Source organism: Mesoplodon densirostris, chromosome X, assembly GCF_025265405.1.
Source record: "Mesoplodon densirostris isolate mMesDen1 chromosome X, mMesDen1 primary haplotype, whole genome shotgun sequence".
NCBI classification, from domain to species: domain Eukaryota; kingdom Metazoa; phylum Chordata; class Mammalia; order Artiodactyla; family Ziphiidae; genus Mesoplodon; species Mesoplodon densirostris.
Genome location: NC_082681.1, coordinates 80,713,002 through 80,784,445, shown reverse-complemented (window position 1 = coordinate 80,784,445; position 71,444 = coordinate 80,713,002).

The following is a 71,444-nucleotide window of genomic DNA, read 5'->3' as shown; positions in this document are numbered from 1 at the left end:
CAGAGTAGGTTTCTGGGGCTGCCCTGAGAGTGGAGGCTGCTGGGCACTCAGGGACCTTCTCAGTCATCTTGGCAGGCGGTGCTCCAGCCAAGGCTCCAGGACTGGTGGGCCCGTCTGAGCCAGTGGGTTCTCACCTTCGCAACCACCCCTCCCCAGTGCCCACCCGCAAGCCGTCCCTTAGCCAAGGCAGGGCAGTATTGCTCTTCTAATCTCGTTTTATAAATTAATCCCTCTCTTCCCTTAATCATTTTCATTGCCTGCCTCTGAACCCACTACAATCCATCTAGCCGCTCCTGCACCTTCTCCCACTTTTCATCCCCTTCTCATTCTCTGGCTGAGGAGGGGACCCCCCGCATGGCCTGCTGGGGCCACCACATTCGCATCCCCAGGTGAGAGGGCGAGCCCCAGTGCCCAGTGGCTCCCTTTACCTTTGGCCCCAAGGAGGGAGCCAAGGGGAGCAGGAGCATGTGGGGGCTGGAATCTTTACCCTGCCACTTACACGCTCAGTAGCCCCAGGGCCATCCCTCCAGTTCTCTAGGCCTCAGTCTGCCGCATTGGTAAAATAGAGCATCTGGCAGGCCGCCCCCGCCCCGAGAAAGCAAGTGCTTTGCAAAGGGCTGGACATGTATTAGTCAGTCTTTTCACTTCGAGGAAGGGCAGGTGTCCCGAGTCAGCTCTCCCTGAGGCCCGCTCTGCTTGTTTCCTCAGCTGGACCCTGCTTCCATGGACCCCACGCCCCGCCTTGGCCACAGACCAGGGCCCTGATCCCCAAGCTGCTGCCAGCAATGGAGATGGTGGACAGGGGCCCCGAGTGGTATGCGAGGGGGCCTTCTGGCCTGAAGCTCACAGGGATAGCCAAGTTGCTGGAAGCTTCTCTTCACTTCATCCCCCAGATTCTTTCTGGAGAAGGCAGCCCCTCTGTCTGTCCACCTGTGCCTCGGTGGGTGGGGTGGGTAGGACAGGGTTGAGAGCACTTACTCTGGAGTACCTGCCTTGCTAGGCCTTGGGATTTTCCTAACAGCCCCATGAGGCCAGCTGAGAGGATTCTCTCCATTTTCAAAATGGGAAAACTGAGGCTCACAGGGCTGAAAAAACTTGCCCGAGTGCCTACGCCATGCCAGGCGCTTGTGGACTGTGCAGCAGGGAACAGGTGTGACAGGCTTCCCACCCACATGCAGCCTACCGTCTAGACAGCGGCAGAAAGAGGTTTTGAACCCTGGTCTGTCGGATGCCAATGCCTGTGCTTCTAACAAATACATTAAGATACTCCATATTTCAGATAAAGAAAATCAAGACCATTCTAGTTGTAGGATAAAGGAGGAGGCTGACAGTGACCAAGAGGCTTCTTGGGGCCAGTCTCAGCCCTGTAGGAGCTGATGATCTAGTGGAGTAGAAAAATCCTCCCGCAACGTGGCAAAGACAGGGATGGAGCTGTTGGGGAACAACGGAGCAGGCCACATCTGCGGGGCTCGGCAAGGCTTGCTGGGCCGGGACTTTTAAACTGGCTCTTGAAGGCTACCTAGGAGTTGACTAAGCTGGCAAGGGAGGAAATGTCATCCTAGACTGAAAGACACATCTGGAGTAAGCGCCAGAGCTAGTGCAAGGAGACCCTCAGCCCGCCCTCCCTGCGGAGAAGAAGCAGTTTGAAGAGCCTGGGTTCCTACCTCTGCTTTGCTCTTTACTGGATGTGTGGCCTTAGATAAGAACTGAACCTCTCTGAGCCTCAGTCCCTTGATTTGAGTGCTGGGTACCTAGTCGGTGTGGGATGCTAAGTAGCTACTAGTATTACTGTCATCATTATCTTCACTAAAATTATCATCTCGAAATGTACTAAGCTGCAGAGTGCCTCGCCCCAAGCAGTTCCTGCCCTGTCCCCACCCTGCTCTGCCTGCCCTCCCCTCCAGGTTTGCCACCTACTCTTACTTCACCCCACTTCCTGCAGCCCATTCTGTGACAGACTGGCTGGGCTCTGGATGAAACCTACAAGGCCAGGCCCTAGCAGGCTCCTGGCAGACTTCAGGGCAACTAGCACCCTTCCTGCCCATCCACACTATTTTGAGTCTGGGGTTTGGGGAAAGGGAGGGTGATCAGGGAAAGAAAGATGGAGCAGAAAGATTTCTCTCCTATTCCAGTGTGGATGGCTTCCGCCATGCAGACTGCATGATCTAGGCTGAGGGCTGTCTCCTTCATCTGTTTTGTCCACCTCAGAGGCAGGGAAGAGAGGAGAGAGAGTTATTTAGAATGAGAGGGTGGGTGCAGGAATAAGGGCCCCCCCCACACACACACACAGTTCACATAGACCTCTACACTGACACCCAAAGGCAGCCCGTCCTGAGCAGCATGGGGTTAACCCTCTCTGGGCTCTCTGCACGGCTGAGGCCTGGCCCCTCCCAGCCCTCTCCCCAGGCCAGGGAGACTGGGAGGGGGCAGTGAGGGAGGTTGTGGGGGGAGGTCGGGGCCAGAAGTCCAGCCTGGTTCTGATTTCCCGGGCTAGAGCTGGGAACCAGAGCCCGGTCTGTCTTCAATCCGCCACCCCCCACCCCAGCCCCCTCATGCAACACTTCTCTGCTTTCTGGAGCGGCCCATAACCGCAAACACATTTGCTAATGCAGCTAGCCTGCCCGCCCTGGGACAGCTGGCTGGGCCCTGTGCCTGGGGCCAGGGCAGGCAAAGGGCAGGGGGCCTGGCTGGGAAAGGGGCCTGAGGCTCCTCCTCCTGTGCTGAGCTGCCTGCACAACCCTGGTCACTGCCTCTCTGGCTCCACAACCCCTCTCCCCGACTACGCCGTCGAGGGCTGAGCCGGGTGTTGGAGAAATTGACATGGCTGGCTGTCCAGCCCAAGAACCGGGCAGCTTTACGTGCTCTTTGGCCAAGAGAATACCTTGCCCTGCTGGGGTTTCTGGGCCTGAGCCCTCCCACGTAGCCTCTCCCTCTGAGATGGGACTTCTATATGAATGGAAAACCTAGGGCCCAGGGAAGGCTGGGAGTTTACGGATTGCCCAGAAAGGCAAAAACAGAAGGAGGCTGAGACTTCTTTCTGCTACTTGTGTGACTTGGGTAATCATTTCCCTTTTCCGAGTTTCAGTTTCTCCATACTGCCCAGAACAACTCACAGAGTTTGACATGGGCGTAAACAGGCAAGGGTCTTGCAAACAGTAAAGTGCTGTGGCCATGAGAATGATCATCCCCTCAGACCCAATGCTCTGTGAGGGCAGGCACCGTATCTGAGCTACCTCTGTATTGCCAGTGTCATCAGCCCGTTGTGGCGGATGGCCAGAGAGATGGGCCTGGGGACTGAGTGACACAAGCCAGTTCTACCTCGTCAGCCTGAGATTCTGCAGCCTCTGAGAACCAAGACTGAGTCCTGAGGTCCCTGAATTCCAGAGCTGGAGCTGTGACTGGAGCCCACCGCCAACCAGACGTCAATCCCAAGGCCCCAGCCTCACTCAGCTGCCCCCGTCTGCCCCCCACCTCCTCCCCTTGCACATAAAGCACGCGGCTCAGCTTCCCCCTGCCAAGACACCCCCACCCAGCCCCACAGCCCCTCTCCAAAGACAGGGGCCTTTCTCTGCCACGTTCCTGGAGGATTTTCCACTTAACAGGGCCTTGAAATCCATTTGCTGCAGACTGTGAACTTCCTCTTCATGCTCCTGCCTGCTGGCCCTCTTCTAGGCTGACCCCTCCCACCTCCCACTCCACCCTGGCGTCCGCCAGCCCATGGCCCGGCAGCTGTCACCCTGCTCTCCCCTTCCCCAGGCCTCTGAGGCCAAGCAGGGGGCACCTGGAGGAGGTACCGGGGGGCCCAGGAAACAGCAGAGGTCTGGGCTGAGACGGGGAGCTGAGGACTTGCTCGCTAGAAGAGCCCTAAGCTCTGGCGGAGACACAAAGGGCTGCTTCCCCTTCTCCCAGCCTGCTAGAGACAGAGGTTGCCTCCTTCGGGCCTCTAAAGGCACTAGCCATTCCCTCCTAGATCACATCTCCAACCCTCATGGCCCTGGCTTCTACTGCTGGTGGAAAGGCATGACAGTGCCTGAAAACCCTGCAGACATAGCTGGGAAGGCAGGCAGTCTGACATCTAGTCCTGCCGCAGCCAGAATCCATGTCCTTGGGCCAATCTGGTCCTCCTCTGGCCTCTGACTGCCTCGGAGTTCCTTCTCACCCAACCCTGACCTCCTTTTGTTTCTTGAATTAAACTCTGTCCTCTGCTTCCCCAGGTGGTCACCTCCAAGTCTCTGTGGCCTTCCTCCTGGAGTCCAAAATGCTTTCGTGTTCTGCCATAAATTAACTCCCGATTCCACAGGTCCCTCCGAAGTTGTAGAAAAGTCAGGCAGTGACAATCCACAGAGCACCTACTGTGACCAGGTATTTCATGCCTTCTACCTCCTTCTGGCATTAATATCTCCATGCTCCAGGCTGAGGAAACTGAGGCTCAGAAAGAAGAAGTGACTGATCCAAGGTCCTAAGGCCGGGAAATGGTAGAGCCATGACTTAAACCTGGGTAGTTAGACTCTTCCATCTATGTTCTTTCCTCGCCTGCCTCCCCATGGCTGTGTCTGCAAACCAACGTACCCTGTAATGGCAAAAGGATTTGTTAATCCATATTTGCTTTGCAGTAGCTATTCACAGAGCTTCAGAGCCTGGTCAGGCTTCAAACGATGAGCCCATCTGACACATGTGAGGCTTGTGACCCGAGTCTCCATCTCAGCTCTATTTCCCTAAAGTTATATTATTCTAAAGCTAAAGCCAGAATGAAAAAGAAAAGTGTGCCCTAAGGGCAGAGTCCCTGGGAGAAGGAAGGACTGCCTTCTGGGCCTCAAGTCACCCAATCCAGCCAAGAACCTACTACGCGTCCATCACAGGTGGGCATTTTCACACGCTCTCTGTTGTTTAAATACTCTCGACACCCCTTTTGGGCTATCGATTACCTTTGCCTTCTTATAGATGGGGAAACCGAGGCACCGACAGGGGAAGTAAATTGCCAAAGACAATGAGAAGGTGGCACAGTATTTCTCCCACCCCTACTCACATACCTCAGCCTAGCCCATCCCTGAGGGAGAAGTGATATCTTGCAGCAAGAGATCCCCTGTCCCACGGATGCAGGGCCCAGACAAGAGTGACACGAGCACAGAGACCCTGTATGATAGGGGCAGGGCTATAGTCCTCTCTGCCAAAGTTGGCTCTCACCTTGGCCACCTGGAGCTAACCTTTGCTCTGGCTCTGGAGGCAGCCTGTCTTTCTCCCCATCTGTCTTTTTCATCCTTCCCCACTCTGCTTCTCAGCAGTGAATTTGTGCGAAACCTGGACTGAATTACAGTACCCCATTACCCAACCTGCCTCATTCCAAATCCCTGGCATTCATGCAATCAGTGGAGGGGAAGCCGGCTCCCTTCAGCCGGCCGCCTGTCGCACCCACCCTCCACAACCAGCGCTGGCTTCCCAGTGCTGAGCCACCTCAAGCCCCCCTCCACCTGGTGCAGGGATGTCCCCAGACACTATTTACACATGCAACTGTTGAAACCGAGCAGGTTCTCTTACCCACACAGGAGGCCCTCCCGATAACGCAGTTGCATGAAGCACGTACGTGCATTTTCGTTCTTCAGATGAGCTTGTATGGGGCACCAAGTAGGTGGCAGGCACTGCTTCAAGGCACTAAATGCACAGCAGTGAACAACCCAGAGTCCTTGCTTTCATAGGCCTTAGAGTCCAGCGAGAGGGGGAGAGGCTCATGACCAAGTACAGCACACATGGACAAGAGAGTCTCAGATTGGGGCAGGAGCTGTGAAGCAAATAAGGCAGGCTGATGTCATTGTGACATTAGGGGGGGCTATTTTAGTTTGAGTAGTCAGGAAGGGCCTCAGTGAGGAGGTAATGCTTGGACTGAGGCCTGATTGACAAGAAGGAGCCCTGTGAGGAGCTGGGGAAAGACTACGAGGGAGAAAGAGCAGAAAGCATAAAGGCGCTGAGGTGGGATTGAATGTGGTGGAGAAAAGGGCTCTAAGCTGAAGTTGGAGAGATAGAAAGGGATCAAATCATGTAAGGCCTTCTAAGTTGTGGTCAAAAGTTTGAGTTTTATTCTAAGCGGGGTGAGAAGCCATTAGAGGATTTTAAGCATATTTAAAGGACATGACTGAATTTGTGTTTAAGGATGACTGCTCTGGCTGCTACAAGGAGGATGGATCGTTGAGGGGCACAAGTAGAAGCAGGGAGCCCAACTGCACTAAAGCAGATGAGAGATGGTGCTGGCCTAGGCTAGGCTGGTGGCCACACAGAGAAGTAGGTATCAAGTAAGTAGTTAGATATGGCAGTCTGGACTTCAGTGGAGATGGCAGGCCCTTCCTGCTAATCTCAAATGGATGGTTCCTCCATATCTCCACTTGGACGTCGAGGCAGGCATCTCCAGTATAGCATGGCTACAAAAGAATCCTTGATCTCCCCACCAAAACAGGCTGTTAGATGCCTAAGTCTAGGATTTGGGGAAGAGATCAGGGATGGAGATGCAAACTGGGAGGAGCTGTTGGCATATAGATGGTATTTAAACTCATAGGGCTCAATGAGACCATCTGCTAAGAAAGTACAGGTAGAGTAAAAGAGTGCTCTAAGACTCATTCCAAATCCCTGGCATTAAGGCAATCATCTGTGCTCCAACAGTTAGAGGAGGAGCCTGCAAAGAACCAGAGAAGAGAAAACGGTGAGATGAGAGGAAAACCAGCAACCAAGAGAGCTTGGCCCCAGGAGGGAGTGGTCAACTGTAGCAGATGCTTCTGAGAGAGAGAAGTCCAGAAAGGCAAGACAGATCACTGGGTTTGGCAATGTGGGGTCACTGGTGACCTAGACAAGAGCATCTTCGGGGGAGATGGAAGTCCATTGGGGTAGTGAGAGGTGAGAATGGGTTGTGAGGAAGCAGAAACGTTGTGTCTAGAGATCCTCTGGGGGAGGTTTTGTGGTGAAGGAAAGCAGAAGGGATAGGACAGAAGCTGGAGGAGTGTGTGGATAAGGATGAAGTAGTAGGGTCAATGGATCAGAGGCCTAAGTGAGGACAGAGCATTGCTGGACTCAGGGAATAAGAGGAAAGAATAAGGGTGGGGTCAAAGGGTGGGTTGATTGAAATCAAGATTTTGAAAGTGCGGCAGTTAATAATGACGGCAAGGTCAAGGGTATGACCGTGGGAATGGGAGACTGAGATGGGGTGGAGGACCAGATGGTTGGAGGTAAGGTACTCCAGGAATAGAGAAACCAGGGTGGTGGGTGCGTCACCTGTGTTGATGAAGAATTTGCCAAGAACATTGCCAGGATCAGGGAGTGGAGAATAGGCATTGAGCCGCATACTGTCACCTCAGTGAATCGAGGACACTGACAAAGAAAGTCAAAAGACGACAACCTCAAGAAGGGATAGGGGCTGAGACGGCATTAGGAGGCTTCATTGTTTTGGAAAGAGGAAAGAAGACAAATGGTCTGGAAGCAGCCATGGGAACAGAGAAGACATCATTCCCTCCTCTCTCCCAAGAGACATGTGGGGTGTGGGAGAACAACAGAGCCTCCACTTGAGGGAGTTGCAGGAGAGCTGTGATCTCCGGGCGTAGGAATGAAGGGCACAATCCTAAGAGACTGAAGGTGTGGAGAGGGGAACAGTGGCTGACGGTGGACCGTGGGTACCAGAAGGCAGAGTGTAAAGGTTTTGGGAGCTTGGAAGGAATGTAAGATGAGGCCCAGATTAGGCGATGTATGCCGCAATGTAGGGATTAGAGTTGGGCAGGTGATGGAAGGCCAAGGAGGCCTAGGCTTCTGTGGTGACTGAAGTAACAGGGACGTGATTCCTGGTGGAATAGATGAGAATTTCTTACAGAAAGCGTGGTCATCAGTTCAAGCCAGAAGACCTGGGGAGCCTGAGTGAGGAACTTCCTGCTGCTGGCTGAAGCGGGGGAGGCCAAGAGTGAGCTAGGACCTGAGACCAGGAGAAGCTCTGTAGGCCTCCCATATAACCTGCAGGGGGCAGCGTCTCTGCTGAAGGAGAAGAGGTAGAACACAAAACAAGCAAAGTGCCATCCAACCTGGCACACACGACTACATACCCTCAGGCACACACCTGCACGTACACAGAGGCCCTATCCCCACACACAGCATGAGCATGTGAACTAAATTTTCCGTATATGCAAACCTGTGCCTAGGCAGACATGCACACTTTTGCATGCGCCCACAGACACACACCACGCACACACAATGCACGCAGGCCCAACACACCACACGTGCCCTTATTTCCCCATACCATCGTGGACGTACTCACACAGGCGCACAAGCACACACACGCGCATACACACACACAACGAAGACCGGGCTTTCTTAAGTCTTGCCAAGCCACAGACAGCAGAAAATCAAGCTGAAGTCGAACAATCCAACCTAGTAAAGGGGGAGGAGACAAAGGGGCGTGAGAATGAGGTGTGTGTTGGGGGAGTCAGGGAGGGGGGAACAAGGGAGCCAAGTGCTGAGGAAAAAAAACCTAGACCTTTTGAAAAAGGGAAAGCCTTCAGACAGAGCAGGAATGCAGGCTGTAATTAGAATCGCTTCAACCGTCTCTAGATTCTAAAAGGATAGACAAACTGGTTGCACATGCAGCATGGCGATCCCTAGCCTAGATAATGTCGGAAAAGCATGTGTGCATGTGCGTGTGCACGTGTGTGCAGGCATGCATGGGTGCCTGTGAGGGCTGTGCAAAATGCACTTGACCACATGGCATTGGGCCTTGGGGAAGCCAACGTGAGGTGCCCCCTCCCACCTTGCCCCTGTAGCCACCTGCCTTCAGGCTGGACCCCTCACCAGGCCCAGGGTCACACCACTACTCACACACACACACACACACACACACACACACGCACACACGGTGCTCGAGCCCCAAGGCCACATAGCCTAGGGGGTGACATGGCGTCAAAGGTCCTGGATGAGGAGCCAGCATCCCTGAGTTCAAGTCCCAGGTCAGCCACTGACTGGCTGCCTGACTGGGGCCCAGAGCCCTCCCTTTCTCAGGGACTCTGGAGCCTAAAGGGAAATCTTGGGGTCCTTCCAATCTGGCCCTGAGTATTCATCCAGAACTGCTGGTTCAGAGCAGCTGGAAGAAAGCAAAGGAAAGAGATTTGTGGGGTGCCTATAAGAGGAGGAGCTGGGCTGGGAGGGATGTGAATGTCTGGCTCCCCGGGCTCTGGCCACAGATTGCCCTCTGGGCAAATCCTCACATGCTGGCCTAGCCAGTGTGCTCCCAAGGACTAAAGCAGACCCCAGAGGAGAGGGCCATGCGGCCAGGCAGAGCCCAGCCAGCCACAAACATAATCCCTCATATTCCCTCTGGCCCTTTTCCTTCCCTTCTTTTCACTTTCCTCCTCCAGGCTTGCTGGGAGGGCCTTGGGGCCAGCTGCTGTCATCACTAAAAATAGTTCAGCCAGCTTCGGGTGTGAAGGAGCCCCCCTTACTTGCAGGGTCCCAGAGGCCTGGCAGGTGGCAGTTGGTGTCTATGCCCCCTCCAAGGCTAAGAGATCAGATTCTCCTTTTCAAGTGCAAGCCCCAGTTCCAGCCCAAATCTCAGGTTCCCCATGCACCACCTTCTTTGTTCCCCAGTATCCCAGGGACTCCTTTTTAGAGATTCACACAGTGGGTGACTTGGGTCCTGGTGCTCAGCGAATAATAATAATAATAATAATAATAATAATAATAATAATAATAATAATAATTAACACTTATAGAACATTTACTGTGTGTCTGCAAAGCCTCTGCAAAGGGCTTTGCCTAACTCATTACTCCTTACAAGAACTCTTTGAGGTAAGTACTATTATCCCCATTGTGCAGGTGAACACACTGAGGCACGGACAGCTTAACTAAATTACACAGCTAGTAAGTGGTAGAATGGGGATGTTGCTTATCCCTTTTTTTTTTTTTTTTTTTTTTTTTTTTTTGCGGTACGTGGGCCTCTCACTGTTGTGGCCTCTCCCGTTGAGGAGCACAGGGTCCGGATGCGCAGGCTCAGCGGCCATGGCTCACGGGCCCAGCCGCTCCGCGGCATGTGGGATCTTCCCGGACCAGGGCACGAACCCATGTCCCCTGCATCGGCAGGCGGGCTCTCAACCACTGCGCCACCAGGGAAGCCCTGCTTATCCATTTAATTGCAGATTCCTTCAGGGAGAGAAAAATTCTGGTAACAATAAGAGTGAGAGTTAATGTTTACTCATCTTCATGTGCAGTGGGCCTTCCTGAGCGCTTCAAAACTGGCTTTATAGTACAGCCGACTGGGGCAGCTGAAAGGGCCTCGAAGCTAAAGGGATAAGGGATTCAATCCTTGTTGGTTTGCCCCTCACTGGCTGTGCAACTCTGATCAAGTACCTTCCTTCTCCTGTCTGAGCTTGTGTCCTCGTCTGTGAAACAGGTAATAATAGCAGCTGACTCTCAAAGTGGTGTGAGGATTCTAGGAGACGATGTGTGAGAATGGACTCGGCACAGATGAGTCAACACTGCCCTCTTCCCCCTTCCTAAAGACACCTGGGGACTTCTTGGTCTCATTCTTTCCGGTGGCTGGATGGAGACCCAGAAGTCCCGTGTCTGGGCCCTTTTCTCCACGTGGCACTGTCGGTGCAATACCCAGGGCCTGCAAGCTTTCCGGGGGCCTGTGAAAATGTGTGAGCCCCAGGAAAATCTACTGGCTCTAAAGTATGAAAAGAAAACAGCAGAATTGGAATTAATAAACGTTCTATTTTGTGTCTACAAAACGTAATATAACATCGACCTCATTAATTGTTATATTTAGTATTCCTAAAATTTTCATTACATTTGAAAACAATTTGTTGGTTAGATTTCCTCACTTTGCAAGAATTCCCAAGTATGCACAATGATTACCAAGAAATCATAGCCAATTGGGAATGAAACGAGTTACTCATAGGCAGATAATTTCAAAAGCGGAATTATAAAAATCCTTTGAAAATTTTTATAGCAAAAATTACATTCAATATGGGATGTGGGTGCACTTTCATATATTCTATATGCTGTGGGGTAAAGCCACTAAAAATGAGAGTGCCTGGGGCCTTCGAAGGTCTAGAAAGGGGCCTGCCCCTGAGTGGAAGAGGATCGAGGGCCCCGGAGTGAGGAATAAAAGAGCCTCTGTGAGAATTGCTATTTGGGGGAAAGAGTCGATGGGCCATGGCGGGCGCCCATTCCTCTGGTTGTTCCCCTCATCTCAAACAAAACAAAACAAAACAAAAACCCGCCCGGGCCACATGCACGTAGGCGCTGGCAGAATGGCCCTCATGGAGCAGCACTTTCATGTATTGCCCTCGGCTCTTATCAAAGGCCCTTTCAAGAAACAGGCATGCCTGTGTGCCTTTCATAATCAAGAAGAGAAATAAACATTATCTGACGAAAAGCGAGAAGAAAACAGCCATGTGTAAACGGTGTCTTTTGGCTTGTCAAGCTGTTGCCCAGGACATTGTCCACTGGGCTGCTTGGTGCCCCCAGGCAAGGGCCCACACGAGGCATTTATCTCCCAATTTAGCACCAGCATCAACTCAGGGTCCCTAGAGGGCCTGTCAGTTTCCTCCCCTCTGATACCCAGAGCAGCGGAGTGATCTGCTTCGGGCGGGCTCACCATGGGAGGCCGCTTCTGCTCAGGCAGCGAGTGGGAGGCACACAGGCCACCACTTACTTCTACGTGACCTGAGGCAGGTCCCTCCCCACTGAGCCTTCTATGCAACACTGGCAGCGTAAGTCACAGGGTTAGCATGAGGACGCATTGAGATAATGAATGTCAAGTGGATAGAATAGGCCTCCGTGCTGCTGAGAACTTGGGATCAGGAGTGGGTTTGCTCTGGATGGCTGACATTTGATGATTCAGACCCCCCTACCCCAGGATGCCTGCCTGCTCTGCGTTGTCTCCAACACCTGGGCTCTGTGCCCAACACGTGCCAGCAACCTGACTAGGTCAAGGCTTTCCCTTGTCAAATCTCCGTGCCCGGGAATCACCGAAGAGCTCGGGGGCTGGTAGCAGAGACTCCACCATGACCCCAGCTCCCCAGAAGCTAAGATGATTCAGCTTCATGTACTCCAGACGTCGTCCCTGCTCTAGGTAGTTACCCTGGCCTGATTTCCGCCCACTCCTCCTCACCTCTTCTGTGCAGAAACCCTGTGAGTATATGATTCTGCTAAGAGCTTTCTGTCCTATTTATTTCTGTGACCGCCGCAGGGATGAAAAAGCCCAAGAAAGGCTGGTGGCATTACGCCAGCTCACCAATGGCAGACCAGCACTTGAGCTAAGCCACCCTCTGCAGCTGGGCCACCCGCTCTCCAGGCCAAACACTTTGCTGCCAGCTCAGGAGCTTTTCCCACTCCTTTGAATGCTGTCTCTCCTCTGCCCCCATCCTCGCTCCCTTGGGCCCCAGGCCTCCTATCCCCCAAACGACATTAGCCTTCTCTCCTTTGTGCTCTTGCCACACTTTGTATGTGGGTCCATTGCAGTTCTTAGCAGCTCTTGGCTCCTTGGACTAACATTTCTGTGTTCTGGCGTCTGTAGTCCTTAGACACCAAAGGCGGAGGCTGTATGGCTTCACCTCTGGGCCTTTGGTACCCTGCACTGGTCTTGGCACAGGTGTATCTGCTGAACAGGAGGGAACTCAGCACAGGCAGAGGGAGTGGGAGAGAAGTAAGAGAGTCTGTCCTCTGGGATTTCTCCTTGCAGCTCTGGGTGCCGGGACTCAGAAGATCGGGGCTCAAGTCCTTGACCGATTTTAGTTGTGTGACCTTAGACAAGTCACTCCCCTTTCCTGTAAGCCTCACTTTTATTACCAGAAAAATGAGGCTCCCAATCTGTTCTCTGGTCCTGGCAAGGGCTGTCATAGAGATCCGATGAGAGAATGGCTGGGAAAGTCTGTGAGGCCTCATGAACTGCTGGACCAGCAGCTGAGGATCCATGCACCTGCCTGTCCTGGGAGTTCCTCTGAGTTCATTTTCATGAGGAGACTGCAAACCCCAAGGAACATGTAGACAAGCCAAGTGCACGCACTCACGCCCTGCCTGCTAGATGGCTCCATTGCATAGAAACCCAACTTGCCAATTGTCACCAGGACGACTCACATCTGTGCCATGCGGTCCCCAGATCACAACATCCAGAGGGCTTTTTCTGCCCTCTCATTCCTTTAAACCCTGCTCCCACCTCACCTGCCAGGTATGCTGAGACCCATTTGACAGGTAAATAATATGATTAATCATAAGAGCAGCCAGCACCTGTCAAGAACTTACTATAGCTCTGAGTGGCTTGCATTTGTTTTTTTTTTTTTTTTTTTTTTTTTTTTTGCTGTACGCGGGCCTCTCACTGCTGTGGCCTCTCCCGTTGCGGAGCACAGGCTCCGGACACACAGGCTCCGCGGCCATGGCTCGCGGGCCCAGCCGCTCTGCGGCATGTGGGATCTTCCGGGATCGGGGCACGAACCCGTGTCCCCTGCATCGGCAGGCGGACTCTCAACCACTGCGCCACCAGGGAAGCCCTGAGTGGCTTGCATTTGTTAACACAATTCTCACAACGCTAACAGATACCATTATTTCCCCCATGTTTAAAGATGGGAAAACTGAAGATCAAAGAGGCAAAGTAACTTGTCCGAGATCACAGAACTAGCACACGGCAAAGGTGTGCCTTGCCCCTAGGTATTCTAGCTCTAGAGTCTGTGAGTTTAGCCATTTTGCTGCACTACCTGCTAGACAAGATACTGAGGCTGTGAGACAAAGTGACTTGCCCAAGGTCACACATACAGTGAGTTAGTGGCATTGCCCGCATCCTCTAACTCAGCACATTAGCAATGTCTACAACCTGTTAATTTTCTGTTAAACAGTGAATGATGTGGAAATGAACCCTTAGCGGCACTATCTAGATGGAAGTGGGGAGGCCCTATGTGAAGGAAGTCAACCATAGGTATTTCTTATGTTTATAGTTCAACAAACACTTATCCTTGCATCCAGGAGACACTCATTCTAATATTCCACTGCAGGAACAGAAGTACTCTGGGAACTGACAATGGCCCTGCAGACCAAGGTAGGAGCCCTTCATTTTCCCACTTGGGTTGGACCTGGGAGGATGAAAATTGCTGGAGGGGTAGGAGTAAGTGGAGGGGCATCCCAAGCAGGGCAACTGCCTGAGCAAAAGCACTGCTGTGGGGAAAGGCCTGGTGTGTTCTGGGAAGACAGAGGAGTCCAAAGCAACTATAAGTCTTTCTGGAAGAAAAGCAGGGCCAAATGGCCAAAGGAATTGAATACCAAGATGAGGAATTGGGACTTCATTTTTGCAGGTGACGGAGAATCCACTTACCTTCTGGTTGCAGAGAGAAGGCGCATCCACAGTCATTCAAGAAGAATAGACCTGTAGAGTAATGGTTTGTCCCAGCGAGAAAGGACACTGAGACCTTGAGAGGGGCCAGTGACTTGGTCAAGGTCAACCGTGAGTTTGTAGGAATCAAACTTTACTTTGGGTCTCAGAAGATCTTGTGGATTTGTACAAGTAGAGAGGAGGGAGGAAGGGCCTGGAACAGAGGTCCCAGGGAGAAGGGAGGAAAGGGGCCTGACTTTGGGCAGCCCCACATCCCATCTCTATACCCACCCAGGCTGTCAGGTATGGCTTTGAGTAGGGGGCTCCCTGTAAGGGCAGCCATGATCCCAGCATCCTGGGCCAGGACCCATGTCCCCAGGAAGGACCCCAGAGCAGACCATTCCTTCCCTTCGGTGGAAACCCATTGGGAAAGTTCCATCAGGGGAATGGAAGGGCTAGCTGGGCCTGACTGGCCAGACAAGTGTCCTGGTTTGAGAGAAGCCAGGCCCGGCTCAGAGAGGGCAGCCATCCCCAGCTTGCCAGGAAGCCAGTTAGAGCTGGGGCGAGGTCAGGTCCTGGCGGCCTCTGCCCTGGGTCCTCCACTCCCACCTGGCAATCATTAGGTTGGCTTGGAAGATCCCTGTCAAGAGAGCTAGACTTCTGGGATGGATCAAGGTGAAAAGGAGGCTGGCAGAGAGGACCCCTGTGCCCAGACCTCACACTGAGGGCCCCCCAAGGCTGCCGGGTTCCCTGGGCACGTCAGAAAGACATTTCAAAGACCTGGCTGGCCCCTTATCATGCCATGTGTGCTCCTTCCCGCCACGTGGCAGGACACATGCCCAACTCTCCTGGGGAACTATGGACCTATGGGTTTTGCAGGGAGGGGCTGCTTCTCAGCGCAATGGGACAATTAGTCAGACAAAAGCTGCTAGGAGAATGTTAAACTCTGGGACTGGAAATATTGGATCCAGGAGTCCTCAGGATACATTGTTCTAGGGGAGTATGTCCAGGGGCTGATATGATACCTCTTCTTCCCCCAACCTCCATACTCAACAGCCAGTTCTCCAAAACCTCATTGTCCTCATCTACAAAATGGGCATAATTCCTTCCTCACAGGGCTGCTATGAATCTGAAACAAGAGACTGAAGATACAACTCTCAGCACAGCCCCAAGCACAAAGTATGCACCCAGTAAGCGCTAAGCCAGCTGATTCCTTTTCGTCCCTATGTTGGGGTCAGAACAAAACAGGTGAAAATCCACCAGTCCAGGAAGCTCCTACATAGCAGAATTTGGAGAGTCCGTATGTTCTAGCCCCTACCACCTCCATCCTGCTGATACAGCAGTAGAGGCCCAGAGAAGTTAAGTGGCTTATCCAAGATCACACAGCCCATCAGAGGTAGAGCTGGGACTGGCACTCAGGGTGCCCGCATCATAGAACACTGGAATGCAGCGGTCTCACAGCTCTGGCTCAGAACGGCAGCAATGTCCGGTGACTTTCAGTAGCCCTCCTTCTCCACAGGATGCCTCGAGGATGAGCATACTCAAGGTGTTGTCCCAGCAAGGCTGAGGCTGGAGATGGGGGATACTCTGCTTTGGCTCCATGCTGCAGCAGCCCAGCCCCATGCAGGCCTTGAGGGAGAGCGCGCAAGAGCGTGAAGCGGTGGTGGTGGTGGGGGGGGCTTTATTGAGCTACCATATCACATTGCAAGCTCCTATCTTATTTGCTGTTCATGAGTCCCTGGCCCCCCTTCCCTTGTCCTTTCGCGGGCAGATCTGCCTGGTTTGCATTATTCCCCTTCCCGCCCACTCCCTCCCCGGATATCTTGGTTCCATATTTTCCACGCTGAGGCTCAGTTTACTCCTGGCTGGGCTCCGGGCCTGCACCTGGGTTCTAAGAGAAAGGTCCCAGGGTGGGGGGTGGGGTGGGCGAGCGTGCTGGGTGGTGGCGGCTGCTGCCGGTCATCCCGCCTTTCTCTTTGTAGGGGAAGGCCACCAGAGCATCCTCCCTACCCTCTGCCTTTCTCTACCTGCCCCTGAGATGCAGCAATTCTCAAAGTCAATGCCATAGATGCCTGCCCCTGAATCCCTTGATCCTGGTTGGAAATGACGATTCCCGGGCCCCACCAAGACCATCTGAATCAGAATCTCTGGGGGACAGCCCAGGAATCTATATTATGACTAGCATTTCATCTGTAAATATTCCGTTTGATTCTTTGCTTTTAACTCTTCACCGGCAAAGGGTTCATTTTGATAGCTGACTTTGGTCACACCTATTCCAAGTTCATTTAACAAGTGTTCGCTGACCACCCCCAACTCTTTCCTGGTTCCCTTCCTAGCTTTCTGACTATTTTCTGTTTCCTTTGTTGGCTCCTCTCTCTCTCCCATTCCTTGGCTGCTGGAAGACCCAGGGCTCTGTTCTTCCTCCTATTTTCCCACGCCACCCAGTCTCCCCACATGAGCTCATCTCCTCTCAGCTCCAGCTCCAATCTGCGTGTTGATAATCCCCACCCCAGGCCTCCAGCCCAGCCCTCTCCCCTGAGCTTCAGCCCCATCGAAGCTTGAGCATCCAGCAGACAGACCCCTCAGATTCAACAGGACCCATACTGAGCTCATCTTCTTCACACGCCCAGTGAACTTTCTGAAGCACACATCTGATTACATCACTTCAAAGCCTTCCAGGAACTCTCCTTGGCCTACAAGATAAAGTCCACACTCTGTAACCCCAACTCAGAGCCTGGCCCCCATTTATTTCTCCAACCTGCTGTCTCCCCACTCCTCTCCTCAACCCCTTGCCCCTGGCTTCCCTGCACCAGATCGATTGCATGACTCACAGTTCTGGAAATGCACCCGGTGCCCCTCACCTCTGGCCCCTGTATAGGTTACTCCCACTTCCTGGGACACAGGGGCATAGTGAAGGGAGAGCAGAAGGGGACATCTGCCTTCAAGCACTGGTCGTGCTGATGAGACTCTAGTCTTAGTGCCCTTAGCGAGCCTGTGCGGACCAAGGGTACAAACACATCCCCGGGCACTCTTCCCCAGCAAAGCCATTGTTAGAACACCAAGCCCAAGCCTACTTGTGTAAGTGTCTTGCAGGCACTTCCTCCTCTAGGAAGCCTCTCCCTACCCTTCCAGTCCGGGTTATGAATGGGATAATGATCATAGATAAGTCTCTAAGAAGAGTGCTTGGCGCTAAATCTTCGTTAATAATTGTGGGAATGTGTTCCTCTAACTTTCCTCTGTCAATATATTACGATCAACAATGTCAAGTCTGGCTCCCACCCCAGAGCATGGGCTGACCAAGAGTAAGGGCAGCACCTTCTCTCCCTGTGCAGCCCCAGCGCCCCACACACACCAGGAGGTACTCCACAAATGTTTGGAGAGTGAGCTTACCGAGGCCCCTCTGTGCCCTGGCCCTGCACTGTGTCCTGAGGAAGCAAGCAATGATTAGAAAGCAGTGTCGCGACCCTGGCTGCTGAGACGCTGGGCACTTTGCCAGGGGTAGAGTGAGCAGATCGTTTGCTCTTTGGAGTGGGGTGAAGAGGAGGGGGTGGGGGAGAGGCAGCTTTTTGTTGAAAGAAAATTTTTAAATTTATTATATGATTGCAAAATTGGGTACATTCTAAAGAAGATGTGGTATTTATATACAATGGAATATTACTCAGCCATAAAAAAGAATGAAATCATGCCATTTCCAGCAACATGAATGGACCTAGAGATTATCATACTAAGTGAAGTAAGCCAGACAGAGAAAGACAGATATCATAGGATATCACTTTTATGTGGAATCTAATTTTTAAAATGACATGAATGAACTTATTTACAAAACAGAAACAGACTCACAGATCTAGAAATCAAACATATGGTTACCAAGGGGGAAACACGGGGGAAAGGGATGGATTGGGAGATTGGGATTAACATATACACACTACTATATATAAAATAGGTAACTAATAAGGGCCTACTGTATAACACAGGGAGGCAGCTTTTGACAGAGCCTTGTTGGATGTGGTGTTCGAGTCTTTTTCCTTGATTATAAAAATTAAGGATTTTTGGTCTATTAAAGCTAAGTGCTGCTCATTCAATACCCCAGTTCATCAAGGTAAAGATCCTAAAAATAGGTATTATTATCGTCCCTTGACCAATGACCAAGCAGAAGCCCAAAGGACATAGTGAGCTGATCCAGGTCATTCATGCAATGAGTAGGAAAATTGTGACTTGGTCCCAGATTTCCGTGACCCCAGAGATTCCACACTCTCCTGCCTCCAAATCCATACACACTGGAGAACATAGAAAACATGCTGTCTCCTAAATTAACCCTCCATCCGTCTCCTGGAGAGTTTCACTGTTGAGTTAGGCATGGAAGCGTCCAGGCTTCTTCTCTTGCTGCAGCTCCACAAATGAGAGGCTGCAGAGTGTGAGGATTCAAAGCCTGGACTCTGAACCAGCTCTGACACTCACTAGCTGTGTGTCACTGAGCGAGATGCCATACCTCTCTGGGCCTCAGTTTCTTCATCTGGAATATGAGGATGAGAACAATGGTACCTAATCCCTAGAGTTGTTATGAAGATTAAATAAGTTATAAAACACTTAGAATAGAGCCTGGAACACAGTAGGTGCTCAGCAAGAATAAGACATTATTATGTACTTTTCTACAAAAAAAAAAAAAAAAACCCAAACAAATAAAGAACAGCAAAAAGAAAAGAAAACAAACAAAAAAGGCATGTGCTATATATGTAGCTTGGTAGCCTATTTCTTCCTGTGTGGTAGGCTTTTGTCAGGTGGAGAAGGGCGTCTTAAGCAGGTAGGGAAATGGGTGCAAAAGCGTAGAGGTGGGGAAAATACGTGATGTGTATTTGGGGAAGTTCAGAGTGGACCAATGCAGCAGGCCATGTGGATGAGGGCTGGTCCCAAGGGCGTGGAAGGCTCTCTTGACATGACGGGGCTGGGAAGGAAGCCCAGGACTCCGTGAGGCTGCTGCGAGCCCAGCCCTGTTATTGGAGAGCAGCATTCTCATCCCTTGTCTCCTCTGGCAGAGCCCCCAGTGGGGCAGCTGGGACGGGGACCGGCCTTCCCCAGCGGCCAGGGTTTGCACTGTCCAGGCTGCTGTCTGCCCAGGGCCCAGGCTCTAGGCCTGCTTCCCACTCAGGCATCTGAGGCATTCTCTCCTCTTCAGAGAAGAGAGGAGGGGGATGAGGCTGCAGGGGCCGGGCCCCCTCAGCAGCTGGAGGCGCCACCTTGGGGTGAGCTCGCCTCTGAAAGCCCAGGCTGGGGAAGGCAGGGTGAAGAGGCCAGGGCAGCCTGCCAGGGTGGGCTCCCCTTCTCAGCTGAGGTCTAATGGGAGCTGACAAGAGCAGCTGTGGGCCTTTGATCTGCCCTTCAGGTATGTGTCCCAGCTCGGGATGGGGAAGCTGGAATGAGGAATGTTGATGGGGGCGGAGATAAGAGAGGATCAGTCCAACCAGGCAGAAAGGGCCTGGGCCACCAGGCCAGGGCTCAGAGGAAGAAAGAAAAAGTAAGTTAGAAAAAGGCCCACAGAGGCCCCAAACGAATGGCCGCCTGGCTGCTTCCTCCCCTCTTCAGGGGGAGGCCCTGAAGGTGAGAGAAGCTCATCTGGACTCAGCCTCAGCCTTGGCCAGGCCCCTCTCCCATGGGTGGGGCTCAGCTGCCATGTGGTCTTCATTTCAGGTCTGCACACGGGCACTCCACCCTGCTGCACCTGGTCAGGCGGGAGGTGGGGACGGGCTCAGACAGACTCGGCCTGGGCAGGTGAGTTCGGGTAGGGACCTCCTGGAGCTGCCAGCCCTGAGATCAGAGGCCCAGCCTGGGCCCAGTGGGTATTTTTCCAGTTGGTCCTGGCCCAGGAGACACCTGCTTGGCATGGTCCAGACAGATCCGTGAGTCTTCCCCTTGCAGATTCTTAGGACAGCACGACTCCCTCCATGGTGCATTACCCAGTGGTCAGCCAGCATTTTCTCAGAGACTTTAGGGACAGACAGGTTGCTTACCACCTCTCCAGGCAGCTCATGGACTTGCTTTGTCACAGCCAGCACCCCTGTCCCACCCTGGGCTGATCCTGTCTGTCTCGATTTCTGCCTCTTTCAGTGAAAACCCCAGATGCGGACCCAGAGGAAATCAGGACATGAGCCCCACGGAAGACTAGGCAGTGATCCTGGGACTCCTCTAGGCTCCAGCAGACCTTCGGGGAGCTGAACCCAGGGCTCCAGGAGGCAGAGTGGGACATTAAGTCGACGAGGAAAGGTCAGGGCAGAGGTGGGAAGGGAGTTCCCGGTGCACACAGCTCTGTGCAGTCCAGTGGACAGATGCGGTTCTTGCTCCATTTCTGACTGTCTCACTTCAGCCTCGGAGTGTGAAGGCTGGCAGGAACTTTGAAAGCCATTTCAATCCATTCCCACCTCATGCCCTGCCAAGTGCTTCTCTTTGCATACCTCCAGCCCCAGGGGACTTGGCACCTTTCCCTTCTTAGAGTGCTATTAATAGTCAGAATTCTCCTTCCTGTCCCTTACCTCTTGGGCCTACTCTGCTTTATAAACTCTCAGAGATGGGGAGGTGACTTGGGGAGGTATGGAAAGGGCACTACAATCTGTATTCTCACCTCAAGATGTTCCTGGCTTTTGGGTGGTCCCTTCCCCTCAAGGTTGGACCTGAAGAGTTTTATCCAGATCAAAGATTTTCTGTAAATTTTCTGCCACACGGCAGCTCTTCAGATTTCTAAAGATGGACCCCATGCCCCGCACCCTTCCCCACAGTTTTCTCTTTTCTGGGATAAACCACTCCAGTTCCTTCCAATGATCCTCCTAGCTAGGATGCGAGGTCCTGTCCCCTCCCCAGCCTGCTAGTTCCCCGAAGTGGGGAGGGAGGGGCAGAAATCCAGAGGCACCTTTCTCAGGGGCCCAGAAATATCTGCTTAGAAGAAGGAGGGGGGAGGCCCATGTTGCACCCTCATCTTCTCTCTCTGTGTGTCCAGTCTTGCCCTTGACCTTGCAGTTGCCCAGCTGCCCCTAATCCTAATGCCCCAAGTAGCCACCTGACACCATTGCCAAGTCTTTGTACCCTCCCGACTCCTTCCTCCCCCTCCTGCAGAGCCTAAACTTTGTAGAGCACAAGGAGCTCCCCAGGAAGCAAGCCCACCCCCAGGACCTAGATCTTGTTTGTTCCTGAGGAACCCAGTTCCGTGAGCAAGGAAGGCTTAATGACTTCTGTTCTGTTTGCCTGGAGCCCCCTCAGCTTCTTCAGAGGCCAGGCCTAGAGATCTGACAGATGCTGGTTTGAGGAAAAAAGGGCTCTGCTTCCATTTAGGAAGCGCGAGCTGGCCACCTCGAGCTCCCAGGGGCCACTGCAGCGTCAGAGGTGGGGCTGGACTAGGCAGCGATCCTGGGCCAAAGCCTGAGGCCTGGCCTAGAACCTCAGAGGAGGCCCGGGACCCTGGCAAGCCCTCCAGGAGATGACAGCACCAGAGGGAGCTTGCAAGGGGATGACACAGACCAGCCTCCTCCCCAGCCCCCTTCCTCCTCCTCTTCAGGCTGCTGAAGAGTTGGAATGTTACTCTCTCTCCCTGGGATGGTCACCTGCTTCCTCCCCACCTGAGCTCTGGGCTGCTGAGGAGGTGGAAGAGGGTGGAGAAGGGGCTGGGGAGCACTAGCTAACCTTGGCCTAGAAGAATGTGCAGAACAGGCAGGCAACAGGGCGGCTTTCCCCACCAAGGGCCCAGTGATAAAGGAAGGGGAGGGGGCAGCTGGAGGGCGGTGGCGGGAGCGAGAGAAGGGGAGTACAGAGAATGTGCTGTGTCAGCCTTGTGCTCGGCCCTGAGCTAACAACTCCCTCCCCCACCTCCCCTCCTCCCCCTCCCCCTCCCCCTCCCCTCCTTCCTCCCTTCCTTCCCATTCGAGGTCTCCATTGCCCTTTCTGTCTTTGTCTCCTTCTCTTTGTCTCTGGCTCTTTCTGGTGGCCTCTGTTTCTCTTTCCAGCTCACTCTGTCTGCCTCCCTGCCCCTTTCTCCCTCTGTGCGGCCTGTCGCCCTCTCTACTTCATTTCTCTGCTTGGGCCTTTCTTTCTCTTTGTTTGCCTTTCTCCCAACCTGTCTCTTTCTCTAGCTTTGGCCATCTCTCCACGTCCCTGCATGTCTTCCTGTACCTCATTTCTTTGTCTCTGTCTCTCTCTTTGTCCCTCTGCTTCCGACTGTCTCTTTCTATCTCTCTCTGTCTCTGTCTTGCCCCCTCCCCTGCCAGCTCTCCCCCTTTCTCCCCTGTGTGGCTCCCAAGAGGCTTCTGGCAGCTCCTGAAGCATCAGGGGTGAACCCCGTCCTCCCACTGGGCTGGTCGGCTCTGCTTCTGAGAGTAGCCGGGCCTGTGGCTGCCTTTCCCAGCACAGAGAAGGAAGGAGAGAGAGCAGGAGGAGGGTACCAGGGAAGGTTTGCCCAGGAAGGACTGGGGAAGGAAGAAAGCAACCTTTTGTGCGTCTGATGAGCCAGGCATGATACCAAGTGCCTTCATAACTCCCTTCCTTTATCCCGTGATGGAAAGACTCTTTTATCCTCATTTTCCGGGTGAAGACTCTTAGACTCAGAGAGGGAAGTGACTTGTCCAAGATCACACAGCGTGTCAGTGGCAGAGTTGCTAGAATGTGAACGCAGGACTTTCTGCCTCCGTTACCTATGGGGAGAGGACCTGTTCTTTGGCCGTCCCGAGGCCACCTCTCAAGCCCATGCCTGCCTCTGTTGACAGTTCTTCTCTGGGATGCTGGTCTTGGGCTTTCCTAGTAAGGGACCCATTTGAAAACCTACTGGAAAGCAGGGCTGCTGAGGTTCAAGCTGTCACAGTTGAAGCCACCCTGAGCTGGCCTCCAGGACAGAAACCCCCAGGGCCTCTGGGGAGACATGGCTGACAAGATGGCACTTGTCAGGTGACCCAGAGAGTCTGAGATGGGAAGGTCCTTGTCCTTGTCCTAGTCCAGCCCCTTTCACAGCATAGACAGGGACACAGCTCAGAGAAGGGGAATGAGTCCAGACCACCTCAAGACATGCCCCCAGGGGAAGAGGGACAACATTTGAAGAGGGGAATTATTAGGGGCTAGTTTAGCATTTGCCAGAAGAGGAAACTGAGGCCCAGCAGAGCAAAGCCATTTGTCCAAACTCTGGTGCAGGGATCCAGAGGCCAACCCAAGGCCTTGAGCAAGCTTCTGGTGGCCTTTGCCACTTTGCCCTTGGTCCACTCTGGGGGACAGTGGCATGGAGTTCCCCTGAAGAATTCTCAAGTGAAGAACAGGCAAGGTAGAGGAGGGGGGGGGGCAGATTCACTGGAGGGCACTCACAGGGAGAGAGAAAATGATTAAGGGAGCAGAGAGATTGGCTGAAAGGGGGAGATTAAAGGAGCCAGCAGACAGGGCTTGGCTCAGGGATGAGTCAGGCCAACGGCCTCCTGAGATAGTGATCTACAAATATCTCTGAGGTGTCAACAGCCAAGTCAGCTTCACAGAGGAGGAGGAGAAGGAAGAAGAGAGGAGGGGTGGGAAATGGAGTGGCCTGGCCAGTCAGTGTGGGGATACTCACCTCAGGAACTACGAACTACATGGGGAGAGGCAGCCTGGACAGGGGGCAGGGCCCCGGGATAGGAGCCCCCTGCCCCGAGGGGGGGTGATGACTCCACCCTCGCCCCTCCCATGGAATAGGCATGCCACTGCTCATTTTCTGCCCCCCACCCCAAAGTCGGGCCCTGAGCCAACTTGGGTCTCTTCCATATCTAATAGGACTGACTCTGAGCACACGCTGCCTATTCCCCAGCCTGGGCCTGACCGTGCACCTGCCCGCAGTGCCTCAGGGCTGCTGGCAGCCTAAGGGTAGGAGCTGTAGGGAGTAGGAACCCACCTTCCTATGCCTGTCCTCTCCTGCCTCCCAGGGCCCCAGGAGGACCGGGTGGCCTGAGCAGGGTGGAGCCCCCTTTCTTCAACTCAGAGAAGAGGCCACATGGAGAGGCCACCCACAGACAGCAGAGGCCGGTGCCTGGGCCTCGCACTCGCACACCTTTCTGTCCTGATGAGAGGCCTAGGGCACTGATCCTGCTTTAGACAGTTGTGGAAACTGAAGCCCAGAGAAGGAAATGAGGTTCCTGCGTTTCAGATGAAAATGACATCTGGAGAAAATAGAGGAAATGGGACGGAAGTTGCTTTTCTTCAGGGATTAGAAATATTGTTCCACCCCACCACCAACACAAGTGTACACAAACCACACACACACACACACACACACACACACACACACACACACACTCACACACACATGCATGCGGGCATCTCTTCTGTGCTCCCTACTGGAGTAAAAGGGGGGAAACTGGGCAGGGCTCAGAGGGAACCAGCAAGGCCTGATATGTTTCTTTCTGTGTGATAGCTCACTGCTGCCACGGCTCTGCAAGGTAGAGCTTATGATTCCATTTCACAGATGAGGAGACGGAGTGATGATGAACATGACGAAGTGACTCACTGATGCCCTCACAGCTAAAAGTAGTAGAGAGGGGCCTCAAACTAGAGTGTGTCTGTGTCCAGAGCCCGTGCCCTTCAGAGCAGCTATGCTGAGGCCTTCTCCCTTCAGCTTGGGATCCCTACCCTGGAGATGCCCTGGCACAGCCCATGCTGGGTACTGAGTGGCTGCAAAGCCCCAGAAAGGAAACAGAAAGATGGGGGGTGGGGCAGGCATAATGGGCGTCTATCACCTGTTACAATAACTCCTGTCTTCAAAGTGCTTCCAGAGACATGCCACACATACCTCACCCAGAGAAGAAACGAGAGAGAGAGAGAGAGAGAGAGAGAGAGAGAGAGAGAGAGAGAGAGAGAGAGAGATTATTATCCTTATTTTCCACATGAGAAAAATGAGGACCAGAAAGGGGAAGTGACTTGTTCAAGGTCACACAGCTAGACTATAGAACACTGCTTTGAGGGTTTTTTCTTAAATTGCAATCCATGGTAAAGCAAACAAACTTACATATGTATACTTATGTGTAGATGTATATGCATATGTGTGTGTATGTAAACGTCAGTATATATAAAATGGAAACGAAAGTTTCACCAAACGATACTAATCCTTACAGCATGGGTGTACTCTACTTCACGTTTTAAAATCCTAGTCAAGACTCACGGAACGGATTACAGGACTCGCTAACGACTTGTACTCTGTGGTTTGAAAAAGACTGCTCCATGCCACTCTCTCACTTTGTCACAGCTTACCCTTCCCCCTCCCCATATCCTCAAGTCAATTCTCTAGTAGATCTGTGTCTTTATTCCCATCTTACCCCTAGGTTCTTCATGACATTTTTTTCCCCTTAGATTACATATATATGTGTTAGCATACGGTATTTGTTTTTCTCTTTCTGATTTACTTTACTCTGTATGACAGACTCTAGGTCCATCCACCTCACTACAAATAACTCAGTTTCGTTTCTTCTTATGGCTGAGTAATATTCCGTTGTATATATGTGCCACATCTTCTTTATCCATTCATCCGTCGATGGACACTTAGGTTGCTTCCATGTCCTGGCTATTGTAAATAGAGCTGCAGTGAACATTTGGATACATGACTCTTTTTGAATTATGGTTTTCTCAGGGTATATGCCCACTAGTGGGATTGCTGGTTCATATGGTAGTTCTATTATATACACTACCAAACGTAAAATAGATAGCTAGTGGGAAGCAGCCGCATAGCACAGGGAGGTCAGCTCGGTGCTTTGTGACCACCTAGGGGGGTGGGATAGGGAGGGTGGGAGGGAGGGAGACGCAAGAAGGAATAGATATGGGAACATATGTTTATGTATAACTGATTCACTTTGTTATAAAGCAGAAACTAACACACCATTGTAAAGCAATTATACTCCAATAAAGATGTTAAAAAAAAAAAAAGACTGCTCCAGGTGCGGGTGGGGGCGAAAGGTCACAGACTCAGTTCTGCCACCTCCAAAACTAGAGCGGGCTCTCAGGTTGTGCTCTGCTGCCTTGTTTTGAAAGAGAGAAGAGAGGAGGCCGGGCTTAGTCAAGCAAGGAGAGGGTGTGATGGTGGGAGATTGGACTGGGGAGCTGTGGCCTATGGGGCCAGAGGGAGACCTCCTGGTTAGGGCTTCCTGCTCATCTGGGCAAAGGTAAAAGCCAGAGGGACCTCAAAATACTGGTTCCTGGAGGTACAGAGAACCAGCGTGCTAATACTGATGCCCAATAGCGTGAGGCCCGTGACAGAAGGGAAGGGATCTGATAGAAGGGGAGGTGGAATCATCCTGTAAGAGGCATGGCCCTCACACATGCGCATGTGTGCCTGTACCCACACACACACCAGAAAACTTCCATTGCAGCCCCCTCCCCGCAGTGGGGGATTGGGGTTTGGCGTTCCCTCTCCAGTCTGCTGTGGACCTTGGGCCCCTGCTGCTAGAAGGGGAACAGCTGCCCCATCCTTAGTGGCCCTTGATGACCTGGGCTTCTCAGAGGACAGAGGCCAGTGGCATCTTTGGTCCGATCCTTGCCCACCAGAGGGACCCAGCTGGGGAGGGGGCAGTGCCAGGCACCCTAGGGGGAGGTGAGCGCTTCTGCTCAGGACTGGTTCCCATTGCAAGGGAGGGCTCAGCCCCAGCATGGCCCCTGGGCACTGCGGATGCAGAGTTCAGAGAAGCCAGGGAAAAGGCCGGGGGTGGAGGATTGGGGGACTATGACCTCACAGCCCAACACCCTCCAGAGGATGATGGCTCAGAGGCACAGGAGGGATGGGAGCAACAGAATATCAGACTTGAATGTTAGAACTGCCTAGAGCCCAGACGAAAGAGAGGAGGTATTGGAAGTTAAGGAACCACCAAGAGGATTTTCCAAAGGAATTCAGAAAGGTCATGCACCACAGCTACAAATTGGGTCAGACAAACAAGTCATGGGAGAATGGAGTCAGAGAGGGAAAGTCAGAAGGTGGTGAGGCCAGCAGATAGGCCCAGGCGCACTGGCAATGGGGAGGTGCCCAGTTTCCCTCGTTCCAGCAGGTGGGATAAGTAACTCCTGTCTGCCCCTCTTGGCTCTCTGCTGGGAGAGAAAGCTAGCTGTGCAGCCCCTTCAAAGCAGCCCGGAGACCTGGACTTGGAGGCCACAAGATCCAAAGGCTGCTCCTCTGGGATGACAGGGAGGAAGCCCACAGCCTGGCACCCAGAAGCAGTTGTGACCAGGAGGGAAGAACAAACAGCGGCAAGGGCGCACCAAAGTGCAAAAGAGGCCAGGAGATGGAGACTTGGGTGACATTAATTAAGAACAAGTGTTTTAGAGTCAGACTGCTCTGGCTCAAAGGCATGGCTCAAAGGCTTGGCTTGGCCACAAACTAGTTTTGTGACCCTCAGCAAGTCACTTAATCTTGCTGAGCCTCTGTTAGCTCACGTGTAAAATGAAGATGAGCATACCTCATACCTACCTCACAGCGGGTATTGTGATTCCACGATAATGTATGTAAAGTGCTTATTACAATCCCGGGCACATGAGAAGTGTTTCATAAATGGCAGCAATTATGATTATCACTCACCGTTCATGCTACATACCTCAAGCAAGGTCCCCACCTCCGTGCCTTTGCTTGGGTTCTTCCACCTGCCTAGAAACTCCCTCACCTCATCACCACAGATTCAAATCCTGCCCATGCCTTAAGGCCCTGCTCCAAAGTGACCTCCTCCACAAAGCCATGCCTGATTGTCTCTCGGTTGCCCAGCTCCTTTTCCTCCAAAGCTCTCAACATTGTATCTGTGCCTCTCTTCTGGCACTCGTCACCTTCTATCTTTTATTAGGACTATTGGCATGTCCTCTCTCTCCCACTAGATGGACAGCTCGCTGAGTAGAGGAATCACATCTCACTCAGTGCTGATTCACCGCAGTGCCCAGCCCAGTGACGCTGAACGCACTGTTGTCATTTTAAATGACTTCATCTCCAAGTTCAGGGTCTTGAAAACAATTGCAGATATGACTCTAAGAACTCATGGAGACTGGAAGATTTGAAAGTATAGCACTGATTTTCCTAAAAATGGGGGAAAGGTAGACTTTGGTGATATCGAGCCACTTAGCTCAGTCTGGAACTTTGACAAAATCCTCAAGAGAACCATCAAATTGCTGGTTGTCAGGAAACCTCCAAATGAAGCTGGAAGGTGAGGAAGCAGTGCCAGGGCCAGTTGGGCTTCACTCTATTTTGTGATTGCGCTGGTCTCTTGGAGTTCAGCAAAGCTCTGACGTGAACGCTCGCACTGCCCTTGTGAACAAGTTGGAGAACTGTGGGCTGGAGAAGTTTCTATGAGGGGTATTTGTAGCTGAACAATGGAACTTGAACAGCCTTGATTGGTGTCAGCCAGGAAGGAATTATTTAGCATGCTGCCACAGGGTCCTGGGCGTCCATCCCATCCCACGCATAGAAGTTATCAGTGACCTGGAGGAGGACGCAGAAGGTCTGGTCACCATCAGATTTCCCAAGATTCGAAGCTGTGAGGCCCAACTAATATGTTGAATTGAAAAATGAAAACAAAACAAAAAAATTCTCAACAGACCGGGAGCAGGGGCCAAAACCCGTCAGATAAAATTGAACAGGGGTCAATGTGAGATCTTGCTTTGAGACTCAAAGCCCAACTTCACAAATATGGGCTGGGGAGACAGGGCTTAACAGCCGCATGAGTGAAAAAGTCCAAGGGCTTTGAGTTGACCACAGGCTTCACAGAAGCCAACAGTGTGACGTGGTGGTGGAAAAAGTTAATGAAATCTCGAGCTAATGAAATCTCTAATGAAGAGAAATACAGTTCCCAGATGCAGGGAGGTAATAGCTCTACTGTACCCTGCCTATCCAGACCATCTGGAATATGGGGCCCGACTGTAAGCCCCACATTTGCCAAGGCACATTGATAAACGACCAGGGCGGGTCACCCAGGCTGTGCAATGGGGCTCCTGGACCTCGGCCTGAAATAGCAGTGTTGTGCGCGGATTCAATCATATTGAGCGCTCACTTCGTGCTAGGCACCGTGCAGAGGACTTTATGGATGTGGAACCTCCACAGTGACCCTAAGAGAGTCGCCATCCTCCGGCTCAGAGAAATGGAGTAACTTACCGGAGGTCACGCATCTAGGAAGCGGCAGAGTCAGCACCCAGTCCAAATCTGCTTGGCTCCAAAGATCATGCTTTTGCACAAATAGCTAAAGACCAGCACAGGGCAGAGGGAATAAGGGTGGTCTGTGTGGCCCAAGTAGGCATATCTGGGATCTGTGGGTGGAAACTACTTTAAAGTATGATTTCAGCTCAATACATACATGGTTTTGCAGTTTTGTTTTGTTTTATTTTGATCTGTTTTGCTTTCTCTTTTTATTATAGAAAATTTCAGATATATGTAAAAGTAGGCAGAACGGCTTCATGCGTTCCCGCGTATTACCCGTGACCCACCTTCAACAATTATCAACTCATGGTCAGTCTTGTTCCACCCCCATCCCAACCCACTTCCCATCCAAGGATTATCTTGAGGCAGATTCCAGACATCCCATCAGTGTGTAAACAGACAGGGATTTTAACAGTCAGCCCTGTCCTGAGATAGAACTGGCATCCAGGAAAGAGAGGGAAGGAGCACATTGTCACTGGAGGGGTAAAAGTATCCTGAGGCCATTATCCATTCATTCAAATGGAGAATGGCCACAGCCAGCTCCCTCTTTTTTTTCCGGACATAACTGAATTGGTGGAGGCAGGTCACAGAGCAGAGGCTGGTGCTGCTATCTGGGCAAAGGAGGCTACCAAGGTGCATTGGACTTGCAAGGTTTTTCTCCAGGGGCATAGGCTAGGGAGCCCCTTACCCTCTCCAGCTTAGAGCTGGCACTGCCCTACCCTTGGTACTCAGGGTTTGCTCAGAAAGAAAAGGGCATATATTTTCCTACCCACAACACACACACACACACACACACACACACTCTTAAACACACTTACATACTCAAACACCTTATTAGAGTCTTTGGAAGGCATGTCCTAGGACGCCTCTCACACCTTGCCCTGGAGCCTGGCATGAGTCACCTCCTCTCCATGGACATGTGGGCACAGGTCTTCATGGGAGCTAGCTATGGGAGCAAGCAAACTTCAAGGCTTCAGGGGCTGCCACCCCCCAGGCCTAGCCTACATTTCTAGCAGGTCGTTCCTCTGGGCCCTGCCCACTCCCTCCCAATGCCCTTTAAACATAGCCCTTCTTCACCAGCTCCTCCCTCAGCCTTCAGTAGGGCCCCCCGCCATGCAGTGCCCAGATCAACCAGGGGGAGAGCACTTGACCCAATCAAGGCCCAGAATTCCCTCCGCTTTGGCAGGGCTCTGGCCCCTGACCTGAATGGACATTCCCAAACGTGTCAATAGCATAACAGGTATACAGGTTGGTTTTGATGGGTCCCACACTCACATGACTAAGTTAGTTCATCAGTCTTTGACTAGAGGGCAAGGGTGGTGCTCCCTCTGAATGAAGAGCAATGGCAAGTAGCCTTTTAAATATGTAAATATATTTCCAGAGAAGGTAGCGGAGGAGATAGCAGGGGGTGGAAATTACATGACTGGCAATACTGGTGGTTGTTGGTGATAACAGTGGTGGCACAAATGTTAAAGTTGAGGCAGGTGAGGACAGTGATGTTAGATCTTATTAAGTTGATGATAATAGTGACGAAAGTGTCAACGGTGGCAATGAGGGTAGAAGAAATCATGGTGGTGGTGGCAATGACTGGATGTTTGGGCTCCAGGCAGCTATCTTTGGTGATGTGGAAAATGCTTCCCACAGCAATTCTAAGAACCAAGTCACTTTCTGAAGGCTCACAGCCTGTCCTGAGAGCAGCCCCCTGGCCAAGAGCTGAACTGAACACTCAAGTTCTGGAGATTTGTCATGGTGACACCTGCTCAATTAGGTCCCACTGGAGGCAGTGGGGTAGACCATATATACGACTTCTCTGGGGGCCTCTCGGCACAGGATTCTGTGCCAGGCCAGAGGAGAGTGAGTTCAGACCCACACTGGTCTCAGGCAAAAGAGACACTCTCCAGCACCTTTTACCCCATCTCATCCACCCCTAGGTGTGGCTTCACAAAGACTCAGTCAGGGAGATCACTGCGCCAGGCTCTGGGCTTCTCTTGCAACTGAAGGCTCCATAGTGTCTGGGGGACAAGAGGCTGCATCACTGATGGAGGCCAGGAGGCTCTTTTTTGCCCCCCAGGAAGATAGACTCCCTCATCCTGGGCTAGAAGCCTAGCTGGGAGCAAGATGGGTTGGCCTCTGAATCTCCAGGAGCTGAGGCCTTTTGAGTTGGTAACCTGAGGCCCCTAGGGAGAGAGAACGTGATTTGGGAGACCATGAGGAAGGATTCACCCCTGCTGTGCCTACCCAGGATCAGTGATGCCAAGTTGGCCTTCCTGGGGAGGGCCCACCCGACTCATTCTGTGGGGGAGTGAGAAAAGGAGGGTTTTTGAAGCCAGACAGATGTAGGTTGGAATCCAAGCTCAACCACTTCCTGACTTTGTGCCCTTGGTCAAGTCCTTCCACTTTGTTGCAACTTAGTTTTCCTCATCTGGAAAATGGACTCATAATCTGGAGTTTTCAGAGGTTTCTATGACATATTTCTACACTGTGCCTGCCACAGTTCCCAGCACACAGTGGGCAGATGTTCCATGATTAGCAGGATTTCCTTTTCCTCCCTTTGAACCTCACTGAGAGACTAGTGCCAGTGCCCTAGGACTAAGGGCCCCGGAAAGCCCCTGGTTCTGTCCCCAGAGAGACTCTGAAAATCTCTTTGCAATAAAAGGGTCCCCATTACACACCTGTGTAAAAGCACATGGGGGGTGAGGGAGAGGAGTTGGGCTACAGCTGAGCTGCTCAATGAACATCCCTGCACCATCAGGGCAATAAAATGCTTCATAGTCACTCAAAAAAAATTCTCTTCCCCAACACCTTACCCACTCTGTGCACCCAAATACCCCCGAGTAGGAGGCTAGGTGGCCAAGAGCCTTGAGTTGCCACCATATGACACTGGGAATACTCCAGGTTAGGCACTGGTCAATAGGGAGTTCTCTCAGAATGCCAAAGGGTGATGACGTTTTAGTGACCGGGAGAGAGAAAAGTGGCTCTTCCCTGATGCCTTGGGCAAATGTGGCAAAGCTGGCCAAGGAAAGGACACTGTGTGCTTTCTTCCTGCTCTGTGGTCCTCTGGCACCTACTCCCAAGCCCCTCCATCCAGTGCAGAACATATGTTATCAGGTGACATCTCATACATTGTTGGTAGGAAACTTTCTACCGTTTACCTCGGCATGTGTACCTGTGTGTGTGTCTGGGTGTACGCTGTCTCTTCAAACTAGACTACAGGTCTTCCAAGAGCAGGGGACACCCCTTCATTCCTTCTCTCTCCTCTTAGCACAGGGCCGGGTACCTGGAAGGCTTTGGTTCAGCCCAGTTCTTGCGTCTGTGGTTGAACAGCTGCTCAGGGTCCTTCCAAAAAGTGTGAAGATTCCAAATCCCTCCTAAGCTCTGGGTCTCTGGCCTGAGGGGCCCTCCTGGCTCCACTGAGACCGTCATCCTTGTTCTTTCTTTTTCTGGGAAAATCTGTACAGGCCTCTGACCTGAGATCTCTTGGTCTCTCCAGTGTGTCTCTGTACCAGTGTCTCTGTGAGTGAATGTCTTCCAGTCTCTGGGAAATGAGGGTGGGGCCAACGCAAACACTGCAACTGAATAGAATCTTTGTAGCCTAATGATTTTGGAAGATGATTTGCACGGCAGGCTTATTATTTGGAGGATGGGAACCAGCTGTTCCCTGTCTCCCTGACAGCAGGATAAGAAGGAGTGGACCAGAACTGCAGTTGGAGAGACCGAGGTTTCTGACCTAGAGGTCCACCAGCAGCATCCTCTCTAAAAGCTCCCAGGGCAGATCATTTTCTCCTCAAGCTCCATCTGGCTGAAGCGCTCTTCTCTTTGGAATCAAGGGTGGACACAGTGACCCCAAGAGGCCCAGGGAACAAGAAGACACAGGATAAGCAGCAATGCGCAAGACATGTCCCAGAAGCCGGAAATAAGAGGGCCATGTGAAGTCCTGGGATACAGACTTGGGACCCCTTGGATAAGGAACACCTTCTAAGAGACTGTGAGTGGCCACAGGGGGGAGCTATTCCTCATTGAAGTCCAACTGTGCCAAGTGCTCTTGAATCTATGAATCTCATTTATCCCTCAAATCAAGGCTTTGAGGCAAAGGGTTTATTGCCCATTTTGCTGATGAGGAACCCGAGGTTCATTTGGAAAAGAGAAGTGACTTGTCCAAAGTCACACACGACAGCAAGCAACAGGGCTGAGATGTGAGCCTAGGTCTAACTCCAAAGTCAGTGCTCCTTCCTCTGCCACCCAGACCTTAGTGTCTAAGGAGAGCAGTAACGAGCTGCTGCTGGTAGGGAGGGAAGAGGGGAAGAGGGTGGTATCTACCCACTGGTGCTTGCCAGGAGCATGGCTATGCCTCAGGCCAGGCTTCACGGGTGAAGCTCCTCGGGATCCAAGTGCCCTTGGCCTTTGATGTCCCAGGTTTGGTGCCAGGGCTGGTGGGGGGTAGCCTCTGTACTAGAGCCCCTTCTGGCTCTGAGGAGAGCAGGTGTCAGGGACCCAAGCTTAGGACTGACTGGGAATAGGCCTGGCCCCGTTTAAGGGAAAGCTCTACCAGGGCATCCAGGGCTTTCTGACAATGCCATGGTAGTGCTGTCTGAGATAAGATGGGTGGTCCCCACTGTCACAGAGCTATTGAGAGGCTGAGACAAGAGAATGTACATACTAGCGCCTGGAGATGGTACCACCCACCTGGGTACTCATCAAGTGTTGGAATCTACGTGGCCAAACGAGGGATAATGTGGCGAGGTGACCTGGGCCCATTGGAGGTGGTGAGAGGGGGAGCTGGAAATCCACAGGATCTGGGACCCCACGTCCCCTTCTTCAGGAGGGCCTCTGCTTTCTTCCACAAGCCTCGAACAGCAGACTCAGTTCTCTTTCTATGTCTCAGCCACCTCACTTTCTCTGCTCTTGCCCACCGGCGAAGACATCTCTCCTCCCTCCTGTCTCTGCAACAAAGTCATGGGCCCTTTTGTGTTTTAAGGACGTTCCAGGTATTCTGGACAGAGAAACAAGTTGTGGAGGGGGGGCGGTGGTCACCAGAATAACAACTGTGGGGAAGCCTCCAAGGGTCAAGAGAGTAGCGTTCCAGTTGCCCTTGGCATTCATTGAAATGGAAATGGAGCGGGGGCAGCCATTCTCAGAGGCCTTTCCCAGACTCCTTTTCTTCCATGGTCCCATGCACGTTGCTTGTAACTTCATTCTTTCCCTCTTTTATGCCTGAGCTCAGGGCACCCATATCCCCCAGCAAGGAACCCCCATGCTCAGCTTCCACCCCCATCCCTCCTCGACATCAATAGACCCTGGGGATAGCAGAGGTCCTCTTAGGGCAAAATAATAGGCATCGCGATTCCATCATTCATGTTCAGCCAGACTCAAGTGGGTCATTTACATGAACCCTGCTATGGCAGCGCTGGGAGGGAGCTTACAGATCATCGAGGTCATCCCTTCCCTCTGGCCCTAGCCTCTCAGGGAATAGAGAAGGAAACTGAGGCCCAGAGGAGGGAACTCCCCAAGATCATACAGTGAGCAAGAAACCGTGCCAGGACCAGAGGCCAGGGCTCCTGAGGGCTGGAAGGGCTCTGGACGCTGGCTGCTTTGGATCAGACTTTGCAACTCTGGAGGCCAGTAGTCTGGACCACGGAGTCTCCGAGGGTGCAGCAGAGCCAAGTCCCGCCTACCTTCTGCAGGGAGTTTCGGAGGAGGTTTTCCCCTAGCTAAGGGGCGCCTTAGACAGTCCCTTGTCTCAGAGGAAGGAAATTTCCATCTGCTGCTAGCCTATCGCGTGTAAAATGCTCTCACGTGCATTCTTTTATTTCATCCTCGAGACCAACCTGCAGCATTATTATCCTCGTTTTGCGGGTGAGGAAAGGAAGTGTCAGAAATGTGAAGGGACACATATGTGAATAGGTCACATAGCTAGGAAGTGATGTTCTGGGCCTGGAGCCTGTGCCCTGTGACCTCCATCCTGCTGCCACAGAGGGCTCCTCAGAGTTCATTTCAGCCATGCCCCTGTGCCAGCCCACGCTCTTTTCCCCTTCCACTTCTGACCCACCTCCCACTCACCTGGTGTGACCTGGGGGGGAGTGGCCAGGTGAGGGATCCACAGAGCAGTGCTCCTGGGAACACCTGGATCCTCACTCAACCACCTCTGAGTACCCTGACAAGTTGGGCAGCAAGCGGCTCTCAGCACACTGCAGAACCAACAGCGGGTGTGTGTGTGTGTGTGTGTGTGTGTGTGTGTGTGTGTGTGTGTGATAGCTGGGTGTCTAGGTCAGTTCACAGTTGTGCATGAGGCTCTGTACAAATGTCTGAGTCTGTGCATTTGGGGTTCCATTTGTCAGGGTTGAGAGAGACGTCTGGAACCGTGTGTGATTGTATACATGCTTCTGTCCACATGTGTCACTGCATCTGTGGATGTGTATTTCTTTGTGTAAATAGTGTCTGTGCCTCACGCACCCGCGACCATGTGTGTACCTGATTGTAAGCAGGTTTGGCAATCTCTGCAGTGCCTGGGCATGCGGTGGCACCTATACCAGTATCTGTGCCTGTCGACACTGATTTGTGTCGGTGACCAGGTGGGCAGAATACAGTGCATGTGATTTATACAAGTCGCTGTGTCTACAGGAGCATGATCGCCAGGGTCTCTTTGTGCAGCTGGGGAAACGTACACACCTGGGTCCAGGCCTGGGGCTCTGTGTGAGGCCACGTGTATGCTGTGCACACGAGTGAGTGTGTCTGCACACGCGTCTGTGGCCTAGGACGCCTGGTACATGTGGAGTTCCGGGCACACTCAGGCCTGATGTCAGTCCCCACCAGTGAGGCTCAGCAGTCCCTAGCGACCGCAGCTTTTGTGTCCCGCCCCCACGCCGAAGATTCAAGACCCACTGCGTGTGAGCATCCCTATTACACCCTGCCAAGTGTGCTAATCCCCCTGGGGAAGTCATTATCAACAACCATACACAGCCAGAGTTGCTTAATCACTCTTAAGAAATTTCTTTATAATCTGAGTAAATTACTTTAATTACTTGCAACTACCAATTAGTGTTTGAAAATTTCCCTTCCAGAGAAACAAGCCTCTTGCTCTGGACTTCCAGTCCCCTCCTCCTCAGGGGTTAGGACGGCTCACCTGGCCACCCCTCCTCCGAGGCACCAGGCTGCCCCCTCCTCCACCCACAGGGCCTGGCCACAGTAGCCCAGTCCCTGGCTTGGCTTCAGGGGGCACTCAGTTTCTCACTGGCGCTCCAAGCACTTTGTCCTGACCCCAAGGCCCATGCCTGAGGAGGAGGCTAGAGCAGAAGCAGACCCCAGCTCAGCCTCTCCCAGCACACCCCCAAGGGGCCTGGCTGAGTTTTGGTCTTGTCCCGGGCTCTGCTGCCAAAGGGCTTCCTCCTCCCCAGTCACCTGGTACACAGGGCAAGTGGCCGCTGCCTCTTAGCTCATTGCATCGAAAGGGTACAGTGAGTGCAGGTACCTGAGGGCCAAGCCAATCTTCAAGTCAGGTTGCTGCCGGTTTCTCTGAACCCCCAGAAGAGGTGCTGGCCCTCCCCAGCTTGCACCCCCAGCCCAGGGAGCCCCCTGGAAACTCCCAGAGTAAAAGCAGAGTGCTGTAAGAGGAAGAGGAGAAGCCCTGGCTTTGGTTGGTGTCCTGGTTCTGCTTCACCTTAGCTGCACGACCTTGAGCAAGTCATTTCCCCACTCGAAGCCTCAGTGTCCTTACATGTAAAATGCGGAAGGTGAGGCTGACCTCATATGTGGGTGTGGAGATTAAATCCCTCCTCCCATGGCACCAGGGGGCCACCCAGAACATGCTAATTCCCCATATGCCAGGGGCAGGGGACGCTGAGAAACAAAACCCTATTGCTGCCTTCGGGGAGTTTCCAGTCTCATAGGGGAGACAGGACATAGGGAGAAATAACTGGAACAGAAGGAGAATTATGGTACTTGCCCTAAGAAAGGGACATATAAAGTATTGAAGGTGGTCAGAAAAACGAGAACAGAAAAGGAAGGCTTCCTTAAGGAGGCTGTTTCATTTGGCACTCAGCTCACCACCTAATTCCCCTTCATCCCTCCCTGGCTTCATTTAGACTCTGCACACCTGGGCTGAGCATCTTCATGTGGCTGGATGCTGTTTGCATTGTCATATGGGAAGGTATGAGACGTTCCCCAGGGCTGCTCCTGCTCATTTGGGTGCCTTTGTGTGTGTGTGTGTGTGCATGTGTGTGTCTGTGTGTGTTTGCATACACACGTGCACATGAATGCAGAGATGAATGCGTGTGTCTCTGTGTGTTTGCATACACACATGCACACCAATGCAGAGATGAATGCGTGTGTGTATGTGTGTGTGTGTAAAATTTGGAGGAGAAAAAAAGTGGGTGAGGACAAGGAAAGAGAAGAAGATGCCAGGGAGCAAGTCCCTCCCCCACCCCCATCTGCCATCAACTCTCTCCCTCTGCCCAGTACTGGGCAGCAGCCCCTGCTCACAGAGAGAAAGGGGCCCACCTCCTCACCCACTCCCCCTTCCACTCAGCCACCCCTCTCCATCCATGTTACGGCTTCCAGCTACTCCTGATTTCTTCCGATCTTCATTCGGACAGAGTTCCCAGAGTGTTTGCTCCTCCCATGTCCCGTTAGATTGTCCCAATTGTCCTGACAACTAGGTGCTATTAATGTCTCTTGTTTTAAAGATGCCGGAACTGAGGCACAGGGAGATGGTAGGACTGAGCTAAAATAAACTGCGTTACAAGATAAGCTCTTTAACCCATAGCCCCTTCACTATATGGCTTGGCCTCTGGAGGTCTCACCAGCCATTTGAGGGGCAGGCCTGGGGAGGATTGGAAGGGAAGGCAGCTTCCTTGTCTGGGATGCTGGGATCACCTGGGTCCCAGCTCCATACGCTTTCTCTAAGCTTCAGTTTCACTGCCCTCCCCTTTCCCTGCCCCACAGAGATGAGGGAATCAGCAGCCCCCTGGGTGGGCGGTAGGGCTGCAGGGGTTAATTAACTGTTTCCCAGAAAGCTTTGAAGATGAAGGCTCCCCTTGGGCGGGGGTGGTGGGGTTGTGAGCGGGCTTGCAGGCAGGCAGAGCCACCAATGAATTGGGGCGCCAGGTTGTTATTAAGGAAAAATCCCCAGCTTCTGGCCTCCACTCCACCCACCCCTTCCATGTGCTGCCAGTGAGCTCTCCACTTTGCAAGCTCTCTGGATTCCATGCCCTACCACGCCTGGGCGTGCTCTCTGGAGGTGTGAAGCCCTGGTGGAGAAGGGGGCGAGACCCTGGCTTCTGGAGGGCAAATAAGGGAGGGAAAGGAGGGACCCCAGGCTGGAGGCCATGCAGGCCCCAGGGGCCACAAGGGGGGGACGGGTGGAAGCACTGCCCAAGCATCCTGCCTGTGAGCTTGTCCCAGCTCGATGTAAGGAGGGAGGCTGCTGGCCCCTGCCTTGGCTCACCCAAGCCAGGATTCCTCTGCAGTGTGACTCTATGTGGGCCGGATCCAGAGGTCCAGAAAGGTGGCTCTTCATTCAGTGCCCTGTGTCCTCAGAAGACCAGAACTGGCGTTGGAGATGTTTTTCCCCAGGAGAACCAGGTAGAAATAGACATCCTCTTACCTGCAGTTCAGAAGGTTTCCATCTTCACCTCCTTCATTTCTTCCTCATCTCCCTCCCTCTCTCCCAGTGCTGCGTGACCCTGACCCTGTCCACCAGGAGCTTACAGTCAAGGTCGGGGGACAGAGTTGTAATAGGATAAAATATAACTATTTAACCCAACATTCCTCTTCTGAGTAATTACCCTACAGAGGTACTCACACATGCACAATGGTATACATAAAATTGTAGTGTATATTAAGAGGGGCAAATTGTATACAACCTAAATGGCCATCATTAGGGGGCTGGTTTAATAAACTATTCCATACTATGGAATCTGATCTCATATGGCGGTTGAAAAGAATAAGATAGACCAACACATGCAGAATGGAAAGATGCCCCACACCTACTGTTAAGGTTAAAAAGTGAGTTGTAAAACACGCGTGCACGTAGGGTAAGACCCCTTTGTGAAAAATGAAACTAGTTCTACGCCTCCGTACGTCCTTATGTCTGTGTGCGGATGGCACAGAACAAAGTTCCAACTTCCCCCCCATCCCCCCCAACCCCCGGGCACTGCTCCACTAGGTCTGGCCTGCAGGTGGGGGCCTGATGCTTCTTCACTGACCTTCGTCTTCTTAGCCCAACAGTAGCAGAAGTACAAGGCGAGAACAGGAAGAAAGCTAGTGCCCGCTCTGGGCCAGCCCTTTACAAGGACCGAACATGTGTGGCTAAGGTCTCCCCAGCCGAGGCTGCCCAGCACCTCTGGAAGTCATCCGTCCCAACCTCTGCCTCCATCGCAGATGGCTTCCTCTGGCACCTGTCAAGCAGGATCTCCCCAGAGCTAACAGTATCTACCCAGCCTCCAGCAAAGCATAGCTCTCTGCCCCAGTCAGGGGCCAGGAGTCTGTCAGGGAGTGTGTTAGGCCCGGAGAATGGATCTGGGGGGCCAGAGGTAAGGTGTCGACGCCCCCAATCTGGTGGCGGGTAAAGGAGGGATGGTTCGGAGGGGACACAGACCTCTCTCTCTCTCTCTCTTCCCCCCTCCCCCCGCTCCTTTGTGACATGGTTTTGAACTGGGTCACACTGAACAGAAAGGAAATTTGTAGTGAGACTCCCGGAGGGGTGCTCTCACAACCCATGGGAGCCGCAGAAGCAGACGTGACAGCCGGGGAAGCTCCGAGCAGCCGTGAAGCAGGAAGCACGGTGCAACAGGGCCTGGTCAGGATGCCTTCGTGGTCACGCAGACAGCATGGCATATCCACCCCTCCGCTGTGGCACTTGCTCCAAGAGGGAGCAGCCTTTTGGCGGAGCTCCAGTCATGCACCAGCCCCTTTGACCTCCAGAGTCGAAGCAGTTGCCTTAGATTACCCCACTGTGGCCACATAAGATGGAGAGAGGGAATTTCTCAAAAAGAAATCAGGATGCCGTGAGGAGGGGGTGAGGGGAGCCCCCAAATGACAAATGACCATGACAAGGGAAGCGAGGACACAGAACAAAGCCGTGTGCGCTGAGGGCGTGGGTAACGTGGGAGAGTCCGTTCTGAGCATCTCCTTGGCTCCGTACAGGGCTCTTTTCATGTGTCACCTCCCCCACGCTCACCCCAGCCCTGAGATGTCAGCAGTATTACCTCTGTATACAGATGAAGATCTGCAGGCACAGAGGCAGGGAGGGCGTGACTTGTCCAGCCCAGTGTCATCACCCACCAGCTGGCTGCATGTGGACTTGAACCCAAGATTCAGGCCCTGCTCTCCTCTCCGTCCTCCCCATGGTGTGGGGGGAGCAGCCCCTGCTGTTCAAGCAGCCCCTAGGGATCTGCCTCGAGAGTTCTGTATCAGCAGCATCCTCTCAAGCTCCCCTCTCCCTCTCCTGCCTCCAGAACTCAATCCTCAGCAAATCTCGGAGCTCAGTTTAGCAAGGGTGCTTGAGGCCTTTGGGTGCCAGCTGGCCTTGCGGGAAGAGGCAGGGTGAACTGTGGTCACATTCCCTGGAGGCTCTCACGCCGGCTCCTTACAGGGCTGGCTGGGATCCCCTTGGCTGTGGGAAGGCCTGGGAAGGAGCCTCAGCCCGGGGACGTGAGGCGGGGAGAAAGCCAGGAACTCCTCCAATTCCCATTTCTCCCCTGTGGGCTACCCCATCAGGCAGCACTGAGGCAGACCGGGGGCCGCCTGGAAGGCAGGGGGACTGGAAGATGGCTGCACGCGGTACCCCAGGCTGCCCGAGGGATAAGGAGTGTATCCTTCTGGCTAGAAGGAGGGCTCCCAGGTTCTCTTGTTACCTTACCCCTCCTCTGAGCCGACTATCCAAAGCGGCACACCTACTCACATCCCCCATCCGTGCCACAATTACCAGGCCACAGTGATCAGGGTCAGGACACAAGTCCTTTCCAGGCACTCGGCTTCATCACCGAGCCCTGGCTTCTCACTCCGGCTAGCTGAATTGTCCCCTTAGGGAGATGAGTCTTGGGGGACCCTGGGTAGGTCTTTTCAGGGCCCTAGATAGATCTAGGCCACCAGCTTTGAGGCCTACACTATCTTTCTGTGGCCATGTCTGAGGGATTAACCTTCCTCTGGACTCAAGGCTTAGAAATCCTTGACCTGTTCCCCTTGGCCCATCAGCTATGTGGCAAAAGTGAGAATTTCAGCCTGGGTGAAAGTTCCTTCCCACTGTTGCTTGACTGAGCTTAGAGGAGGTACACGGTGGCTGGCGTGGCAGGTGGCGGGGAACAGGACAGAGAGACCTGTTGCATCCCAGCCCTGCCCCTACTGGCTGTGACTTGGAGTCACAGCTTTCCATTGCAACCCCCCAGGTCACAGGATTGATGGAGGATCCAATGAGTCAATGGATGTAAATAAACTGTAACAATAGTAATTTACTGGGTGCTCACTATGTGCCAGGCACTATTCTAAGCACTTTATGGATATTAACTCATTGAAGCCCTACAGCAACACTATGACCTGGGAACCCATTGCTCCCGCGGCTTTACAGAGAGTTTGAGGGAGACGTAAGGCGCAGAGAGACTAAGTAACTTGCCCTAAGTCACAGGCCTAAGAAGGAACGGAGCCAGGAGTTAAACCCAGGCAGCCTGGTTCCACAACCTTCACTCTATACCACTGTGCCATATACTATAAAAGACTGCCCTGGTTTCAGTATTATTTTCTAATAGCTGCCTCTAACTCAGGCTGGTTCCAGCTGGAGCTCTTCAGAGAGGGGACGGGAAGGAAGATTCAGAAAGGAGAAACCATGTGCTTGTTTTCTCGAAGCTGCTGGAAGGCTGCAGGGGTCGGCTCCACCCGCGGCCCTTCCCCGGCCACAGCCTTGGATTTGGGGGACCATCTGGGCGGCTCCCGTCTGGGGGAAGGATGGTGGGGCCGGAGCAGCGGGTGAGCCGCTAATCAGAAGCAGCGGGCCTGCCAGGCACAGCCCAGCCGCTTGGCTCGCACCTTGGCAGCAGCGAGTGCCTGCTGAAAGGGCGCTGCTCCACCCGGAGCTACCGGCAGCGGCAGGGCACTGATGGAGGGCCCAGGAAGCCCCTCCCCGGGGGGCTGCTGCCCGCCACTTGGCTTCGATAGCCCGGTCTGAGCAGCAAGTCCACGGTCCGGCAGCTCCTCGGGCACTGCACGCATTCTTCCTGGCCAAGAAGGAACGCAGCAAGCTAACGGGATCCAGATGTGGGACTGCCTTGGGCTTGAACCCCAAATACCAGCCAGGCTGCTGGGAGACCTGGGGACACAGGGGAAGGTTGCTGGGGATTCCTGGCCTCCTTGAGGGCCTGGAACTCAGCCCCAAGCCCCTGGAATCATTCTCTAGGGGCCTGGGGGTTGAGCCCGGAGCCTCGACCCAGACCTCTGCTCCCTCTTTTGATTCTGTGCTTCATCCTGACCCTCAGCCTGTTGGACAAGGCAGCTACCCCCATCCACAGGAGTTGGAGCGCCCAGTGGGTAGCTTAAGAAGGCATTTGCAACGTCCTGTGCTCCTGTTCCAATCTGACACCGGCCAGCCGAGTAACCACCCTGAGCTGGTCCCCTTTGTTGGGGGTGGGGGGAGGGGGGACTTTGGTCAGCCATGCGTCTCTCAGGGGTTACAAGACCTGAATGCCAACTGCAGCTCCACTGTATCCTAGCATCATGGCCTTGGGCATGTCACATCAGTTTTCTGGGTTCAGTTATCCTATCCCTACAATGGGAGCATGTGTGGGCAGTTCTACCATGTGAGGAAACATGGACCCTGGCCCTGAAAGCTGAACCTGGCACCTGGGGGCACAGAGGGAAAGGAAGACAACTCCCCAGGGAGCTCAAGTTGGTGCCATGGCCCCTCACTCTTACACGCTTCCTTCACCCCCAGGGCCAGACTGTACTAAGCAAGAGGAAAGGGTGCCTGGGACCCTGCTGCTGGAGCTAGAGGGCTGGGAAGAAAATGAGTGCAGGCAAATCTGGGGGCCTCCTCGGACAGATTCCTTTAACAGTTGCTGCCACTCAACCCATGGCAGTGCGCTCATCAGTATGCTTTGATCCCAGACTCCATGAATATGTGGCAACACAGAGTGCTGGATAAATGGTTTGTAATAGAATGTGATGGGCTCTTAAAAGCTCTCCCTATCCCCACGGCTCTTTTCCAGCCTCCAGCAAGCCCAGAGAGCCTGAAATTGCACCATGAGCCCTTTACAGTAAGTTATTATTTGCCATTGACACCACAGTGTGAATTAGTTGATTAGCTGGCTGGAGAGTTAGGATGGATTGTGGTGGGGTGGGTGGGTCATGGGGAGATCACTTCAGAGGCTTGTAGAACTGCCTGGAAGTGTACGTCTGGGTCTGACTCAGGTACCAGGGAAAGCAGTGCCAGGCCCCCAAGATGCTGGGCACAGATTGGAGAGCTGACAGGGTAGCGAGACTGCACCTCCGGGGGCACTAGACTGGGAGCAGAGGACCCGGCTTCGAGTTCTGCCACTGCCACTGACCAAGTTGTGTGACCAAGGTCGGGTCGTGCCCCTTTTCCCGAGCTTCAAGGTCTCGTCCATGTACTAGGTAGAGCCTGCCTTGGATGGGGACGAGGCAGGTGGAATGATCTCCGAGTGCTACTTTAAGGAGAGTATTCAAGGATCTGAATGTCTCAATGCAGCTCTGAGCTGCACCCAGCCTAAGGTCTCCCTATGGTCCCGAAAAAGTGGAGGAAGCAGAGCCTTGGGAAGAGAAATAAGAGAAATTCTGGGCCATGGGAGTGGGAAGCAGAGGGTTCCTGCTTTGTAGGAGACCCAATTCCTCATCTACATAGGCTCAGAAAGGTAGCTAAAGAAGGAGGGGAGGAAGCAGAGAGGGAGTGAGAGGGCTAACCCCAGTCTATCCCCCTCACTGCATTCTCTTTTAAAATAAAACCCATTTATATATAAATGTTGGCCTGATGCCCAGTCTCTGTAGAAAAGCTTTTCTGTATTAAACGCTACAATGAATTAAATTAACCATAATGATTTCTTTGTGAATGAAAACCTCTCTCTCCCTCTCTCTCTCTCTCTCTCTCTCTCTCTCTCTCTCTCTCTTCCCCCCTCCCCCCGCTCCTTTGTGACATGGTTTTGATCAGGTTTTCCCCTCCCTCCTCAACTGCAACACCCCACCACCACCCTCTTCACCCCACCACCCCCCGCCCTCCCCATGCCCACTAACAGCACTGCCCTCCCAGCAAGTGACCAGTTCCATAAGCCCTTCCCAAGGTTAAACTGATGGTTCCTGGTGTCCAATGTGGAGCAGAAATTGGTCAGCCTAGGGGGACCCGTGTGCAGAAACAGAGCGGAGGGCATGGCCTGGGAAAACACGTGTCCGCCAGGGCTCCTGTGTGAGGCTTTTCTGGCTGCAGGACACCTCTCTGAGCCTCACTTTCTTCACCCATAAACTGCAGTGAGTGAGACTGAGTCCAGCAGACTGAGGGGAAAGTGGAAGGGGGCACACACGTGTGTGGGCGCTGTGGCTCACAGGAGAGAAGTAGAGGTGAGCATGGGCATTTGTGGGGAATGCCCAAGAATGCCTGCACCCAAAGGGCATCTCCAAGTGTGGGACCCTGGACTCTGGTCCATGCTTGTATGTTTAGCCATGTGTGTGTGCCTGGCAGAACACGGGTTCATGCGAGTCTTGATCTGCAGGGAACCCACTCAGGGCTAGGCCCTGTGCATGCAGAGAGAAATCAGATGAGCTCTGCCTTTGGGCTCTCCTAGAGGCTGGGCAAGAACCTGTTAGAAGAGGGGCTATGGCTCCCAGCTGGCAAGAACCAGGGAAGGCTTCCTGAGGGTGGTGCCTTTTAACCTGGGGGCTGGAAAGAGGGGCCCCAATAACAACCATCTTTCCAATGAACACAGAGCTTCATATTTCCAATGCCCTTTTATAGGTATTATGTCATTTCTCTCACACATGAGGCCTAACAAGCATGTGCTACTATCCCCACTTTAGAGATGAGAAGACTGAGGATTTCGAGCCTCTAGTACCAGTCAACTCAACAGCCGTGGCCACCCCCAGCCCACCACACATATTCCATCTCTGCCAGCCCCAGCGGCCCTTGGCACCTATAGCCAACGTGGTGACCACAGTCCTTAAGCTGTGCTTCGTGCAGCTTTCTTCTACTTCTTCGCCACCACCTCACAAGGGTCAAACCTTGGGGGAGGACTCCTTTCCATCGCCCAGTGTCCCCATCTGTACCATGAGAGGTACTCAGAACACAAGCCACATCCCTGAAAACCACCAGGCGATTGTCTGCCTCCGGGTCTCTTCCCACACTGCTTCTTCTGCCTCTGTGTATGTCCCACATACCTACTGACCTTTCAAGTCTCCTGCGTGCCTAGTTAGAACCCCATCACTGCCTCCCTTGCACTCCCTCCCTGGACTCCCAGCACGACACCTCAATAAGACATTCAATGATTGGTGGACATGTCTGTGTCTCCCACCAGATGGTGAGGTCCATAAGGGCAGGGGTGATCTCCGGTGCATTTCTGTTTCTCCAGGACCCAACACTGAGATGCATGTGGAAGGAAGGGAGGAGGGAGAGTTTTTTCAATGCAGAGTAGACTGAGGTATTTATAGCCTTCATTGTCCCCCCAAAAATGTTGAGATAGATGAACGTTTTATGATAGTTCTATGATATATCAGCTTTGAAAGGGTGAAGTCAAAGGCAGGGGGCTGCCATCGAAGGAAAGCTTGAAACAGGTAGAGAGAAGAGTGTGCTACGGCTGGGGCTAGTGATGGGAAATGGATGACTCTCAGGGTGATGAAGTCTTCCTACCAAGGCTGAAAAGCCTCTGGAAAAATCAGGTCCTGACAGCATGGAGCAGCAATGGAGCAGGCAGATGCTGCAGGCCCCCAAGGGCCAACCCCATAGACAAAGGCAGATCCCTTTCTAGGAGCTGGGATCCTCAGAAGATTCGTCGTGGGAAGACACAGGAGCCTTAAATCACACAAGAAGTGAAGGGTAGGAGTGTGGAAGAGAGCCCCACACTCTGCCTTTCACTCCACCTTCCCTGTCCTTCAACTGGTGGGCACTAACCCAGGCCTGGGATTGGTAGGGTTGCCCCTGGCTCATGAAGGCACAGACATCCAGCTCAGGCAGAGGCCAGAGAGGTTGGCAAGGCCAACTCCGGGCCTCCAGCTCCTCGGAAGCCCCTCCGCGGAGGGCACCCATGGGGACCACGTGGGAGACCAATCAGTGAGGCTGGTCCAGAAGAGTTTGGCGGGGTGCCAGCAGGCCTGCCCTGGCACAGAGCTGTGAGCGGATGGCCCTTGCAACTGGCCTAATTGCTGTCTCATCTGTTCTCCCAGGGGCTGATTCCAGAGCCAAGCAAAGGGAGGTTTCTGCTGGGAGACTTGAGGAAGCCTGAGGAGAGGTGGAGGGCCTGGCATGTTGAAAGGCCCTGACAAACCCCAGCATGCTCAGGGCAGAGACCCAAGTCGATGGGGTTGGAGAGGGGGGTGGACAGGGAGCAAAGAAGCCAGAAGGGAAGGGCCTAACATTCCCATCATGTGCTCTTGGCTACCCCTTGACCCCATGTCTCTCTCTAGCTCCTTTTCCCAGGGTCCTCGCTCACCCGTTCCCACTTCCCCACCTGCTCTTGCCACCTCAGCCCACTGCTTCCATCCCTACTTCAGCTCTCACCCTGACCCCAGAAATCGAATTACAAAAGTCAGTGGATGCTTTTCTATCCTTAATTCCAGTGGACCTCTCAGCCACATTTGACATCTGTGACTCCCTCCTGTTTCCTGAAAATCTCTACCCCCTAATTCTATCTTCTCTACTTAGATGCAGCTTCCCTGGTCCATCCTCCTACTTCTCTGACCGCTTTTCTCTCGGTCCCTTTCCCAGGCCCCTCTTCTTCAGCACCCCCCTTAAACGTTGGGTTCCCCAAGGTGCTGCTTGCAAGCCTCACCTCCCCATAGATGCTTCCCAGGCACGCTCAGGCCCTCCTGTAGCTTCTAACACCTCCTCTGGGCAAGTGAATTCCAAATGTCACCTCAGCCTGGACCACTCCCGCAAGCTATAGCTGGTATAAACATGTACCCAGTGGTCACCTCGAAGACACTGCAGACCCACCTTGTCCCAAGTAGAACTTATCATACTCCCAGGCCATACTTCCGCTAGTTTCATTTATCAATCCACTCAGGCTCTCAAGCTAGAAACCTTCTCTCCCTAACCCCTCACATCTAATTAATTACCACGACCTGCCAATTTTACCTCCTTAATAGCTCTGGAATCCATCCCAAGCATTCCATCCCTACAAACACTGCCCTAATTCAGACCTTTATCATTTCTCTGCCACCAGAGTGCTACCTCCTCTGACCAGCCTCCACGTTGCATCCAGAAAGCCCTTTTCTGCAGACAAATCTGAGCATGTAATTCCCCAGTTAAAATCCACCAGTAATTCCCCCATCATCTCCAGAGTAGAGTGTAAGTTCCTCAGCCTGGCATACAATGCCCTGTAGGATCTGGCCCTACTCACCTACCTCACCTCTGAGCCTTGGCATGTACCATGCTCTTTCATGTCACACTTGGTACTCTCAGCCTCCTCTTCAGGTGACAAACTCCAACTCACATGGGTAGCTTGGTGGGCTGGCTAAGAGTGTGGGCTAGGGAGCCTGACTGCCTAACCAGGCGAGTCAGTAACTTTCTCAGTGCCTTGGTTTCCCTAACTGTAAAACGGGGATAACAAAGGTTTTTCTCTCATAAGATTGCATTCATCTCATAAGGAAGTAAATTAGATCATGCTTGTAAAGCACTTAGAACACTGCCTGGCACGTATTAAGTGCTGTATAAGTGTGAGCTGTTATTAGCTATTATTCTCCCTTCAAGGACCAGCTCACACATTACCATCCTTGCAAAGCCACCTCCTCCTCTGGGACTAAGATAAGTAGCCCTCTTCTGGGCCCCTAGAGCCCTGGCTAAATTCCACTGTGGCACTTGAGACCATCTGTCTACTGCTTGACCTTCCTTCCCTGCTACTTGATATCAAGGACTGAGGTTTATTTATCTTTGCATCTCTAGCCCCTAGGCCAGGACTTTTCATGTGAGCCTCAGACCAGTCTGATAATATTAATGTTAACTCCATTTTGCAGATGAAGCAACTGAGGCTCAGATAGGTAAAAGGGAATTTCCCAAGATCACACAGCTAGAAACTGACAGAACATGGATTTAAACCCAGGTCTGCATGATGCCAACCCCCCTGACCATTCCACCTTATCTAACTGCCTTGGGGGAGGGACTCCTGAAATCTTGTCCTGGAAGGAAGGGTTAAAGAAACTAGTGGATGCCTGGAGGAGACGACTCAGGAGCAAGGACAGTCACCTCCCACCCATCTGTTACCGGTGCTGGTATGTGTGTTTCAACAGTGGTGCCAACACATGTGTTGGACACGTGTGCAATGAGGTCATGCCAGAATGCTAGGGATGGAAACCCAGAGATGAGGACCTTCATCGCATAGCCCCCATCTACCTTTGTACAGTCCTCTAGAGTTTACAAAATTCTTTCCCATCCCATTTTGTCATTTGATCAGCCTCACACACCTGGAATGAGGTAGCCATGGCTAATATGGGGCAATGACTTACCCCAAGTCACTCAGCCCTGAAGTGGCAAAGCCAGGACTCCAACATCTAATCAACACACAAAGGCTTCAATAAGCTCCATTTCCTTCCAGCTGGAAGTCTGAAGAGAATGAGACCGTGGCTGGGGAAGGTTCTTCCCCTGAGAAATGGGTATGTGCATGTTCTTGGATTGGAAGAATCAACATTGTGAAAATAACTCTGCTACCCAAAGCAATCTACAGATTCAATGCAATCCCTATCAAACTACCACTGGCATTTTTCACAGAACTAGAACAAAAAATTTCACCATTTGTAGGAAACACAAAAGACCCCGAATAGCTAAAGCAATCTTGAGAAAGAAAAATGGAGCTGGAGGAATCAGGCTCCCTGACTTCAGACTATATTACAAAGCTACAGTAACCAAGACAGTATGGTACTGGCACAAAAACAGAAATATAGATCCATGGAACAGGATAGAAAGCCCAGAGATAAACCCACGCACATATGGTCACCTTATTTTTGATAAAGGAGGCAAGAATCTACAATGGAGAAAAGACAGCCTCTTCATAAGTGGTGCTGGGAAAACGGGACAGCTACATGCAAAAGAATGAAATTAGAACACTCCCTAACACCATACACAAAAATAAACTCAAAATGGATTAAAGAACTAAATGTAAGGCCAGACACTACAAAACTCTTTTGAGAGGAAAACATAGGCAGAACACTCTATGACATAAATCACAGCAAGATCCTTTTGGACCCACCTCCTAGAGAAATGGAAATAAAAGCAAAAATAAACAAATCGGACCTAATGAAACTTAAAAGCTTTTGCACAGCAAAGGAAGCCATAAACAAGACTAAAAGACAACCCTCAGAGTGGGAGAAAATATTTGCAAACAAAGCAACTGACAAAAGATTAATCTCCAAAATGTACAAGCAGCTCATGCAGCTCAATATCAAAAAACAAACAACCCAATCCAAAAATGAGCAGAAGACCTAAATAGACATTTCTCCAAAGAAGATATACAGACTGCCAACAAACACATGAAAGGATGCTCAACATCACTAACCATTAGAGAAATGCAAATCAAAACTACAGTGAGGTATCACATCACACCAGTCAGAATGGCCATCATCAAAACATATACAAACAATAAATGCTGGAGAGGGTGTGGAGAAAAGGGAACCCTCTTGCACTGCTGGTGGGAATGTACATTGATACAGCCACTATGGAGAACAGTATGGAGGTGCCTTAAAAAACTAAAAATAGAACTACCATATGACCCAGCAATCCCACTACTGATATATCCTGAGAAAACCATAATTCAAAAAGAGTCATGTACCACAATGTTCATTGCAGCTCTATTTACAATAGCCAGGACATGGAAGCAACCTAAGTGTCCATCGACGGATGAATGGATAAAGAAGATGTGGCACATATATACAACGGAATACTACTCAGCCATAAAAAGAAACGAAACTGAGTTATTTGTAGTGAGGTGGATGGACCTAGAGTCTGTCATACAGAGTGAAGTAAGTCAGAAAGAGAAGAACAAATACCTTATGCTAACACATATATATATATGGAATCTAAAAAAAAATGGTTATGAAGAACCTAGGGGCAGGACAGGAATAAAGACACAGACATAGATAATGGACTTGATGACACGGGGAGGGGGATGTGTAAGCTGGGACGAAGTGAGAGAGTGGCATGGACATATATACACTACCAAATGTCAGATAGATAGCTAGTGGGAAGCAGCCACATAGCACAGGGAGATCAGCTCGGTGCTTTGTGAGCACCTAGAGGGGTGGGATAAGGAGGGTGGGAGGGAGACGCAAGAGGGAGGAGATATGGGGATATATGTATATGTATAGCTGATTCACTTTGTTATAAAGCCGAAACTAACACACCATTGTAAAGCACTTATACTCCAATAATGATGTTAAAAAAAAAAAAAGAAAAGAAAAGAAAAGAAATGGGTATGTGAATGCTGCGATGGTTTGGAGGTGACCTGCCCAGAGGATTGAAAGACAAAAGAGAAGGTCTTTGAACCTCAGTATTCTCATCTGTAAATGGAAATGACACCCCCAACCTCACATGGTAGGTATAAGTCTCAGATGAGGTGATATACGTAAAACAATCAGGCAAATGCCCAGTGCATCTTTAAGCACCCAAGAGATACAACATCGCATCTGAGTTCTTAGAGTGTTCGCAACAGTGACGAAGATGTTGGAGGAAAGTCAATGTCAAGATCCAGGCAGAGCTGGGTTTCGAAATACCACCTCTGCCCCTTACCAATGGTACGGCCTTGAGGAAGGCACGTAACCCCATGAGTCTTTCTTGCCTCATTCGTGTCTGCCTTACACAATTGCTGTATATAAGAGAACATGTGTGGAATGGCTGACACGGGGCACGCACTCATCATGGCAGACACAGTGATTAAGACTTTGGAGTCATACCACCTGGATTTCGAGCCCAGCTGCTTTACCTACCAGCTGTGTGACCCTCGACACATCACTTAACTTCTCTGTGCCTTGGTTTCTTCCTCACAGAGCTGGTTGCAAAGATTAAATGAGGGAATACATGTAAACGTCTCTAACAGCTTCTGACACAGAGTACGTGTGGGCGATTATTGTTACTATCAGACAAAGTCCTGAGAGGCATGAAACACCCCCCCCCCACCTCTTCATGAACAAAGACATTAGTTGAGGCCAGTCAGAACAGATTAATGGGGTTCCTTTCATTCCGCTTCCTAAAGGCACAGAATGACTCCTCCAGGGCTGGGGCCCTGCTTGTAGGGGTTGCTGTGAGCAAACCGAACTTTAGCCAAGATGCCCCAGGCTCTCTCCCAGATTAGGCCAGAGCTGTCGAGAGCCATTGCAAAAGCTTTGTTGGGCTTGGAGAGCTCAGAAACCCGTTACCTGCCATCCCACTCCCTCCCTGTGGGGCCAGAGGTGGGAATTCAGGAATGAATCCACCTTTCACACACCTGACTCGGGAGCCTACAGCTGCACAGGTTACAGGGGCTTGGGTTAATGGGGCCCGGGCAGGACTGAGGGCTGGTGCCTGGGGTCCAGACCTAGCCAGCTGAGGGCAGACAGTGCCCCTTGAAATCCCTGTTCTGACTTCATTTACAACAGGCTTCCTGGAGACCCACTGCCTTTTCCCAGGGGCCTGCTCTAGGTTTTCGTAGCTTCTCCCAACGACTCAGGCCCACTTAGGCCTTTGGACGCCCAGAAGGAAGCAGGAGACCCAGTCCTGGCCCCCTTGGGTCAGTGATCTGGCTGGGGCTGGGCTCGGCAGGGCTTTAATGTACAATGTTGCAGTTGCGAGTAAGTGACTCCTCCCCACTTCTGCCTGCTCCCCATCCCAGCCGGCCCGGCCCCGCCCCCGGTGCCGCGTGGAGGGAAATCAGGAGAAGCCGAGGAATTGTTTGTAATTAGTGTGTTTTTAAAGGCTTTTCCGTGAGCCTTTAGCAGATTTCGGGGGAGGGCAGCTTGCCAGGGAGCATTGAAATGGAAATCCTGTGTTCTGGCTGGGACCCTCTTGGAAGCAGATTCTTCCCAGAGAAAAGGCTAGAAGCCCCGCCCCCCTCCCCCAGGTCCCCGTGCGCTGCTGTGGTCAAGGAAGGCTGGACTCAGTGATGGGGGCGTGGCTTTGTGGAATGGCATTCCTGCCCACAGGCCCCAGCTCTGCTTCAGGACACCTCGGTTCAGCCCCCACATGAAAGGCTGCTCCACAGGCCCCCAGCTCCTATATCCCCCCACCCCAAGGGCACATCCGTTCACCTCCCCCACACAGAATAGATAATCACCGGCTCCCCCCACTCTCCCCAAATGGGAAGCAGTGGCCCTGGAACATGGCACCTCCGGGGTGACCTCCTTTGAAGTTACTTAGAGGTCATGTGTACAAGCAGCAATTCTCAGAACAGAACAATCCCTCCCACCTGAACAGCATTTTACAGTTTCCAATGCCTTTGCACACCCAAGATCCAGTGATACCTCACAGCAACACCCTGAGTAGCTACGGTCTACTGTTACCGGTTCACAGGTGGGGCTGGGTGCATGACTTGCCCAAGGTTCCTCAGCTAGCAGAATAACAGAGCTGGGCCTAAAGCCTGGGTCTGTAGGGTGCCTTCTTCCCCTCCCCACCCCAGGCTTCCTCTCCCACAAGCTGGCTGACACGCAGGCAGGACTGTTCTGGTGCAATCCCGGGGCCTTGTGGTCTGGGATCATTTCCTGTGGCCTGAAGTACTTATTTGCAAGTTGTAAGGACTGCCCGGTTTCTGGAGGCCTCAATGAATGCTTCCAGCTGGGAATTTAACCTTCTCAGACCCAGCTGTGGCTCTTGCGAGCTCTCTGAGCTCCCACCCATTTTCCTAGACGCCGCCCCAAGGTAAATCAGTCGCGTATGAGTGGGGGACAATGGAGCAGCACTGAATTGGGACCCAGAGGACCTGGCCCTGCCACCCGCTTGCTCTGTAACCTTGGGCAAGTCCCTTCATCTCTCTGATGTCCAATCGAGATTTAGAAAGTATGCTTCCCTGCCTGAGTTCCAAAGCCTGGCCTCTTGTTTTCACTGGAAAGTGAATGGAACGGACCTCCCCTCCCACAGCTTCTCCACAGCTCAAGGTCTTGGGAGAACCTGGAATTATTGCATGTGAGAGCTGGCTACGTAGGCCCTTGGGACCAATGGAAATTGTCCCCTGCCCCTCCAGCATTGTACAGATAGGCAAACTGAGGTGAAGGAAGGGGAGTGACTTGCCCAAGTTCATCCAGGGATGCTAGTGCTAAGGTCAGGATTCAAATCCAGCTCAGTAGTGATGGTACCAAAAGTGGCATGGGAGATTTTAGCCTCCACCAGCCCCCCTAAGCCATTCCCAATAAAATACTACTAATAATAAATGCATACTTCGAATCCTATGTAAAGTGTGAATAAAAGCATCTTCAGAAAGCTTTGCAATTTTTGTTTATCTGCAACACCCATCCTCGAAGGAATCACAGTGTTTGCTGGCCTCCAGAGATGCCCTACCTTCCACTGGACGGCTGCTGTCCTGAAGGCCTTCCCGGTGGGGATGCAGCAATCGTAGGCTCTTTGCACTCTTCCCCCAGCAGCCTCCTCTGTATATCTGTGAACACGTTCCATCCCTGGATCTCTCCTTTTAGCTCAGGGCTAATGGCCTTGGGTCTCCCACCCCCAGCCCTCCTTAACTAGGGGAGGTTTCTTATACACAGCCCCACTCTCCTCCACCTCTTCCCTGACGTTGGCTCTGGGAAGACAAAAGTGCAAGGATAGTCTGCGATTTACATGAGAGTAAAGGAAGTTGCATCAATATTTCAGAGGTGACTTTGCGTGTCTTTCCCTGGTGTCCTCCATCTGCGTAAAGGAAGGATTTCTGAGCCTGTCCTAGTACACAGAACATCAAGGAACTAGAGCAGGTTAGAGGTGCAATAGCCCTTAGAGACCTCCAATTCCTCCCTCTCAGATTACAGATGGAGAAACTGAGTCCCAGAGTTGGGGAAGGGCCTTAGAAACCCGGCAGCAGAGCCAGGACCAGAAACCTCTTCTGCCCCCACAGCCAATGCTTTTTTTCCACCCTCGCCTGTACCCTGCTGCTTCTTGTGCCCATGTGCAGGCTCACCCATGTGTGCACTAATGCGGGTTGACGGCTGCTGGGAGGGTCACACATGGAGCCACACACCAGCCCATTCACTCGGACACATACCCCAGCTGGCTGTCCCCCGACACATACTCCTCCATCCCTACTCACCGGCACCTACCCACCCCCATCCCCTCCACCCCACATCCCCTCCACCATCCTTGCCCAAGCTCACAGCCAGTCCCACATTGAATCACATGCTCCTCCCTGCCGGCAGCCCTGGGTCTCTCTTTGTCGATATGACTGTCCACAGCTGCGCAGAGAAGAGCCAGGCTCAGAGGTGCTCCCGGAGCGGGGGGCGCATGGGCGCTCAGTGCCACAGAGCTGGGATGTGTGTGTGTGTGTGTGTGTGTGTGTGTGTGGTATTTGTATGATTGTAGGCTGGATCCAGAAGTCTCCCCTGGAAGTCCTGGGACCCAGCCACACCTTAGATAAAGCAGAGCAAGGGGAGGAATCTTTAGTGTTTTGAGAGAGAACAGGAGAGAAAAAGAGACGGGGCTAAATAGCCTGCAAAATATAAGCCCAGGAGTGGAGGCCTATTCTGGCAGAGGTGGAGAGTGTCCTGGAGAAGCAGCCAGGCAGCTATCCAGGCTACTGGACATTAGCCTGGGCTGGAGTGGGGTGCCGTGGAAGTGGGGGCAGCCTCTCTAGAGCCTGGAGGAGAATTGCTGAGCTGAGGAGGGGCCAGGCAGAGGCCTCTGACCACAGATATACGAGGGTGATAGGTCTCTTGGGCTGGATGCCATTTGGACAGCGCCCGACACACTGTGGGTACCAACGCATGATTACTAGATGGATGAATGAATGAGTACATGAATGAATGAATGGGTTCTGTCTCCCTTTATCACCACGAGGCCGGCCGCAGGTGGAAAGGTTAAAGGAATTGCTGCCTCAAGAACACAATCTGAGCCCTTGAGCACCACCGGCAGCACCAAGTGGCCTCCCCACACCTTGTGGGCACAGCAGGTGGGGCCCTGGCTCCTCATCTGCCTGGGCAGCAGCGCCCCTCATGGCCATCTCATCTAACCTCGCTTCCTTTCTGTTTGAGATGGGGAAACCGAGATTCAGTTTGGGGAGCGAATTTTCCAAGATCCTATAGCCCACGGGTGGCAGAGCTCAGCCTGGAACTTGCTTTATCCAGCAGGTGTCGGCAACCCACTATTTCCCATGGCTACTGCCTGTCTCTGTCGCCTCTATAGCAGCACCGTCAGCCCCAGACTCAGTGGTTTCTGGGCGTGGGAGAGCCATGGGGAGACCAGGAAGGGTGGGGAAAGAGTCAGAAAGACGAGAGGTGAACTGGGGAAGCAGAGGCAGGGCCGCCTGGTTGTGAATAAGGGCCATGCCTCTTGGAGAGAGATGTCTGCCACAGCCCCTTCTGGCCACCCTGACGCTGGTGAGGCTAAGCCAAGTGCCCCTCACTCCCAAAGGTCCTCGGGACAATGTGTGTGTTCCCCACACACCACACCACGCACGGGCACGCACACACACACAAGCCCAGGATATGTGTCCCACTGTGTGACGGAGGCGATGGTTATGGAGATAGTCTCCATCCCCCCACCTCACAGCAGGGCCTGACATGACAGCTAGAAGGGAAGTACTGGGTGGCTTGGGGGACAAAGGCCCTTGGATTCCGCATACCACCAATGGATACTTTTCTTGTTAACACACAATGCTGCTTGCATAACTGGAACTGGCTAGACACTGTGAGAAATGTTTAGGGCTTGAGAAAAAGCAAGAGGAGGAATAAATAGCCACAAAGCCACAGAGTCCCAGAGGCTTCTTTCCTGAGGACATTCTGCTCTCCCACCCTCCCACACTCTCATAAACGGGGGTCTGGAAGGCAAGCTGCAAAGACGGGACAAGCCCTCATCTCAGCGGCCCAGACTGGCCCTGTTGGCTCGCAGGGTTCTCCTCTGTGGGCAGAACCCAAGGTTCTCTGTGGCGTCTCATCTTCTTGCCCAGCTGGCCAAGCACCCCACTACCCACCGGGCCTGGCTTCCCACCAGTTCAATCTCTAGGCTATGCCCAGGCTGGGAGAGCAGCCCTCAGACAGCTGTCAGGGCCAGGGCTAAAGGGATGTCTCCATGCACCCTGGTTAGGTCTACAGAGAGAAGCCAGTTGTTTCAATTCAACTCTGACCCTGACCCCAATCTTAGCCCAAATTCCAGTGATGAAGCCATCCCTGAGATGGGAAGCAGTGGCTTAAAGACCTGGGAATGAAAAAGGAAGCTGATTGTAGCAGATGATTTGGGAGAACCACTTTGGCCAAAAAGTGGCCAGCTTCTTTATCTCCTTAGCTAGTCCCCTCGGCATTGAAGAACGTATAGGTATTATCTTAATACAGAGGGCCAGGATGAAAGTGCAAAGGATATTGTGCCAAGATGCTTTGCCCAGGTGCTCAGGAAGTCGCCCATCTGAATGTAAGGGTAGGCGTGCAAGGCAAACGAGCAAAATGAAAGGATACACCCACCTCCCCGTGCCCACCCCCTCTTAGTGGCCCAGGGCCAAGCCATCCAGGCCCAGGGACCACGTTTTGATAAACACTTGTTACCTGGAGCAAGTAGGGTGTACAGTAAATGACCCCGTGACATCCAAAATTCTCCCATTCTAGGATTTGGGGTGGGGAGGATCAGAAACATTGCCTTCTCTGGCCCTTTCTGCTTGGTTACTTTGCAGACACTGAACTTCCTGTCTCCATACCCTATGCCTTTTCTGGATTCAAGACTTCCTGGAATTTCATTTCCTTCACACTGACTTCTGCCTTTCCCATCCTCAGAAAATCCCTACCATCTTTTGGGAGTGGGACTCCTTGAAAAGAGTCCACTCTAGTCCCTAAGCACCCCCACTCCAGTTCTAGCTCTGCCTGCCCCCTGGAAAATGGGTAAGTGGGATCTGGTGACTGGCACCCCTAGGTCCCTAAATGAGAAGCATGTTTGTTTATAGCCAGATGAAATCCATCCCTCCTCCTACCCCTTCCCCCAGCTACGTCTGTGTATATGTCTCAGAAGTTCCTGCCATGGCCTCTACACCAAGCTGGCTTCTCCCAACCTTCCCACCCCTGGATCCCTGAGAGGCGGGGCTGAGGCAGCTGCCACATTCAGCGTGGCAGAGCCGCTAGCTCAGTACAAATCAGAAACACATTGGAGGCAGGCAGGGCGGGAGCAGACAGCCCGGGGCTGGGGCCCATTAAGGCCGGAGCCCAGCCATGCTGTTTGCCGTCTCCACACAAGGTTTCAGGTCTGCCTCCTGATTGTTTGTTTGTCTCGCGATGAGAAAGGCCGAGAAGGCAGCTGACAAGGACCATGGGGGGTGGGGGGGGAGAGGCCCTGGCTCTCACCGTTCTCCCCACCCTGGAACTCATGGAGTGCAGGAGAAGCAAGCTGCCTCATTTCCCCACCCCCACCCCCAAATTCCAAACAGATGTGCAGTCAGATTCTTCCTCTCCTTGGTTGGGGGAAACAAAAGAAATTAAAAATGGGACCCTAGAGACCCTAGAGAACCCTAGTATAAAGAAGGGATGAAAGGGAGATACAGGAAGGACTTCCAGAGGTGCACGTGAGATGGGAGAGGTGGGAAGCAGCTCGCCCCTTCTCCTAAAGACAAGTTCGTGAAGATTCCTATCTGGGGCTGGGCAGTTGTTGCGGGGAGGGGGTATGCCTGGAAGGATGATTGCTCTGGGAGGTCCCACTGAGTTTCAGATGGAAAGGATTCAAAGATGTCTGCAGATATGAATAGAATCTCTATATCTTGATTCGCTGAGTCCTGACTTAATCAGGGCTGGCATTCGCCATCATGGAGCGCGGCCCTTGCAGAGATAGAGGCTCTGCGGCCCAGAGTGGGGAAGACATTGCTCAGGGTGGCGCAGACCCGACCCTGGACTAAGTCTAGATCAGAGGCCTCCTGACTCCCTGTCTAGTGCTCCTTTCACTTCACACTGCTCCCCTTTCTCAGTGTTCTCTGATTTTTCTAGGAAAGCAGATGCCCCAGCCCTCTCAGTGTGTCTGGCCCCAGCTCCAAGCAAGGGTCTGGGCTCACTCTTTCATGGGCTCTCTGTGAAGTCCGAAAGGTCTCTCTCGATTTGCTTGGTAGCCGTGGTCCTCCATGAGGAAGTTTATACTAGTGTCCGCCACCCCACCTCCATCCCACTGCCCAGGCCAGCCTCAAACACCCATAGCTGGTTGTGGGCAGTGTGGTCAAATGGTGAGCACCCAGCTCAAGTGACAGGGCCAGTGACCTTATCTCTGGCAACAGGGCTTCCAGCCTGCCACTGGCTAGGCCTTCCCCTAGGAGGAGAGTCTTGTCCAGCCCTGTTACCGTCTCTGCCCAGCTCCCCCCTCCTCTCAGATCTGCCCGCCACCTGGCCAGGTCTGCCCTAGCCCTCATCTCCATTCATGCCCACCTGAGGCCAGGTGAGGCTGTCTCTGGATGCCCTCTGCGCTCCTGGCAGGGCTTGGCTGTAGATACCCACCACTACACATACATGCCCACACACATGCACACACACTTGGTGTGTGCACACACATACACCGTTTCCAGAAGCATCTGGTGGTGGTCGCTCTGCTACTTGGGCCCAGGGAGCTGGCCTAGCCTTACCCTACCATTAAGACTAGCAGCCCAGCAGTCACCCATGACCCACTATCCGCTAAAAGCCCTGGCCCCAGGGGGCTTTTGAAAACTCCTGACTGTGGGTATCTAGGCCAATGCAGCCAAAGATCAATGCTAAGGAACAGGTTTGGGGAGATGATGGCCAAGGAGATTAGATTCTCTTTCCATGCTCTTGTACTCGCACCCTCCTCTCTCTCTCTTTCTCTCACACACACATGCACAAACACACACACAAACGTCCTCATCATTCCCCTCTCTCTCTCCCTCCCTCCCTCTCCATCTCTCTTTTTTTCTTGCAGTAAATTCCAACCAGATGGGCAAGCTTCTTTCCCACTTCTGAAGTTGAGGGGGAATATCAGCCATGGGGGAACCAGAAATCACTCCCTTCCTCAGAGTGGATCATCCCAGCCTCACTGGGTCTCCTATTCCAGTGCCTCACGCCTCGCTGGATTAAGCCAGATATTAACAAGTATTTCCTAAATCCTTTTTGTTCCGAGTCTACTATCGACACTTGCGTTTCCCCCTCGGCAGGGCCTCAAACAGAGTTGGGGGGAGGGGAGCAGGACCCACTTTCAAGGATTCAGCTATCTGCAGGGCCAGGCCCAGGCTGCAACTCCATTATCAGGGGAAAGAAGAGCTCAACTCCTGGGCATGACCGAGAATATCAATGGAGTCTTGTGTCTGCTTGGACGTGCTCTTTAAGCCCAGAGACGAGCACAAACAGAAATGGCAGCAACGACAGCTTTTGGAGCAGTCGAGTGCTGCTTCTTGCTTTGCAGCAAGAGCTGGGTCTTGTTATTTGAGCTACAGACAGAGGGATTTATATGTCTCTGTGTGATTTTTCCCTCGCAGAGTCGAGGCCCAGAATCCCTATGCATGGCAGGGCTGGGACAAAGCCTCTCACATCTAGGGATGGTCCCAGAAAGATCAGTCTGGACGTGAGTTGGGCTGAGCTGCCTGGTTTCCTGGACCTGCAGCCTCTTATGCCCACAGCTGTGGCCACAGAGCCAACACCCTGGCCCCTAGGGTTGACCCCAACCTCAGCTGAAACTTCATCTGGACTCCTGGCTTGGGGGGTCAACATCATCCACAGCTGGTCTCACACCAGTGTGTGCCTCTGCCTTGTACCCCAGGTCCAACAGCCAGCCCCCTAGCCCATCAGCCTGGGCCCATCCTAGGACTGCAGAAGGACACCATAAGAGTACAATCCTGGTTTGCTTCCCTGACGAGTAATGATCATAATGATAACCAACACTTTTTGAGTTGTTCCTATGTGCCAGGCACTTGTCCAAGGGCTTTACGTGTATCCTGTGACATAGGATCTCTTAACATTACTCTCATTTTACAGAAGAGGAACCTGATGCACAGAGTTGTCCAAGGTCACAGAGCTAGCAAGTGGCAGAACTGGGATTCAGCCCGGTGTAGAGATCAGGCTCTTAAGCATGTAATCACTGCCCTCCAGGACTGCTGCCAGGGTTCCCAAGATGGCAGCCAGGCCTCCCGACCCCATGCCCTGTGGCTCTGCCTCCATGAGCTACCTATCAGAGTCTCCTTTCCAGATATCACCCACCTGCCTGACTCTGGCCCAGCTTCTGACTCGGGGCTCGCTGACCTTCCCGCCTGCCAGTCTGGGCCCTGGCTCCTCGCCATCTGCTGGGACCTTCCTCCATTACCTATCCTACCCTCTCCAGGCATCTCTTCAGAACTGACAGGATGGTTACTGCTGCTGGATACTTAGCACATTGCTGTCTAATAGAAATATAATGCAAGCCACGTGTGGAATGTTCTAGTGGCTAGGTTAAAAAAGTAAAACTGAAAAAGTGAAATGAATTTTAATAATGTCTTTTATTTCACTCACTATATCCAAACGATTATCATTTCAATATGTAATCAATATAAGAGTTATTAATGAGATCTTTTACTTTCTTTTTCCACACTCAGTCTTCCAAATTCAGTGTGTATTTTATGCTTCCAGCACATCTGACCTGGGCACTACCGAACTGAACAGCATAAATCTAGAGGCAGACTGTGGGCCTGAGGAACCCCGGGGACAGACATAACTAACCTGGGGAGGGGGGGATGGTGCACTGTTGCAGGGGGCAGAAATGATGCTGACTTGGGGGGTTCAGAGACCCAGGTTCTCCTCTCGGTGCTGATGCCAAGTCACCGGTGAGCCTGAGTAACCCCCTCACCTTCTCTGGATACTACAATGAGAGGGTTTGCCTAAAGACCCTTCTAGCTGGAACATTCTACTCCCACACCCCTGCTGTCCCCGCTACACGTCCATGGTATCTAGTTATCAGTAAGAACAAAGTCCAGTAAGTGATGAGCACTGGTAGAGCTCCCTTTCTCCAGAGCACACAACTGTGGCCTCTTCTAGAAATATCCCTGGTTACCTGGAGCTTGGCCCTTTATTCCTCATGACCAGTGGACTTGGCCTTGGACTATCACCGAGAGACTCCTAAATCTGTGCAAATAGAGACTGGCCATCTTTCCAGTCACAGGAGCAGTTTGAGCAGAGGTGAGCTCAACAGTGTAGCGGGCAATCAGGCTTCACCTTTCTAGAAAACCTGGCCAGCTCAGTGTTTCTCGTGTACATCCCCCTCCATGTTCTATGTATCCCACACCAACCAAAAAGGTTTGGTACAAGCTTGACTTTATGGAGTTTAGACCATGGGGGAAAACTAGGTATACTGAATATGCTTTTACCAACTGCACACGCCCTTGGGAATTCTGTAATCCACGACCCGCATGTCCCTGCCTCCCCACCCCACCCAGAGTCACTGGCCGAAACTGAAACCCTAGAGCCTCTAGATAAGCTTTTTCACTATGGTTCTGATCCTGAGAGTTGAGGAGACAAGGGCATTTACTAGTGGTTTGGACTAGTTATAATACAACTGGAACAATGTTGGCCTTTTAAAAAGATTCTTCTAAAGAAAGTATAACCTGTTTAAAGATAGTATTGGAGTAAAGTGACCTTCTTATCACCAAGGTCAAATGTCCGTAGGATTAATTGTACTTCCAGTTCATGAAAGGATTTTTCTGTGATGATTCCAGAATTGTATATGAAGGTGGAATAGGCCAGCATAAGTGTCTAGAGGGGCAAATCTTGCAGGTGGGTACCAGGACACAGGAAAAGGGGTGTTTTGCTTGTGCATTACCCCTGAGAGTATTGTGTCGAAGACTTGGTCTCAGCTCCTGGCCACGGGAGCTGTAGGCAAGTTTCTTTCCTTCTCTGAGCCTCGGCATCCCCATCTGCAAGGTGGGACTGAACGGAGCCTGCCCTGTGCTACTGTGGCCCAGAATGGTTGTGAGGGAGGCCCTGATGCCATAACTAACAGTTGCAAATGGATGCTATAAACTTCCAAGTGTTGGGCTCACCCAGAGGAAAACAGGGGTGCAAACATGAAGATTCCTGGTGGCCTCTGGCTATCTTCGGCATGTTCAGTGTCCATGGGGAGACTCAGAAAATGCTTTGTCCACTGTGGTCCTGGGGTAGACCAGACTCTAGGAAGCAACTGGAGCCCAGGAGGGAAGACAGGCATTCCCTGGGTCAGAGGTGAGGCAGGAAGAGGCAAAGGGTTTAAAGATCTTAAATATGGTCTTGAACAGAATTATTAATAATAATTTTTAAAGCATAGAGTGCCTATGGTATTCTACCTTTTCAGAAAACACTTGGGCAAATCTTTTTTTTTTTTTTTTTGGCGGTACACAGACCTCTCACTGTTGTGGCCTCTCCCATTGCGGAGCACAGGCTCTGGACGCACAGGCTCAGCGGCCATGGCTCACGGGCCCAGCCGCTCCGCGGCATGTGGGATCTTCCCGGACCGGGGCACGAACCCGTGTCCCCTGCATCGGCAGGCGGACTCTCAACCACTGCGCCACCAGGGAAGCCCTTGGGCAAATCTTAATCTTCATAACAACTCTGGAAAGTGAGAACCATGATTATCTCCATTTTATTGCTGAGGCCCAGAGAGGGTAAGTCATTTATTCAAAGTCACACAGCTAGTAAATGGCAGAGCCAGGATTTGAATTCTAGGCTATCTGATAATAAAGCTATTCTCTGCTCACACCATGTTGCTCCTGACATCAGAAGAATTGTGGATGAGCACATAATGACGCTGCCAGGCTCCTATAGTGCTGTCCAGGCACTACTCCATGTCCTTTACTCATATTAGCTCACTAACGCTCACTACAACCTTACAAGCTAGGTACCATTACTATCCTCCTCGTTGCATAGAAGAGAATGCTGAGGCACAAAGTCACTTATCTAAGGCCACCCTGCTGTCAAGAGGCAGAGCCAGGATCTGAACCTGGCATCTGACTCCGGAGCCTTTAACCACTTCTGCATGCTGCGCTTTAAGCCAGGCTGTGTTCCCCAGGCAGTGGCCTGGAGTCACCACCTAGGAATTCTTGGGTTAGCAGCAGCAGGGAAACCACCCAGGACCTCCTCTGCAGGCTGAATCCAGCAACCATTCCCCAGGAGCATCAAGCCGCCATGCTCACCTTTTAAGAAAGCCCAGCCAAGCAGAAGCAAGCTCAGCCTGACAGAGAGGCAAGGTGGTGTAGTGGAAAGAATGTGGCCTCTGGCATCAGACAAACCTGAGTTGAAATCTTGGCTTTAGAAATTACTTTGTGACCTTGGGCAAATCACCGAACTTCTCGGGATGTCAGTGTCCCACCGCTAAGGGCTGTTGTGAGAAGCAAATGAAATGGCTACATAGAAAAGTGAATTATATACTCCAAGGTGCTCTTGAAGGTTAGTTGGAATTGTTAGTTGTTCTATAGGGCTAAGTTCCTCTGCCCAGGCTGAGCCAAAGCGGCGACCGAGGGAAGTGGGCTTTAGAAATGCTAATGGCCTGCGTGAGTGGCAGGCGGAGACAATGGAGGAGAGCGCCTTGAATAGGGCGGCGGGGCCTGGGAGCGGGGCTCCCCACGTGGGAGCGGAGTGGGGGAGGGGCGGGAGGGGGGCGGCCGTTCCCAGCGGAGGGGATCCGAGACTGGGCTAATTGGAAGGGGCTGGAGCTGCGGGGGCAGGAAGGGGGAGGGGATTACCTGCGGGTCGGCGGCCCACGGGGGCGGGGCTCCCAGGAGGGGGTCCTGACGGGATCCTGGATCGGGGTACAGGAGCCCCGGGCCTGGGGCCAGGTGTGCAGACCCCCTGAGCTGGACACCCAGAGATAGAAGGTGGGTGTGGTGGGGCCGGGGCTGGGGGTGGAGATGAAGCAGGGGGTTCTGAGTCGGGCAACTCTAGGCCCAAGCCTGGGCTGGAGGTAGGAAAGACAGGGGAGCTAATTTCTAAAGCCAGCTTGGATCCTGACCTCCTTGGGTGACCTGGGGATGAGCCTCCCCAGTGCTAGGACTCTATGGGGGCAGTGTGTGTGTGTGTGTGTGTGTGTGGTGTGTGATGGGCTGGCTGAGGGGATGCGGGAGCTGGGTCTGTAACCTTCTCCTCTTTCCCCTCCTCCTCCCCTCCATGTCTTCCCTCTCTTCCTCTCCCCCAGTCCTCTCCCTTTGCCCTCCCCTCCGCCTGTACCATGAAGGCTGTTTTTGTTCCTCCTCCTGGCCTAGCCCCCGAGGTGTGCAAACAGGAAGGACCTCTCCCCGGGCAGTGAGTAAGGAGGGAAAAATGAGGTGTTGAAAAGATGACAAGTCGCCCTGTCAGAGCTCACCTTGGCAGGGAGCAGGCGGCAGGGGCCGGTGGGTGGTAGGAGGGGGGTCCACCCTGGAAGCCAGCCTACATGTGCCCAGAGCCAGGCAAGCTGATCCTCAACAAGCAGGCACTGTGTATGCGTTTGTTTGGTTTAGAAAAGCCCCCCCCCATTCCCACCATCAAAGATTCCTTCCTTTCCTTCCCAGTAGGAAGAGTAAAGGCCGCTAGGCCAGCGGTTTAGAGTGTGATTGAAGGGGGCAGGCCAATGGGAGGGGGCTGTGAAGGAGGCCCAAATCCCTCTTCTAAGCTCCGAGCCTTGCATCCAACAGCCTCCTGGACATCCCCTGGCATGTCTCAAAGGCACCTCAAACTTGACATCCTAAACTGGATTCATCAATGCCACTCTCCCCATGCCTGCATTCTGTCCCTCCTATAGGGTTCATATCTCAGTAAATGACCTCATCATCCAGTCACCCAAAAGCCTAAATCTTGGGAGTCATCCAAGACTTCCTCATACCCCCCAATTGGATCAGTTTCCGAATCTGGTCAGTTCTCCTTCTTATCTCTTGAATCTGTCTCTTCTCTCGCTCCTCATGGCCATCATTCTATGTTAGTTTCATTCATTCACTCATTCAACAATGATTTATTAAGCGTCTACCATGTGCCAGGCACTGTGCTATAGCCATTGAAGATTCAGCTGTGAACAAATCCAGCTGGCTCGTGCTCCTGTGGAGTTTTGTGCCTGACATGGCTGGGTTCACTGCAGTGGGATGGGGCTCCCTGGATGAGCCAGTTTCCAAGACTCTTCCCTCCAGAGCAGAAGGGTTAAGAGCAGTGATTCTGGAGCCAGCCTGCCTGGGTTTGATTTCTGGCTCTACCACTTATAGCTGTGAGACCTCGGGCAAATCACTTAATCTCTCTGTGCCTTGGTTTTCTCACATGGAAAATGGGAGTGACAATGGCACTTACCTCATAGGGCTACTATAATGACTGAGTACTTATTTTTTATATATTTTAATATTTATGTATATTTTAAGTGCAAGCACAGTGTTCTATTAGCATGGTTAATTTTATTATTTAGAGTATGGAGTGAGGCACAGGGCCTGATGATAAACCAAATTATCGGAACCCAGTGGGAGGCCTGCCTGAGAGGCAATGGATCAGATCGCAAGAATATGGCAGTGGGTGCTTGCAATGGCCCCGTCAAGAAGCCTGCATGGGAAATCCAAGAGTCCAGATTAGCTAGCAGACGTCTGGCATAGGAAATCCAGGTATAGAATCCAGAAATCCAAAGGGTAGGAAGCAAAGGGTGGCAGGTTAGTTACTGTCAGAAAGGCTGGGGTACCAGCCCCAGCTCTGCCACTTCCTAGTTGTGTGACCTTGAGCAGGTCATTTTCCCTCTGGAGACTTAGTTTCCTAAGGATAGCAGTTAACAAATACTAAAAAGCTTAATATGCATCAAGCACAGCTCTCAGCACTTTAACTGCCCCTCAAAGAGAGCTACTATTATTGAACTCCCATTTTATTGATGAGAAAACTGAGGCACCGACAGGTTAAGGCACTTGCCCAAGATCGCAGAGTAAGTGAAATGCAGACACAGGACCTGAAAGCAGGTATCTTTGAGACTGGCAATCAGCTCACCTCCTTTGCAGAGCTGTTGTGAAAATTGCGCGATATACTTCTGGAAGTATTTGGTAGCAGGTTGGCAGGCTGCCCAAGGAGGACTATCTCCAGGCTGTGGGCTCCAGCTGCTGGGCTGAGTCAGGAGGAAGCCTGGGCCTCAGGCATCTAACAGGACCTGAGCGATGCCAGAGTCGTGGGGACAGGCCAGAATCCCCTGGTCAGAAGCAGGGCTCAAGGTTAAGCCTGGGCTAGAGGCCAAGGGGACTCGAACCCCTGAAACTGCTTGAGGGCAGAGACCGTCTTGGTCTTGCCTGGATTCCTCAGTGCTCCACAAAAGGAAGTGCTTAGTAAATATAGGAAAGAAATGCCACTTCTAGAAGGTCTCCTATATATGGCCACTGCACTAGTCCCTCATGTCCTCTTCACAGCGGTTCCATGAGGTTATCGTCCCCATTTTACTGATGAGAAAACTGAGGCCCAGAAAGGTCAAGTGACTCACTCAAAGCCCGGAGCTCACAAGTAGTCTTTGAATGCAGAGAAGAGAAAAAAACCAGAAAAGACAAAGACCCCAGCCGCCCATCCATGGCTGAGGAGGAATGTACATTTTAACTCTCTAATGATACACTTCTTTGGTGACCACGGGTCTTCCGTCTATGGTCTAGGCTTTCACTGAAGACCCCAGAGAAGCCCCTACCCCTCGCCGGCCTGAACGTATCACTCTGGGGCCCCTTCACTTAGGAACGAAGAGACCAGTGGGAACTTCTGACTCCCACAGACCCAGAGGAGCTCCACTCTCTTAGCCGGGAGGACTCTGGACAAGCCTCGGGCTTTTCTTTCCTGGTGCCCAGCCTGCGAGGGAGGAGTCAGTGCAGCAGCCGTGCCTAATCAGGCGGGGCCCCAGGACACAGAAGCTCCTTCATCCAGGCCTGAGGAGGGGTCAGGCCAGGGCTCAGGGAGGGGCCCGGGCAGACACAGAGCCCATCCAGCCGGGACCAGCCCACATTCCTCAGCGGGCCTGGATGGGGTGGGCACGCTCCACAGGAAGCCAAGCCCTTCACGAGAGGGGCTCAGCCACCATCTGTGCATACAGACAGCGGTGAGCAAAGGGCCTCGGCCGGCAGAGGCAATTGCACAGAAAAAAATAGCAAACATTTTACTTCCTCCTCCTCCCCCATCTCCCCGCACTCTGCTTCCAAAGGGAATGTTGGACTCCTGTTAAGTATTTTTCTCCAGACCAGGGCCAGGCATCCAGAGTCGGCCTTGCTTGGTCACTGAAGAGAGAACGATGTGTGTGGGGGGATTCTTTCTACCCAGGGAGTAGTGGTTTTTCTTCTGAGACCCAGGCTCCTGCTGGTCCAGCTCAGAAAAAAGAGCCAGGAGAAATGACAACGAACAGCAACCATCCTCTTATGCTTATACTGCGTATTCTGTCCATCTGTTATTTCCTTTGCTCATTCCAGCCACCCTATGAAATAGGGATTCTTTTGTCCCATTTTATAAATAAGCAAACCGAGGCTGAGAGAGGGTGTGTGCCTTGCTCGCCACTCACAGTGAATTAGCGTGAAAACTGTTTCTGACGCAGGCCTGACTCCAGATGCCCTGGTCTCTCTGCTAGCCCGCACTGCCCACAGCCTGCCTGCCTTCCCTCAGGAAGAGCCAGCCTTGAGAGGCTTGAGTCCGTTTTCCAGTAACATTCCAATTTTGTTTTTCCCTGTTTGCTCTGATCACCTGCTTGTTGAAGGGAATTTGAGAAAGGCCCTCAAAAGGGAAAGAAAATTAAAATCACCCACAATCCTACCACTTTTAGCTAACATGATGGTTGAGGTAGATTTCCTGATAGTTCCTCTGTTATGCACATATACAATCTGGAGATCTCTTTTACATACCTGAGATGTTAGTGGACCTGCTCTAGGTGCTGGGCCACCCACCAGCCCCACGCTGTGTCATCAGCTGAACTTGTGGTTCCTCTTCTCTCTGTGAGGTTTGCTCCGGCGGAAGTTTCTGGTTCCCAGGGGCCCGTGCACACACACCATGCTATGTCATACCCCTGCCTTTGTTCATTCAGTTCCCTTTGCCAGAGGTCTCTGCCCTTCTGCCTCCCTCCCTCCTTTCTCTCCCTCTCTATTGGTCATGTATACACATGGTTAAAAAAAAAATCAAATTAACAAAAACTCCAAAGGGGCAAAAGGGCATATAGTAAAGGGTGTGGCTCCTTCTCACCCCTGACCTCAGCGCGTATTTCTTGTGTCTTTCCAGAGACATTCTATGTACAAGTAAGCACTGATGTGCATGTATCTCTTGTGAAACACGCATGACAACTGTGTCCACTATTCTATGACTCACTCTTGTAACTTCTTGGTTTTTGGATACTCTTAACACTGCATTAGCTGCAGGTCTGCCTCATGCTGGGTAAAGGCTGTCTAGTGAAGCATCTGATGGCTGTGCCATAATTTATTTAACTAGGCCCCTAGTGATGGACATTGAAATGCTTTCCAGTCTCTTGCTACTACAAATGATGCAACAATAAATATCCTTATACAAACAACCTTGTGCTTTTGCTCATGGAGAAGAAATTCTACCAGTGGAATTGCTGGATCCGAGAGTGTGCAGATTTTAAATGTCAATACATTTCACTAAATATCCCTTCAGACAAACCGACTGAAACTCCCACCGATAGACTACGCTGGAAAGGACCCAGCCTACCCTCCTTCCCTCCTTTCTTCATCTGCCTAATGCCAACTCATGCTTTCGGAGTGGTCTCGTCCAGGATGCCTCCAAGGACCAGCCCCCCTGCCCAGCACAGCCAGCAGGGCTGACTCTTGCCAGTCATCCCATGTTTGCCTCCACATAGTGCTTTTCACAAAAGACTGCAAGCCTCTCTTTACACATCTGTTTCCCACCCTAGACTGTGAGCTCTTTGAGGGAAGGACTAAGCTTTATTCATCTCTTGCAGGCCCTGCTCCAACACACCACGGGCAGAAGGTCAATAAATATTTGTTGAACTAAATTAGTCAGCTCTGAATCCCCAGCTCCAAGCACAGAGTTTGCTGAATCCAAGCGTGGTCTGAGCTGAGCAGTGCCTTTGGCTTGGTTCCTCTAGGTCCCCGGACATTTGTCTTCATGGGTTTGGTGCTCAGTCCCTACCTTCCTTCAGGCTGGCTCCCAGGCCCTGCTTGAGCTGCATTCCTCCAACTCTGTAAGCAGTTACTATCTCCTAGTCCTTAGCTGCTGTGGAAGAAGTCCTCTATGACCTGGGGATTGTTTCTCCTCTCCCTCCCACCCAAATGCCTAGTGCCCTCTTGTCTGGGTGCCCCTGGGAAGCTCTTGCCCGATCCCTCAGTGAGCTGCTGGGAGGCTGGCAGGCTGGGGTACCTGTGGCCAGCAACCCTGAATGGGGTCAAGCTGGAGCCAGGCTGGACTTTTACACTGAGGACCAGACCCCTACATGCTCCTCACCACACTGGGACTGGGAGAGGCGCAGAGAAGACATCCCTGCTGCCCTCCCCCGCCATGCACACGTACTCTTGCTCTCCCTTCAGACCTGCCACCGCCTTTACAAACCTCGGTCTCCTTATGGTTCACCTCCTGGGGGTGACAGGAGGGTCCAGCGACATCACTGAATGTGAAGAGGTCTGGGGAAATCTTATCCAAATAGAAGGGATTATAAAGCCTAACATTCCACCACCCTCTTTGGGATAGTGAAGTCCAGAGGGTGGAAATAGTACGAGAGGCACGCAGGGGCCAGCAGAAACCTGCAGCAAAGTCCCATTCTGCAGATGTGAATGCCAAGGCAGGCTGAAAGTGTTGCTCAACGGTCTCAGAACCCGGCTTGATCCATGCCAGGCCTTGCCAGAGGGTGGGGCCCGGTGGCAGATGGAGAAGCACCGTATCAGCCCCATGTTTGTCAGAGATTCAACTCAAGCCAAAGAGGGATGTGCTGAGGCTGTTTGCCATGTATTTCTCGATCTGCAAGATGAGCACCACTTCCTAGCCACCGGCCCTGGGCCTAAGAACAGCCTCTGAAACACTGGGGATTCAGCAGGACAAACGGAAAACGGGACAGAAGGTGTAAGAAGGAGAGGATGGCTGATGGGGACGAAAGGGAGGAGGAGGGGGGTGGAGCCTGCAGAGGCTGGGGGTGGGTCACACGCACCTGGTCCGGCCAGATCCCTGTGACTCCTCCCAGGTTCTCTGAACACACCCCCGGCCCTGAGCCTACCTTGGGGGAGGAACTCATTCATCCTGTCAGCAAATGCTGCTGAACACTTTTGAGCCCAGCACTGAGTGCCAGGACTTTGGAAATGAGTCAGACCCAGAGAGCTCCTGACCGCGAGGACTCACGGGGATGGGACGCAGAGAGGGAAGGAGCTAGGGGTATCATAAAATATTGTTTTCAGGAACTGGCACGTGAACAGGGCTTCTTAGAGAATGGATAGAATTGACAGGGCTGGTAGGGACATTTCAGGTCAGAGGTCCAGACACAAATGTAGAAGGACCTAGCTGGAACAGAGGGCTGAGAGGAGGTCATGCCTTAGAGCCAGGAAAAGCCTTATGATGGCTCAGCTGTAGTGCCAGCTGTGGGGACCACCTCAGGAAGCTGAGGTGCTCTCTTGCAAGATGAAGTGCTTTCTGCTCCAAATCGGTGACCAAAATGGGAGGCTGTTTATTCTGCAGCCAGGAAACATGTCCAGAAACCAAGATGTCCAGGGTGATGGGTGGCACCTTCCATGAATACACCAAATAACCGACCCTCAAACATGACTGCTTTGTGTGTCCCCAAGGCCTGCTGTTCTAGAACCATGGCAAGAGGTGCCAATAAGGGGTCCA